Source organism: Mytilus californianus, unplaced genomic scaffold (genome assembly GCF_021869535.1).
Source record: "Mytilus californianus isolate M0D057914Y unplaced genomic scaffold, xbMytCali1.0.p SCAF_8, whole genome shotgun sequence".
In the NCBI taxonomy this organism is placed as follows: domain Eukaryota; kingdom Metazoa; phylum Mollusca; class Bivalvia; order Mytilida; family Mytilidae; genus Mytilus; species Mytilus californianus.
The window spans coordinates 54,355,311-54,425,909 of NW_026262734.1; the positions used below are offsets into that span (position 1 = coordinate 54,355,311).

General features: G+C 33.0%; 1 long non-coding RNA gene across 1 annotated transcript; it reads right to left on the reverse strand.

The window, feature by feature from the left end:
* Window positions 1-29,195: 29,195 nt before the first annotated feature.
* On the reverse strand, window positions 29,196-47,703 carry LOC127711699 (uncharacterized). Its single transcript, XR_007986849.1, has 2 exons — window positions 47,597-47,703; window positions 29,196-31,432 (listed from the first exon to the last, which is right to left on the reverse strand). It is a non-coding gene; the product is annotated as an uncharacterized LOC127711699 (long non-coding RNA).
* Between the last annotated feature and the right edge of the window lie 22,896 nt (window positions 47,704-70,599).

The following is a 70,599-nucleotide window of genomic DNA, read 5'->3' on the forward strand; positions in this document are numbered from 1 at the left end:
AAATTTCCATTTACCTTTAAATAAACTGTTTCCAAATGTTATGTCAATAATTGTTTTCTAGAGGGAAGTTCATATCGAGGATCCAAAATATATACAAAACTCCTGAAAAATGGGATTTCCACAAGAGATAGAGGTCATAAGGAGCCTGCTATTACATATACCAAGGTATTATTGACCTTATTTGCACTTCTTGTATACAAGCTGAATTAAATTTTGTTGTTTATTTGATTCATTTCCGGCAGATGTATTTTATATATAGCTCATTGCGATGTTTTTTGCTAGGGACAATTGTGAGTTGTTAAGGGAGGTAATTCAATTTGGATTTTTTTTTATATCAAAGTGTCCATAGTTATGCTCCATATATAACTGTCATTAAAGTGGTTCCAATATGGCCTTTTTGTGTCTTTGAAAAAAATATGGGCATGTCATTTGAAAATGAAAATAATCATTGCCTGTTAGATAAATCTTAATTAAAGATATAGTATCATATGCATAGCATACATAAGATTATTGTTTTTTGGTTTTTTGTAGGTTTACAAAAGTGTTTGGGCCAGACCAATTTTTCTAGAGACAGACTTTGATGGTAAATTTTTAACATTTAGAAACAGTGTTTTGATAGAATATCATGTCTTACTGAGTGATGCACGAGGATCAATTTGATGTGCAATATGTATATGTTTTCAAGTGGAATATATTATTAATATATTTGTACTCATAATTAAAAAAAAAGGTTATGACGAACCTTAACATATATAGAATAAATTTCAAAGTATTTAAACTTTGAATTCAAAGCCGTAATGACACACGGTTCTTATGTTTAACAAATCAACGTTATTTTTAGAAGAATAAAACTAATTGATAACTTTCACTCAAAAAGATAAGTGGGGAACCGTTGCTTTTTAAAGGATAAAACAAAACAGAACTCAGTTAATTGTTCAACACTTTGCCCTGTCTTTTAGATTATAAGAAGGAAATTTTGATAAATCTTGTTATCCTAAATACATTAACAGGTGTTATTCGAGTCATTTTATATCCTAACCTTTTTTTTTCTATAACTGTAAGCTCTATGATTTTCGTGCATTCGATAAAGAAAAAGAACTTGACGCTAGTCAGTATCGTATTTCGGTTGATACGAATGGAAATAAGTTACAACATTATACCAAGAGGCTTTGCAAGAATGTACATGATGGACTTAACAACAGAAATATTGAGGTGAAACGCATTACTCAGAAAAGTGATCCATCAAAACCCTAGATGCTTGGTAAAAAAATGTAAAAGTATTTGTCCTTAATTCCACGTGAGGGTAGGTTTTACCGCAAGCCTCTTTCCCATAAAGCTTCAAATGGTTCTATTCGATTTAGCGTACAGCCTATAGGAATACACAGTTTATCTAGCAAAATGAAGGAAATATTCAAGGCTGCCAGTATTTCAATGACCAATCGCAATATCTCTAATCATTCTGGAAAAGTTACATGTTGCACTACACTATTCAATGCAGGTTTTACTGATACATGTAAATTCATGGAGCGGTCACCGATCGTCGGCCCTTGATACGTATAAGCGTCCGTTGGAAGCATTACAAGAGAATGTTAGCAAGGCATAACAGCCGCGTCCCGTCAATAAATATATACAGAAGGAAATGACTTGTCCGTTCCCAATAATTATCGAAACGAAAGCGAAAACAAAGGTAATGATGACAATACGATGACAATAAATGTGGCAAATTCAATTAACAAGAGATTTTGTTTGGAAATTTGATCCAATTGTGTATTACAATTTTTTGTTCATCACTGTTACTATTCATACAGATAATTAATGTCTATTCAAAAAGCCAGGGGTAATAAAATCTTGAATTTCATTGGTCAAAAGCACTTCACTATGTTCTAAATTCAAAATATATTTTAATAATTCTATTTTCTTTCATCTTATTTAGTAGGCTGTTTTCATGGAACATGCCTCAGGGGATTTGTACACTTCAGTGTGTAGTTATTAAGATAAAATGAAGAGTCAATCTTCATAATTAATTTACATGTGATAGTGCATGGAAAGCCATGTACAACTAAAATAAGAAGGGAAAAAACTGATTTTCCATTGGAAGGGGTGAGTATGTTCTTACATATAATTAATGTACATTTAAATAACTTTTATTTTACCCTTGTGAACAATTTTCATGTACAGGTAATCAAAACCGATGTACAGGTAAAAACAAATTTATTTTACAAGTTATTTGCAAAACTAATGTGCATTGCATAAAACTTATTGAAAACAGGTTTACAGTACGTCTAAATTAGTGTGAACATCACTACAAAAGTCAAAAAGTCTGAAAAGACCAGTTTTTGTCCGAATTTGCATGAATTTTTACTCGACATTCTTAATTTGTCTGAATAATTTTTAAAAATTCTTGACATAGTATGAATTTGTCTAATAAGGTTCTTAATTTTTCTTGACAAGTGTCTTGACAGTATGAACATTGTCTTTAAATTTCTCGACACTTCCTGTATCATCTGATAAAGAGTCTGGATTAGTCTCGACCAATTCTTGACTGTCTTTAATTTGTCTCGATCTGTCTTGACATATTCTTGACATTCTTAATAATGTCTGAATATGTCTCGACATATTCTTGACATTCTAAATAATGTCTGAATATGTCTCGACACATTCTTGACAGTCTTAAATATGTCTTGACACTATCTCAACATTATAAATTTCGCCTGAAATGTGAACAGACTTATTCTGCACTGTTTATGACATTCTATTGCTGTTATATACTCCTTTTTATTATGGCTAAACTAAACTTTGAAGAATCAAGGATTAATTTGGTATATATAGTAAGATACCCTTTTGGTGCAACTAAGTTGTAATACCCTGAATAATCCCCCATGTAGTTTAATTTTGATTTATTTTTATTAAACATTTAAGTAATTGTTTTCACTTGGAATATAAGTAGAAGGTATTGACAAACAGCATTTAGATTTTTGCCGTTCGCAAAATTGCCAGTCAAATTTGCTTTACTAAAATAGGTGTCTTGTATCTCTTTTGGACCCCACAACTCATCTTTTGGGTTTGTGTAGCTAAAAAAAGAGGGGGGGGGGGGGGGGGGGGGGGCTTTTGTTTAGGTCAAAGAATTTGTTCCCATCTTGATTTAAAAACCTTATTCATTTTTTAGAACAACCCAAAAACATTTTTTATTCAAATTTGAGTGTTGAATTTTATAATTTTTATCAAAAATAAATATTAATAAATAATAAAAAATCTCCTTCCTGAAAAGAAAAAAATGTTTAGATCTATATTATGCATGTCTGTTTGAGAACCATTTCTATAGAAATCATTGATGGGACCCATTATAAATACATTTTTTTTATTATTCCTGGAGTAGATAATAATTTTCTTTTAATCTTTGGGAATTATTCAATTTGTTTTTATGTTAAAATAATTAACTTCATAATTTTGATGAAGAAAATCCATTTTAATTCAATTTTTTTTCATCAAAATGATGATTTTCATTTTCATCTATCAACAAACTTTTTAAATTGTAGTGGCATGGTCAGTCAACTGATAAGTTGTATGGCTGATTACAGGTAAAGCAATAACTTCTATTTGACAGTTGCGTGTACTCTGGGGGTGTGGAATACCTTAATTTTATGGGGAACATCCTGTCCATGTGTAGTACTTAATATATTCCAACAGATGACATTACACACATTTTTCTTCTGTTAAATGAATGATTTGTATATCATAATTTGCTATTTATATAAACCACATTTTGGTATAATAATTATTTACCATATCAACATTGAATATTATGAATGTAGAATGAAATATGTCTACAGTATGATTGGTTTGAATCATTTAATTTATAAGATTTAGGAATCAAAATTTGTAATTATTTAAAAACCCACATTGAAATTGTTTTATATCAACACAACCACATTTGAATTATTTTATACTTTAGATTTCATAGCCATATTTGCATTTGTAAAAATATTTATATACCCAAATTTTCAATTATTTTACATGCCCAACTTTTATTTTTGTTGTAAAGAAGTGTAACTTGAAACAACAGTATATCATATAAAGAGAAATAAAGTTATATCATGATAATTGGTCATGATTTGTAAAACTCAGAACTGTCAAGTAAATTTAAGACACGATTCAAAATGTTCAGAATATGTCAAGCCATACTGAGAAAAAATAAGAATGTCGAGAATATGACGAGAAATTTCAAGACAGTATTCAAATGTCAAGAATTTGTCAAGAAATTTTAAGACCAAATTCAGAATGTCGAGAATATGTCGAGTAAATTTCATACAAATTTAATATAAATGAGAATTTGTCAAGCAAAATTAAGACACAAGTCATACTTTTGGAGAATGTCGAGTAAAAGTTCATGCATATTAAGACAAAAACTGGTCTTTTCAGACTTTTAGACTTTTGTAGTGCATGGCTTTAAATAGTGTGTCTACAACATGGCAGGTAGGAATAATGTCTGATTGTGTATGTATCTGTATGTGTATGATATGTGTATTCTATGATTCAACGATTTTAACAATACAATGTAGATGCTTATAATAACATCTCAAATAGAGTCATGGATGATCTCTTGCTAATTAAATCTACAGTTAGACAATGTAATCACTGTTGATTCAGGACGACTACAGTCAATGACTCGCTTTCTCGTGATTTCATTTGGAGAAGTGTTTAGTTTTTGTTATGTTATAGTTAGTTGTACAATATTGAAAAGGGAAAAACTAAGTCACAAGATTCTTATTATTTCCTTGTCGATTAGCTTTATGTATTATAATAGACAGTTCTTCATATAATACCTGTTTGTTTAAAACGACCTTGGTTGAAAATAATGTACTTTAAGAAGTGTTTCACATGAGCAGTTACATTCATTTTTTAAATTGGCGTATAAATATTCGCATACGCTTAGACTCGGTAATTCGGTTTTCATACATATATATCTGGATTTCGCGCCTTTTCTCTTGTCGAGAAAATTCACTGATCAGATCGACACGTAAACTGACCTTGTTAATATGAGTGAACCTGAACCGGAATCGCCTATACGAATTGAACGCAGTGAAGAACGTGAAAGGTCTACTCGATTTTCACCTGAGGATGCTTTATCGCTGTTTACCCAGAGCCTTGATTTGACATTGAGAAAGCACAAAGAAGAGCTATTCAAGGAGATTGACACAAGAATTGGTTTTAAAGAAGCTGAAAGTGTACCTCCGGTAAAACAGACTCCTAAATTCAGGTACGACGGTAATGAAAAACAATTTAGTTTTAACGGTGAACGTTTAGTAGAACTTGAAAAGACCCTTAAACTCTTAGAGAAAGACTCTCCGGCTTTAGCCATTCAGTACCTAGAAAAGAGCATCAAAGCCCTAAAGGAAAGAAATAAGATTCTTCGAATAGCCGACAAATACGGTTGGGACGTCGTGGACGAATATACAGACGACCCAATTACAGAGGGGACCGAAGACGCAACTAAGTTAAAACAAGCCGACTACCGGGCTAAAGCTAAGTGACGTGACAAAGTAAGGACCCGTCCTGCTCCTTATATTCCAGAACCAGAGAGCCCTCAAGTGACTCAAGATGAGCCTTTTCGTAAAACTTCATCAGCATCTACAAGAGAAGTACCTAGAAACTACAAATACCCGATTGAAAAGGAACACAAACCCGCACAGGACCTCGCACCGGTATCTACAACCAGAATGACTACTTCACCAGTTCACAACCAACAGACAGGTGCTACTACTGTAATGGCGAGGGTCACTGGGCCTATCACTGCCCGAATAGACGTAGGTTCCAACCAGCCGAGACCAGTGGTTCTTCAGGAGCAAAGTGATGAAACAGTTAAGTACAATTTATCTCCTTTTATAAGTCACGATCAAGATTTTGAATTTGAGTGCTCCTCAGCTAGCTCGTTTAGAGTAGATAACTTACGAAGAAATTTAGACTTTTGGAAATATACTTTTAATGCTAATACTTTTGTTCTTAACGTTGTCGAATTTGGATACCTTATACCTTTTTACAAATTGCCTACGTCAGCTTTTTTAAAGAACAACAGTTCAGCTATAAAACAAACATCTTTTGTTGAGTCGTCAATTATAGAATTATTGTCAACAGATGTAATTCGTGAGGTTAAAGATCACATTCCTTTTATTGTTAATCCGTTATCGGTGTCAGTTAACGACTCAGGTAAAAAGAGATTGATTTTGGACTTGAGGCACGTTAATAAGTTTAATGAAAAAAGGAAATTTAAATACGAAGGTGTTACTGAGGCTTTGCAATTTGTATCAAATCCAGGATTTATGATAAAATTTGATCTAAAATGTGGATATCATCATATTAATATACATGAAGATCATCAAGAGTTTTTAGGTTTTTGTTGGGTTTTTCCAACCGGCATTCGGTATTTCGTTTTTAGATGTTTACCGTTTGGTTTATCTACAGCTGGTCATGTGTTTTCTAAAGATTTGAGGCCACTAATTAAGCACTGGAGATCACAAGGTTACCGTATGATCATATATTTAGATGATGGTTGGGGGATTGAGTCCTCTTTTGAGGATTGTGTGAAGCTTTCTAAGGTCGTAAAGCGTGATTTATTGTCGGCGGGTTTTTTTCCGAATCATGAAAAAAGTATTTGGGAACCCACAAAAGTTTTAACTTGGCTTGGGTTCCGTTGGCATTTGGACACTTTTAATTTGGAGATACCTGAAGATAAGATTGAGCGCTTTAAAACTTCTATAGATGATATTTTTAGCAACATCAGTAATATCACCGCTAGACATTAGCACGAGTTACTGGCAAGATAATTTCTTTTATTCCCAGTTTTGGCAACATTTGCAGGATAATGTCCAGGAATATTCTCATTCTTATCGCCGCTAGCGATTATTGGGATTTTCGTATTCAGTTAACCAACGAAGCAATCCTAGAATTAAATTTTTGGAAGAATAATTGCAAATCACTTCCCAGGAAATCTCTCTTTCCTGTCTCATTTCTGCCGGATAGAATTGTCTTTACTGATGCAAGCGGCTTCGCTTGTGCGGGATTTGCTGTTCAAACGTCAAATAAAATTGTACATAAAATGTGGACTCCCGACGAGGCGAAGAAAAGCTCTACATTCAGAGAACTTTCAGCAGTATTTATAAAACTATTTTCCTTATTGCCTGACTTTCAAAATCGTTTGGTGAAAATTTATACAGAGAATCAAAATGTAGTTAAAATTGTGCAGGCTGGGAGCATGAGATCAAAATTACAAGAAACCGCTTTGAAAATATTTAATCTGTGTAATCACAAATGCATATCCCTTGAAGTAGAATGGGTTCCCCGGGAGCTTAACACCACTGCAGATATTTACAGCAAACTGTTTGACTTTAATGACTGGTATGTGAATGATGTGTATTTCAAGTATTTTAATTCTTTATGGGGTCCGTTCGATTGCGATGTTTTCGCCGACTACAACAATCACAAGTTACCTATTTTCTTTTCGGCATAGTGGTGTCCTGATACAAGTGGTGTTGATGCTTTCGGGTTTTCGTGGAATACTTATGGTTAGTTCCTCCAGTTCATCTTGTAGGTAGAACATTGAACCATATGTTAATTTGTAAAGGAAAGGGTACTATCGTTGTTCCGAAATGGACTTCGTCATGTTTTTGGCCTATACTATGGTCATCATCGAACAACCAATACAAATCTGTTGTAAAGGATTTTGTAGAGTATGTTAAACCATCTGGATTTTTTTGTCAAGGTTCGGATAAAAACAGCATTTTCATCCATTCTCCATTAACTTTCAACGTTCTCGTATTAAAGATCGATTGTAGTTAAATCCGTAAGTATATCACTCCATATTCATTTGTATTTTTTTTTTTTTTGTATTTTTTTTTTTTGTATTTTTTTTTTTTCCTCAATTATTATTTTCCGTCTGATATTATCATTCAATTTGCGACAAGATCGGGTTTTGTCATTTTTGAAGTCTCGTTTTAGAATTGTTATTCCTAGAGCTTATTTGGCGGCAAGCTCCGTTTGAACATTTCTTTTTTTGAATTATTTTTGCGGCAAAGCCCATAATGGTTTTGTTATACTGAGTTTATTTGTGAAAAGTCCCGTTTGGTATTATTATTGTCGGTGTTATACTAGTAGTGTGCCACAAATCCCGTTTGGGCATAGCATTTGTAAGAATTTGTTTTGCGATACGTACTTGTTGAGCATAATCAGAATTGGAGTTGCATTTAATATGCATTCAAGAGATAAAACCGTTTATACCGTCTTGTGCACTTACTAAAGTCCCGTTTGGGCATAACTTTGGTTTATTTAGTACTTTATTTTTATTTCAGAGATAAGTCCCGATTGGGCCCTCTCGTATGCACACATAAGTCCCGTCTTGGGCATTATTTAGATTTATTCCGTAATTGTTCTATAATGAAGAGATAAGTCTCGTTTGGGCCCTCTAACACACTTACACAAGTCCCGTTTGGGCATTGTTAAGTTTTGATTTATTTTGAAGAGATAAGTCCCGATTGGGCCCTTTAGCACGTATACACCGAAGTCCCGTTTGGGCATTATTCTGTTTTATTTTTTTCGGTTTGATTCGACAGAGATAAGTCCCGCTTGGGCCTCAAGCACGCATGACTAGTGTCCCGTTTGGGCGTCACTTTATTTCATCATGTTTTGACAAATTTTATAAAGATTAGTCCCGTTTGGGCCCTCTCAAAATACCATTTAGAGTAATTTTGTTTTATCTTTATCTAAACACATTCAGTCTGTTAGTATACTTGTATATCAAAATCGAGATTATCTTTGAATAAATTCATTTACATATAGTATTTCACAATATGATTTTTAAATATAATTAATTTCATTTAAATTTATTTTTCAGTTTAGATTTAAACATTCGCATTGGGAATCCTTAAAGCAATTTTCAAATCCTGACTTGAAAGCTCTAACAGTTTCTTTATGTTCAGTAGTAACTGCTTCAAAAAGTGAAAATACTTTGAAGAAATATAAAGGATATTTTAAAAGATTCAAATACTGGTGCTTAAAGTACAATCTGCCGTTTTTGCCTACCACCGTTTGTACTGTTGCTATTTATCTTAACTACTTAATTCAATCTGGAGTTTCCACTGCCGTTTTAAACGCAGCGTACTATTCAATTAAGTGGGAACATGATCTTAATTTGTACGACAGTATATTAAATGACAAATTACTAGACATGGTATTAGAAGGTGGCATAAGATTAATATCTAAACCTTTGAAAAGGAAAGAACCCATCACCCCTACGATTTTGAAGAGTATTATTGCAAAATTCGACAAAAATTACAATTTGCCAGGATTGAGGATCTGTGCTATGATGTTGTTAGGTTTTTCTGGGTTTCTAAGATACGATGAGTTGGCACACATCCGATCTTCTGTTGAACGTTCAACGATTCCCATCTACAAATAAACATTAAAAAAAGTTTGTTGATAGATGAAAATGAAAATCATCATTTTGATGAAAAAAAATTGAATTGAAATGGATTTTCTTCATCAAAATTATGAAGTTAATTATTTTAACATAAAAACAAATTGAATAATTCCCAAAGATTAAAAGAAAATTATTATCTACTCCAGGAATAATAAAAAAAATGTATTTATAATGGGTCCCATCAATGATTTCTATAGAAATGGTTCTCAAACAGACATGCATAATATAGATCTAAACATTTTTTTCTTTTCAGGAAGGAGATTTTTTATTATTTATTAATATTTATTTTTGATAAAAATTATAAAATTCAACACTCAAATTTGAATAAAAAATGTTTTTGGGTTGTTCTAAAAAATGAATAAGGTTTTTAAATCAAGATGGGAACAAATTCTTTGACCTAAACCTCAATTATTATTTTCCGTCTGATATTATCATTCAATTTGCGACAAGATCGGGTTTTGTCATTTTTGAAGTCTCGTTTTAGAATTGTTATTCCTAGAGCTTATTTGGCGGCAAGCTCCGTTTGAACATTTCTTTTCTTGAATTATTTTTGCGGCAAAGCCCATAATGGTTTTGTTATACTGAGTTTATTTGTGAAAAGTCCCGTTTGGTATTATTATTGTCGGTGTTATACTAATAGTGTGCCACAAATCCCGCTTGGGCATAGCATTTATAAGAATTTGTTTTGCGATACGTACTTGTTGAGCATAATCAGAATTGGAGTTGCATTTAATATGCATTCAAGAGATAAAACCGTTTATACCGTCTTGTGCACTTACTAAAGTCCCGTTTGGGCATAACTTTGGTTTATTTAGTACTTTATTTTTATTTCAGAGATAAGTCCCGATTGGGCCCTCTCGTATGCACACATAAGTCCCGTCTTGGGCATTATTTAGATTTATTCCGTAATTGTTCTATAATGAAGAGATAAGTCTCGTTTGGGCCCTCTAACACACTTACACAAGTCCCGTTTGGGCATTGTTAAGTTTTGATTTATTTTGAAGAGATAAGTCCCGATTGGGCCCTCTAGCACGTATACACCGAAGTCCCGTTTGGGCATTATTCTGTTTTATTTTTTTCGGTTTGATTCGACAGAGATAAGTCCCGCTTGGGCCTCTAGCACGCATGACTAGTGTCCCGTTTGGGCGTGACTTTATTTCATCAAGTTTTGACAAATTTTATAAAGATTAGTCCCGTTTGGGCCCTCTCAAAATACCATTTAGAGTAATTTTGTTTTATCTTTATCTAAACACATTCAGTCTGTTAGTATACTTGTATATCAAAATCGAGATTATCTTTGAATAAATTCATTTACATATAGTATTTCACAATATGATTTTTAAATATAATTAATTTCATTTAAATTTATTTTTCAGTTTAGATTTAAACATTCGCATTGGGAATCCTTAAAGCAATTTTCAAATCCTGACTTGAAAGCTCTAACAGTTTCTTTATGTTCAGTAGTAACTGCTTCAAAAAGTGAAAATACTTTGAAGAAATATAAAGGACATTTTAAAAGATTCAAATACTGGTGCTTAAAGTACAATCTGCCGTTTTTGCCTACCACCGTTTGTACTGTTGCTATTTATCTTAACTACCTAATTCAATCTGGAGTTTCCACTGCCGTTTTAAACGCAGCGTACTATTCAATTAAGTGGGAACATGATCTTAATTTGTACGACAGTATATTAAATGACAAATTACTAGACATGGTATTAGAAGGTGGCATACGATTATTATCTAAACCTTTGAAAAGGAAAGAACCCATCACCCCTACGATTTTGAAGAGTATTATTGCAAAATTCGACAAAAATTACAATTTGCCAGAATTGAGGATCTGTGCTATGATGTTGTTAGGTTTTTCTGGGTTTCTAAGATACGATGAGTTGGCACACATCCGATCTTCTGATTTAACGTTCAACGATTCCCATCTACAAATAAACATTAAAAAAAGTAAGACGGATAGATATCGACAGGGTAACACTATATTAATTTCTAGAACTGGCACAGACCTTTGTCCAGTTTCTATGCTACAGAAATATTTTCGCGTTGCAAGTTTGCCCGTTGGAAGCGACGAGTACATCTTTAGAGCTCTGTCGTATTTTAAATCTATTGATAAGCATAAACTAGCCTGCAAGGATAGGCCTTTATCTTACACTCGAACTAGGGAAATTATTTTAGATGCACTTTCTGACATAGACCTAAATAGATCTTTATTTGGCCTACATAGTTTAAGGAGCGGCGGTGCTACAGCAGCTGCTAGTAATTCTGTTCCCGACAGGCTTTTGAAAGCTCACGGTAGATGGAAGACATACAAGGCTAAAGATGGTTACATTAAAGAAAATTTAGAAAATAGACTTAAAATTTCTCAAAATTTGGGATTATAATTCTGTGATTAGAAGATCCTACCTTCCTTCGTTTTTGTCGAAACTGATCAGTACAATTTCTCATCCCACATTGCTTATTGTTTTATTTACGTATTATTAAGACAATCTTTATGTTTGTATGAGTATAGCGAAGAAGAACATAAATTCATTTCTCAATTTGGCGTATAAATATTCGTATACGCTTAGACTCGGTAATTCGGTTTTCATACATATATATCTGGATTTCGCGCCTTTTCTCTTGTCGAGAAAATTCACTGATCAGATCGACACGTATATTTTGCATTCATGATATGTTATTAAATAGAGTTATCTTTTTTCTGATTGAACATTTTTATTTTTGTAGATTTCCTACCATTATTCGGAGATTCGGAGATGATTTACATGACCAGAATTGTCACAATTTATTAATATTAAACTGATCAGTACAATTTCTCATCCCTCATTGCTTTTTGTTTTATTTACGTATTATTAAGACAATCTTTATGTTCGTATGAGTATAGCGAAGAAGAACATAATACATCTTATTTGTATATGTATACATGTTCATGTTTGAAAATATATGACCAAATGAATTATAGCCAAATCGGCAAACTGTGCTTTGTAAGGCAGTTGTAATGGTTGTAACATAAGTATTTAAATCATTTTTAAATCAACGGACAATTTTAAAGATGAACTGATGATGTTTTAAAGCTTGACGTTGGCGACGCACTGGTTACTTTTAATATGAAAAGTTTGTAAATTGAAGAATTCTTCATGTACTAATTTGTGAAGATTTTTTTTTATAATCAAATTGATAACTAAAAACTCTTCCAGTACAGATATATTTCTAAAAACTCTTCCAGTACAGATATATTAACTACATTATCACCGTGTAGAACGCCATATGCGGGGTGTCGGTTATGTCTGACACGGGGTGGCAATTTTGAAGCGGAGAAAAACGATCAAAGTGAGTTCAAGTATCAAAATTTCTTTTTTGAGAGGTGTTAGTACCAAATAAGGTATTGCACGGAAGGAACCAAAACATGATCTATTTCCAGCAAGCAGTAGCAGCATTTTTCAGTGATCTGTTTTCTCAAACATCTCTCCCTAGTTTTCCGTGTTGCAGATTTTGAGGCTTTATATGCAAGTTTTATGATAAAAAACTACTTTTGACGATTTTTGCCAGTATGATTTATAAAGAAATGAATTCCTATCATGGAATTTTACCAAAAGACAGCTTCTTATTTGAAAAAGTAATGGTTTTAAAACTTATTTTGATCAAAATACAATGTGTCGCTCGGGGTGTCAGATTTTGCATCTCAAGGGGTGGAGGCTTCAATAATTAAATAATAGATTTGCATATAATTCGCGGCCTTTATCTGATACTTTGTAATTCAAGCGCACCTACTCTGTTATAATTGCAAATTACAAACTTGGGGTATTTCATTTATGATTTATATAGAAATGAATTCCTATCATAAAATTTTACCAAAAGACAGCTTCTTTTTTGAAAAAGTAATGGTTTTAAAACTATTTTTCATCAAAATACAATGTGTCGCTCGGGATGTCAGATTTTGCATCTCAAGGGGTGGAGGGTTCAATAATTAAAGAATAGATTTGCATATGATTTGCGACCTTTATCTGATACTTTGTAATTCAAGCGCACCTAATCTGTTATAATAACAAATTGCAAACTTATTGTGACTTGGATGGAGAGTTGTCTCATTGGCACTAATACCACATCTTCTTATATCTATTAGGGTATTTCATTTTGTCCGTTTTTTTGTTATAAGTAATGTGCTTTTTTATTTTTGAAACAGGGTAAAAGACTTAAAGTATTTTGTTTTATTCCTGAACATGAATTGTTTTCCTTTTCAGTCGCTATCGTGTCATGAAAAGTCACAACTATGGCTCAATGCACCAAAAATTGGAGCAAAATCACAGAACGACCTCAGTATAAGATTTGCTCGAAGCCACCAACAGTCAAAATCCATCATTTCTTCACAAGTTTCCTCTACAAAGAACTCATGCACGCCGCATTAAAAACAAATTCAATTACTCTCTCTACAGAAATACTCACCGAACTCTAGTAACAAATGACAATACAGATTCAAGAGGACCTGCAGATGAAGACACTACTTTTCTTCACGATTTCAAAACAGCATTTTAAAGTCTAGGAAAGCTTTATCTGGCTGCTGATTTTCTTTCATTCATCCAGATGGATGAAAGAAAACACATTTCCATTAGACAATATTTCCCTTTTTCTTTGCCAGAAGTTCTTTTTGGAATATCAAGGGTACATGGCGATTAAATATATATTATCTTTTGACTTGGAACTACATAATTTACCTTTGCGTCTTAGAGATCGTCCATTTCGCGCACAGACATGTTTTCTGTAATGAGTCCAATACTTTTTGTTCGCCCATAAAATACAAGAATTTAAAAAAAAAATGTCTGTAGCCAGTTTTCCAAAACCTCTTCCCAATACCACATTTTCAATGAAATCCTTTTTGACATAAATTTGACTGTCACCAGGAAAAGAAGAGAAATATTGTCTTATGGAAAATTTTGATTTATCATGGTTTAGAATACTAGTAGATGTGGCATCTGCTTCAGATCTTCTTTAAGCTGAATTGTCTTTTTTTTTTATATAGATGCCGGTGAGTATTTCTGTGTAGTGAGTAATCGAATTCGTTTAAAAGTGAATGGTTTGTTTTCGTCGTGCACGAGTGTTTTGTAGAGGAAACTTGTATAAAGACATTTGATGGATTTTGACTGTTGGTGTTTCTAGCAAATCTTATATTGAGGTCGGTCTGTTATTTTGTTACATGTTTTGGAGTATTGAGTCATAGACATGACTTTTGTCATGACAATGATAGTGACTGAAAAGGAAAATAAATCATGTTGAGGTGTAAAACAAAATACTTATTAGTCTTTTTTCTCCACTTTTTCTAAAATTAAGACAGCAAAAAACAAAAAAACAAAAACCGGGCAAATGAAATACCCCAAGTTTGTAATTTGCAATTATAACAGAGTAGGTGCGCTTGAATTACAAAGTATCAGATAAAGGCCGCGAATTATATGCAAATCTATTATTTAATTATTGAAGCCTCCACCCTTTGAGATGCAAAATCTGACACCCCGAGCGACACATTGTATTTTGATCAAAATAAGTTTTAAAACCATTACTTTTTCAAATAAGAAGCTGTCTTTTGGTAAAATTCCATGATAGGAATTCATTTCTTTATAAATCATACTGGCAAAAATCGTCAAAAGTAGTTTTTTATCATAAAACTTGCATATAAAGCCTCAAAATTTGCAACACGGAAAACTAGGGAGAGGTGTTTGAGAAAACAGATTACTGAAAAATGCTGCTACTGCTTGCTAGAAATAGATCATGTTTCGGTTCCTTCCGTGCAATACCTTATTTGGTACTAACACCTCTCAAAAAAGAAATTTTGATACTTGAACTCACTTTGATCGTTTTTCTCCGCTTCAAAATTGCCACCCCGTGTCAAACATAGCCGACACCCCGCATGTGGCGTTCTACACGGTGATTATATTATGTCTGTTTGTTTTGTTCACACATCGTTTTCAATATAATGGAATTTTATGCGACTGTCATACAAGTGAGAGGTTAAGCTAGCTAATGTTTAATCTACCATTTTCTACATAAAACAATGCCTGTACAAAGTCAGGAATACGACAGTTGTTATCCATTCGCTTGAAATGTTTGAGCTGTTGATTTTGCCATTTGCTTAAGGACTTTCTGTTTAGAATTGTCCTCGGAGTTCGGTATTTTTGTTATTTTACTTTTTGTTATAATAACCCAAATTTTAACAAAATACAAATTCATGCGATTGATTGATTTTTGGTTGCTTAACGTCCAGTGGCAAATATTTCAAGCATGTTCAGGACGAGAACACATTAACAATAAACACAATAGGTAGGTCCTGTAACGGAGGATGCCCGGGATGAAGGTCGGAGAAATTTGGACTGTCATTGGATTATGAGGGTATGATGGATTGGGACAAAATTTCCGCCTTGCAACAGACCACCTACGGCTATTTTACCAAGAAATCTTGCACGACTCAAATTGATCGTGATTTATAACGATATGTTCATAACTAACGAGTATTTTTTCTCGTGTTATAGTCATAGAAATGAGTCGCTGCTCCTTGTAATCGTATGCTGCCTGTTCATGCTTCCCCATTACACAAACAAACAAGGTCTTGTACAGAGTCTGATGTCATTTGTTCTTCAAAGAAAACTAGCTCTTATTTGTCATTTTGCTATATTTTCCAACCTAACTCACATGGCGTTCCATTATTTGGGTTAGAAACATTTGCCTTCACCCAAACTTCGCTTTGCCGTAGTGCATGTACAAATGCAGTACATGTTGCTTAAACACTGACTAACATGGCGGAAGCGTTATTACACTTTATCTTTATATACACGCATAGCCAACTGTTGTCTTAGCAAATTTAAATTGTTGTGCGATTTATTGAACTTGTATTTTAAGTCGCATATTGCAGTAACAAGCACTATCAACATCGCCGTTTGCTAATGCTTCAAGATTACTAAAATGGCCTGCTTTCGTCCTAAGGAGGTTACATAACGACTTTTTACCGATTCAACAAAAAATCCACTTAAGGCATGATTGATCTACAGAGTTTCGGTGACAACTGGGTCAAAAGACAAAACAGTGGCATGAACTTGGATAAATCGTCTGTAATCCATCAAGCTGTCAATTTAACCAGTATGACCACATACTTCTTAATTTTATAATTTTAAGCATCAGGTAGGAATGGACAGCCAGAACAAATACACCAGTGTCATCTGATTTGATAGCAATTCTATCATTACTGTCTTTCCATTATACATAGCATCAGCATGAAAAGCATGGACAATCATTGTGGTATCTGCCTCTTCATGGTTACGACGTAAAGTCGGACAATTAATTACATTACCGACTCTCGGGTTTTAAACAATTTTCGATTTTGCTTTGATGTGATTCGTGGCAATAAAGGCGACGCCAATATAAATGACGCTTGCAAATAAAATTATCTATTTACCATGTTTATCATGTCCATGTTTAGAAAAGATCACTATTGCATCCATCAGTGCTTTTTAAGTTTAGCATTGAGTTTAGAGTACTAGTAATTGCGTCTTACAAATGTAATTTGGTAAGAAAGACTGGTACATTATCAACATTGAGTCCTTTTGTCACGAATAAGGTATTTGTCTATAATTTAAATTACTCTTTGAATAATTTGGTCTTTATGTCAAGCATGTGGTCAAACATGCAGCATGATCAACTGCGTTATTGAGCAAATTATCATGCCTTATTCGGTATATCATATCAGCGTCGCCTGCTCTAACAGTACCATCATTTAGATTCGCCAATCTTTAAAGCATGATATTTAATATTTTAACTTTCAATGAGACATTTTCTTGCAAATTATGCACTTTAATGTATCGAGAGGCCAGGTCAACATTACTTTCAACCAACAAAGAATTTGATAAGTCTTGCTTCATATCTGGTGCTTCCTTTTCCAGCCATACTACTGAATTCAAATTCTGTTCACTTGTGTAGATATTAAAACAAGACCTGTGATACATAAATATGATGGTTGAATCAGTTGACGTATCATCACATAGTTAATTGAAATGAACAGATCGAACACACCAAAAAACCAAACGCTCCCTACAATGATTGTCAATTTCAAGGTTAAATTCAATAAAAACGACTAAACAACAAAACCGTACAAGTCAACATAAACAAATACGCTTGATAATAATTTCAAATGACCATCGCAAAATTACTGAATGTGGGTTTACAACTAGAAACCAGAAGATTGTCGATTTATGTGTGACAAATATCCGGAATTGAAGTTCTGATAAAATGCAGATGTTTTACCAATTATATCCCTTATTACTATTTTTCTTCAGAGAGTAAATCGGGTCGATTGAAGTATGATACGACGGCTTTACGGTTGTACAATTAACATACACATGTATTGCACGTGCATTTAATGCTGGGTGAAAAGCAGTGATTTTTTTCCAAAATTTTCAGATACTCTGCAGATATTCTTTGCTTTAATTATAGCACATATTAAAAATGCCCTTATAATGTATGAAGTCCAAGAATTACCATATTAAACGATTTAGTTCACAAATCATGTTACGAAAAGGGTTAATGAGGATATGTCTATCGAAACGGCAGTGGGGTCTTCGATGACAGTTGGGTAACGTCAGTTAAGGTCGTTTTTATCGTAATTGGCAAATCCCCATCTTAAAACTTTGCAATCCCGGATCCCGACAAAAGAATAATCCCGAAATATTAAACATGGCCTCTAACCCCAGATAAACAGGCCAATCATACTTTGTCCATGGGATTACATGCCTTTTGAATATCTATTGCTACAAAACTTAAGAAAGCAGGGCATGGTACCCCTCTTGGAGAAACTGGATGACCTTAGTAGCATGTGTATAATGAAAGAAGTTTGTATTTTGTAACCGTAAGCCGTAACCGACAGTTTAAAAATGTATTTTATAAATTCCCCCAGGTTTTGTTTTGTGCTATGCGGATTCTGATTTTTGATTGTTTGGTTTTGTTGTGGTTTTACGCCGTCTTTCGGCAGTATTTAAAAACTGAAATCCTTGTCAATTCAGAACGGAGTCTAACACGATCCGCTTTTAAAAAGGCGATCATATTCTAACTTACAACCCCAATGCTGACAGGCTAGTATAGTCAGTGATACGTATAGTTATCATTACGAGTTATGTAGAATTACCGTGACAACTCGGCCATTATGATATTTTAGTGTATAGAGCTAAAACAACATATTTTATGGTCTGTGCGTCCGACCGTCAGTCCCGGATCAGGTTAAAGTTTTTGGTCAAGGTAGTTTATGATGATGTAGAAGTCACATCAACTTGATACATTGTACGCATGTTCCTTATGATATTATTTTCTAACTTGTATACTAAATTAAGGTTTTGACCCTAATTGCATGGTTCACTGAATTTAGAAATGTGATATTGTAAAAATTTTGTTCAAGGTATTTTATGATGAAGATGAAGTCAATTCAACTTGAAATTAAGTATAAATGTTCTTTATAATATAATCTGCCTAATTTGTATATCAAATAAGGGTTTTGAAACAAATTTCATGGTTCGCTGAACATGGAAATTAATAGTGCGAGTGAGACATCTGTGTACTGTGGACCCATTTTCCTTGTATATGATTTATTTGGCTTTCCAAAATTATGATTAATAGCGTTCCTGTTGAAAATAAATCCAGCAGGGCGCATTATATGCACTCCATGAATAAGAATGAATATGATGCACATGACCTTGACCTGAGTCTAAGTATGTAAAGATGTTTTAAGATGTCCATAAACCGTAAAATTGACTAAAATCTAAGTTCCATTAATGAGCCTAGCACAAATTTGAGCGAAAAATGTATTTCAGTGTTTTTCATTTGTACGAAAGTGAAATGTATCAAATCAGTGTTTTCTTTCTTTTTTTACATTGATTTAAATTCAAGAAAAATGTTTGTAAATTTTATGAACGACAATTGTAGAAATATTTCATTCATAGACTATTAATGTGTTTTAAAATCGTCAATAGCAATCCTTCAAACGACAAGAAATCTTGAGGTGTCGGCCCGATCTGGATATGTTTCTATAAACCATGAAACTAAGTGCAGGAACAGTAGAAGTATTGTTTGCTTGGTGATGTGCAATTTCAGTATCTGAATCCTCGTTGTCACAATCATTATTTATTGAATCTGTATCATATTCATCCTCCATATCCTTTTAAACAGGATGTTCTGCTTGGGCTCAGGATAAATTTCTATTGGTGTCGCTATCTGATTCGATCGATCGACTGCTGGTACATATAATAGAGGCAGTACCATGTTTGTATGCCGTCGTTTCCTGTTGGACGATTCTTTGACGTACACATTTTCCATGTGCATTTGCCCATTCATAGAGTTATCGCGACTAACGGATACTTGATCTGGCTTTTCTAATGACGGGATTGATGAATAAAAGCCCTTAATAATTTTCAATGATTTTTTTTTAAAATTCTGTATACATGTCAGGGAATTTTGTATTTTTTCCACTTCGTCAAGGAAGATGTTGACTCTTTCTTCACAAAATGGTGTAATGGAAGTCGTTGTAGAATAAGATCAATGATCGCAGTTTATATTTATCTTGAGCCATATATATTTATATTTCTTTTGTGCCGCCAAAATACGTCGTCTGCTACCGGAACATTTTTGGGTATTATAAAAAGAGAATTGGACTCTAAAGAGGATTAGCATTTTTGCGAAATCAATACAAGAATCAAACAAGATCAAATAAGATATTACCGTAAAGCTCCGTCAATCCAGAATCGACAATCTTTCAACTGTAGGGTTCTGTGATTTTTTTTGTTGAAGAATTTAAGGAAAAACTGTCATCCCGACCAGCAAAAATCACGATTTCCCGAGCTTAAAATATGAAAACCCCGAATCTCGTTCACAATTTTTCCCGAATTAAAAAATGGTCGATCCTGACGTCCCACAAAAATTATTGAATGAATGAATACATAAAAGTTTTGATAAATATATCTTCGTCCTATCGATTCACATACATATCTTTTGAGTAATGTCGTTTTATTGGTTCTCACTGGATTTCATATAATCATATGATTATTATTTTAGTTCTAGATTGCATCATCAGTTACCACATATATTTATATGCATATATATCTTTTTGTTAAACGATTTTAATCTGTCTCTTGCCGGGTCAAACCAACGAATTGAAATATGGTATTTCTTATTTCTCTGCTACGCATATGGAATTAAGGAGTAAGCGAAAAGACAGCTGGCCCGGAGTCATAATAATGTGTCCGGGTATACGTGGGATAACATGTCTTTTTGCAGACTGTTATCATGTAAACTAGTACGTTGAAAATCCGACCCAGCGTGTCGGTCTAGTACAAAGCATTGTTTATAAAATCATATCACATTAGCACGCTGTCGCGTCCAGAATATGCATTTAACTTGCCACTGGACGTTAAACAGTCATCCATCATCATATATCTTTGATGAATGAAATATGGGAATACAAACGTACGTATTTATAATTCTTATATGATTTGCATATTAGAGAATACGTTGATATGATTGGTTGAGAGGACTTCCGGTAGTTGTTCTTGACGATGTTTATTTTTCGATAGACGACGTTGACCGAACTTCTTTTCGTAACCAATGTAAACAAGATGGCGGCGATAATGACACAATCGGGATCGACGTTAACAAAATTTATTTTCAGTTCGCGTTAATAGGTCTTAATAGTTAAATTAAACAATAAACACAAAACATTCGTTTGAATGATAATAAGAGTTTTTGTAGTTTATTTTTTATCAGATTGCAAATTTCACGGAGTACATATTTTTGCGTTAACCAACAAATATATTCATGCGCCAGGCCTATTCAATGACACAAATATACAATTTACGTGTGATAGAGGTTACGAGTGTGGAAAAATAAATTCCTTATCTCCAATTTTAAAGAATTATAAGGATTAAACGCCTTTTTAAAGGAATTTATTGGTGTATAAACTGTACCAAGTCACTCACAAACATATCATAAAAGTCCCTCGGACTTTTATTTGTTTGTGAGTGAATTGGTCGAGTTTATACACCAGTAATTCCTTTAAAAAGGCGTTTAATCCTATAGTAAAAGCATGAATCGATTGCAACCCGCATCATCTACATCAAATATTATATCCGATAAACATAGAAGAAAAGCAAACGGAAGGATGTATACACCGGAATGAGTATAAAATGGAAAAGAAGCGCCATTGTAGTTGTGACTCAAAATCCCGTAACGCACTTGACTCAACCTAAAAAAAATAATGTGCTTTTATTGGTGTCCTTCATCCAAAAAGTAGCAATGAGGTCTTCAACGCAAAACAAACTATCGCACCTAACTTCAAGTTAAATTCGACCCACAGCTTGGCGAAATTCTTTGCTATATATTATATTAACGCTATAATATAGTTTCGAATTTTTAAAGTGCAAATTATATGAGCAGTCTTCTTTAATCTGAGCACATCTTTGTATAAATGAGCATAGGCTTCAAACAAACCTTCTTTATTCTGAAACAGAAGATACTAAATAATAATAGTATAACACACACATTTTCCCCAATAACTACTGATATCAGCTTGAGCAAGTATTTTTTTCCCTTTCTTATTGAAATTTACTTATTACTAAGTTTATGATATCATCATTTGAAGCCCCCAAGGGTGACTGGGGAATAGAAGTATGGTCACCATTGGTCTTCCTCCGACCGGCAGTAAAACCCGTGCTAAAGTGGGGCGTCCGTTTGGCTGTGCGGGATGTACAAATTTGCAGCCACGTCCGGTCAGAATGGAGACGTTAAATCCGATGCCTCGTGTAAAGAGAGTGCCACGCTCTTTGCACGTTAAGAACCCTTGCAACAACTCTTTGAGGGGTCCGTAGGTGACCTGTTGCAAGGCTAAATTTCTGTCCCTATCCAATATACCCTCATTTCCCGTGGCAGTCTAAATTTCTCCGACCTTAATCCCTTAATCTATTACAGAACCTACCTATTGTATTTATTGTGAACTTGTTCTCGTCCTGAATATGCATGAAATATTTGCCACTGGACGTTAAGCAACCAACAATCAATCAATCAATCATCATTTGAAACAGGTATATTACTTTGAAATAAAACTTAACTTGCAAACAAGTGCCCAAGTTATTACATTTTGTATTAAAAACATCGCAACCTTTATCATTGTTACATAATATACACTTTACTGTGATTGTCTGAACATCCTAAAAAAGTTTTATTAATTTGCACATTGATTGTTTTAGATCATTTTAATGAGAGATTAAAGGAAGTTTTGGTTGGGAAAGTTACATCAGACACAGCCGTCAAAATCTATGATGAATGGGGACAGAACGAATATGATCAGGTATGCATAGTGTATTTATATGAATATTATAAAAAACGTCAAACTCGAGTCAATATTATGTTCCGTCTACGATAGTAGGGGTAATTTATGTTTTACCTGTCCGTCCGTACTATTGTTCAATGTGGTTAAACATGAAGTAGTAGTAGTCATATCAGCTTGAAACTCATTACACATCTTCATTAAGATCGGAACGGTTTAAATTATGCAAAATTGTACCGTGTATTGGTCATGGTAATTCCTGATGTCTGATGTCAACAAATAATTATCGGAACCGAACCGCTACAGCAACTTAGTGCATTACATCAATAACTCCAAACCTCAATGCTTCAGCATGTTTGTATGTTGCCCAATCTAAGTAAGATATATGATATGATGCCAATTAGACAACTACCAACCAGAGTCCACATGATGTGGATGTCACCAATAATAGATCATTGTACGGCCTTCAACAATAAGCACCTTTAGCGTGACATGGGGATATTTTTTTAACTCCAAGTCTTCGTCGGTTCGGTAGTGAAACTCTGTGCGGGATGTATAAGTACGCAACTACGTCCGGTCAGAATGCTGACGTTAAGTCTGATACAGTACCTTATTTAGAGAGAGTGCCAGGCTGTATGCACGTTTAGAAGCCTTCAAACAACTGTTTCAGGGGGTCGTAGCTTGCCCGTTGCAAGGCTACATTTTAGTCCGTATCCAATTGACATCACAATAGGTCATCTTTAGGTCTTCAAAAAGTAGGAAAAAACATAATCTCTATATGTTAAGCACTGAAACTTTAATTGGAAGAATTTGCATTTTAAAGCAATATGTTTTTTCACAGTCTGTTTCAGCGCAACGGTACGTTGGACCAGAAGTTACTGCAAAGACTATAGCCTCTTTGTATGATACATCTGAGAGGGATTCCATTTAGTTGTTGCATATAGGAGCTGGAACTGGGTTAGTGGAAGAACAGGTAATTTTTAGGGCAAGATAACAGAAATGTTCAAACCCGAAAAACTATAATTGCAGCAATAAGTAAATACGTCATTATAAGTCAAGTTTTAATTGAAAACTAATCCTTCAAAAGCAGGTTTTATCTTTAGCTTTCAAATATTCGGCTGTGAGCGTTCCTGATGAAGGTAAATCAGAAAAGCGCTTCGGACGCATAATATTTATAACGTGATTTTTAAGCAATTATTGTTCGACAACGGGAATTAGAGAATTGAAAGCTGAGAGTCGATAAAAAACGACTTTCAATAACTAGCTCTTGGTTTAGTGTTACCAATTGTATTTTAAACAGTATGTGGAAAATAGTTTTAGTACTTATTTTTTTTATATATTCATGAATTGTATCGTTCATTTAGGACATTGAAAGACTTATTTTTTTTTTTAAGTTTAATTTAAGTCTTAAACACGAATAATTTGCAAACATAATCTGTTTCTGACAAAATGTATCTTTTTAAACGTATTGTACAAAATGTATACAGTTACAAGCAAAAGCTTTAAATTATAAAAAAAAGTAAAATGTCGACAGTCTGATGAATTTCATAATTTCTTTTTTAACGACACACCACCGCCAACCGGTTAGCCGTAATGAATATATATACTACTGTCTCAGATTTGGGTGAAGGTTGGCGCCTGTTAAAACGTTTAAACCCGATGCATTTTTATGCACCTGTCCAAATGTCAGGAGCCTGTTGTTCAGTGGTTGTCGTTTGTTTGTGTGTTTCATACCTGTGTTTCTCGTTTCTCTTTTTTTAATATAGATTAGACCGTTGGTTTTCCTGTTTGAATTGTTTTACACTAGTCATATTGGGCCCTTTATAACTTGCTGTTCGATGTGAGCCAAGGCTCAGTATTGAAGGCCTTACTTTGACCTATAATTGTTAACTTTGTCTCACTGACACTCAGTCCACATCTTCTTATTTATAATGTATTGTTCATTTAAGACATTTAACGACTTTTAATTTATTTTAGTTCCGTCTCAAATTTAAGTCTTAAATGCGAATAATTTGAAAAATTAATTGTTTTTTGACAAATTATATCTTATAAACGAAATGTACAAAATGTTTACAATTAAAAACAAAAGCTTTACATTATAAAAAAGTAAAATAACGACAGTCTGATGAATCTCATAATTCCGTCTTACACGACACACCACCATCAACCTTTTTGCCGTTATACATTATAATAAAACTAGAAATCAAGCACAAATCATGAAGTGGATTTTAATGTATATTCATATATTATCATTATCGGCTGATAAAGTAATTCTTATTATAATGATCAACGGATTGAGTAGGTTTTACTCTAGTAAAATAAGGTATTGGGTCGTTTGTTGTCCACCTGTATTTTTTTCCTCACTCAATGGTTTTCCTACTGAACTTTTATTTTACCTCGAGTAGCCCCACAGATATGGGATCGGAGCTAAAACTGTTCACCCGTATGGAAAACCTGTCTTGAGCAGGTTTCGATTTTTCTCTTTCCTTAGTTGGCATTTTTTTCGCTTGTATGTCTACGCTGAAATTACTTTTTGTCTGTAAATGTGTATATAAATAAATGTATATATGGACCGATAACACGTAATAAAGTACTTTAATATGTTTTTAATTGCGCATGCGTTTATCGTCCTAAACATGCGTGAAATATTTGCCACTGGACCTTATGAAACCAACAATCAACCGTATGTGTTTAAACTGGTACTGATGTCTCGTTTGATTTCCTGCTAAATGAAATCTTTATCTATATAATTTATAAATAGATAAGGCCAATTGTACGTGTATTTGTCTCAATCTAATTTAAACGTTAATAACTACTCAAATCCTATTAAATGTAGAATATTAAAGAATCTATATCATAAACTTTAAATATTTTGTTACAATTTTACATTAAATACAAATGCTATCGGCACTTGGTGTTGCTGTCGAATGATGTCGATACAAAATTGCAAATTTGATATTTTTTGGTCAAATGTTGCATCGAAGAACATCGCTAATCAAAACCAATAAATTTGTATTCTAAGGACAATAGCTTTACTTCCAACATTATTTTGGTTTTGTTTAAAAATGTCCTTCTTATAAAGTTTTATGATAAAAACAAATAAATTGCTAAAATCTGTCAAAATTGTTTTATTTTGCTATCTTCCTGCGTTTATAAGGTTAAGCTTACCTTCTCAGAAATAAGCCATTATAATATTGTTAAAATCTTAAAGTACACACATTAGGCTGTAATACTGTGATTTTAATTAAGGATTGATAGATTTTATAAAAATGTTGTAAAACATACTCAGGGGAAATTGTGTATGCCCCTTTTAAATCATTATTGTACTTTGTGATTTGATTCTTTGTTTCCAAACCCTTTGTTGTGGGAGAGTATTTATTACCACCACAGTAGACAGCACTTCTGTGCTGACATGGACTTTTCGAAATACTAAGGATTTTCTTCCCCAGGAATATATTACCTTATCTGTATTTGGTAAAACCTTTCGTAATTTATTTGGCCTTTTTAACTTTTTCATTCGAGCGTCACTGATGAGTCTTTTGTCTAGCGTCTGGCGTACAACATTTTAATCCTAGTATCTGTGATGAGTTTATTACTTTCTTAAAAACGTTTCCATAAATTTGACGAGTAGTCCGAGAAATTTGTAAAAATTGTCAAATACCAACAAGAGTCAGTTGAACATGTTCAAACACTGTATTTTTGTACAGATATTGCAAAAAAATCATTCAAAGACAACATTTAAATTCAAAAGACCGATCGTCAATTTAATGTTTCATAACACAACCTTACGTCATTTGGTAGTTTCAGTAGAGTTGTTGTTTATAAAACAGGAGTCGGTTTCACAAAAAAACTTACGACTAAGATTGATCGTAAGTCATGGAGTCGGTTTCACAAAAAAACTTACGACTAAGATTGATCGTAAGTCATGAACAATTCAGTATACTTACAATCAATCTTAGTCGTAAGTTTTTTTGTGAAACCGACTCCAGTCTCTTTAATACTATTTATTTAGAAATTAACTTTTTTTTATCTCTTCTGCTTCGTAAAATTGGATTCAGCAAAATCGATGCACTTGAACCAGCAAGTGGAATGCTAACGAGCGCAAGACAGAAGAACCTTTACAGAAACAACTACAATTTCTATTTAAAGAAGGATACATTGATCGAGGCAAATGGTATGATGCAATGTATTGATTGATTATTGGTTACTTAACGTCAAGTAGCAAATATTTCTTGCATGTTCTTGACGAGAACAATAGATACAGTTGGTAGGTCCTGTAATAGCAGCCGTTCGGGATGAAGGTCGGGGAAATTTGAACTACAACTAGATTTTAGGCTATATTGGATAGGGATAGCGTTTTTTCTTTGCAACAAGCCACCTACGAACCCCTATAAGAGTTGTTGTAATGGTTCTATAAGTGCAGAAAGCGTGGCATTCTTTCTACATGAGGCATCGCGGATTTAACATCCCAACTCTGACTGGACGTGACTGTGTACTTATACATTCCGCACAGCCAAACGGACGCCCAAATTTGGCAAGTGTTTTACTCCCGGTCGGATACAAAAACGACCCTATTTCTATTCCCCATGATTTATAATTAATACGTTCACATGCAATATAGTAGAATAGCGTTACTTTATTGGGTTTATTTTGAATAAGGAAAACAAATATTCACGTTTGAGTCAATTGCACTATTATTTAAAGTTACATGGCGGCATACGCCAATGAGACAGTAATCCAACGACACAAACATAAGCATCTAGTATATTGTCTAATGCATCTCTGTTTATGTAATATATTATATACCTTTAATTTGGTTACGAAAGAACTTATCTATGAACTTAAAATATAAAATAAGAAGATACTTCATCTCCTTATTTTTATATTGAAGATAGAAATGAGCTTTGATAAAATGTTGTCCTGCAATTAATAAACTGCGTGTCGTCCGTTCGTCTGATGTTATAGTTATAATTATTGATAAGTTGCTGTAGGGTGATACCTCTTAAGTTTTCAAGAGTTTTATTATGAAAAATTAAATATAACGATTTTGAGTTTTCTCTGTCTTTCAGATAACAACTCACACCCCGATTCTAAATACATTTTTTTTGTATGGGGGTTTTGTACAACCAGTAGCTATACTATAACTTGTAATAAACAGACATATCATGTTTGTTGACATAAACGCGTCTTTCTGTTTGTTAGTTACCACATTCAAATGCCTGTATCAAATTAGAATATCCCGATCTTCTGATGAAACATTCTTTGTTGTATTGTTTATATACATATATATATATATATATTATTCTTTTCAAATGTTGGTAAATATTAAATTAAGTAATCTAACAATATGCTTACCCTTCCGGTGCACTCAGTCACCTTATCGGTAATTGGTTTTGTACAATATTGGTTTTTCTTATTAGTGATTTCTTTTCATTCTTTTTGTATTGTTCTTTCATTTTGTCTTGTATACTAATGGTTCGATTTTTGATTTTGTCTCTGATATAGACCCTCTAAGCGTGCCTTACAAAGGTGCCCTTGATAGAATATTTATCGGAAAATGACTGTATTTATGTTCATTTTTATTTCAAATACCATAGATGAATATAATAAGACAGGCAAGGAACTAAATACATATGCAATGTATTTATGAAGTTGGCCAAGCGATTGTACAGGAATGGCCCATGTGATTGTACAGTAAACTCGAAAGCGACTGTACAGTCAATAAAATATCCAACATTAATATAATGACGGATTTGAATTTTACTGGGACAATGGCTTTTAAACTTTTAGACAGGTAAGACTATATCAGAAAAGGTACATATGAAAATTATGGTAGCAACAATTGGTTTTTCAATGTTTTTCTGATATTTTTTTATTGCTGTTGTGTGACAGTTTTTATCGATTTACTCGGAGCTCCATCATTCTAAGGAAATCGTTTGGATGCATGTATCGTTTTTATTATTTGATTGGTTCATATTTACATATGGAATGTTTTAGGTAGACTGTTATATAGTAATATTTGAGTTCATCAAACTTTCCATTTAGCAACTTGTTATTTTTGCGAATGTCGAAGCCTCGCTTGACAGTCTCCCGCATGACCAAAAAATTAAACAAACCGTACAGTTCCGTTCCCACACTGTGGCCATGGCGTTGTCAGTTCATTTTCGACTGATGAATTTGAATGTTCCTCTTGTATCTTTCGCCTATGATCTAAAACACAAGATAACTAGTTTGATGGTAAACCCTTTAAAATATTATCTCTTATAGTTTTCAAATGAGAATTTGTGATTGATCCCGGCTTAAAATTTGTTGTGATCATCAAAATTCGTATCACATGCAAAGGAGGTCGAAAATACCCGAAAACATTTTGTTGGACATTAATTAAATTCAATAGTTTATTTTTAAAAACACAGATTTTACAAATCATAGGAAACAGACAACAGAAATAAATATTAATCTAGTTAATAAATAATATCACAAAAATTAGTTTCACATAAAAATTAAATATACAGACGACAAAATGTGTGTATAAAATAGTATGGAAGTTATAAATTAAATAGTTTTGGATTTTTAAAACATGAAAAATTGATATATTATAATATAAATAAGAATTCTTAAACAATCATATTAAAATAAAATAAGTCGAGGATGCTTTTGAAGTTTGTTTAAAAAATAGTAGAATACGAAAACATTATATGACAAAATTCTGATAAGTTTTGTTCTCATAAAGACCACGTAACGATCTGTAGTTTCCATCTATAAGATTTCTGGTGTCCGTGACCGTATTTGCATAGTTCAGTTACTTCTTAAAAAAGTATATCATTTATCTTGGAATTTTTGAATTATTACTTCGTTAATCGTCTTACCTTGATTTTATTTCATGGTTTATTGACCAAGGTTTAGTTTTCGTGTAAGGTCCTTTTCAAAGATTATATAAGCAATATATCAACGTTTTTTGATTTATAGAATGATTGATAGGTTTTCCTGTCCGATTAGCAAGGTTGATCTGATCTTTACCTCATTGTATGATTCATTGGTTACGGTTAAGTGTTTATAGCTTTGTCCGTTTCTCAGATATAGATATAGATAATAGAAATTGATTTTACACATGTTGAGAATAGAATTATTGTAATTTGTACACATCTGGTCGGCAGGGTTTCTATAACAATGGTTTAATTTTTTTGGTTTATTTGTCAACATTAATATTTCGTGATAAGTTTGAAACTAAGATGCGAGCAAATTATTTTATAGACTATTTATTTGTTAAGTAAATTAATTTGAACAATGTGTGGAATTTTGCATGAGACGTTTTCGGTCGTTTCTTCACGCACAACATCAGGCGTCAATTGAAGAACATTTCTAACAATTTAAAGTAACAAAAATACATAAATTTGAATTTAAAATATTTACGGTAGCACAAACTGTTTATATACTGGCTTCATAATGCACAAATCACTGTAGTATTAAATCATTAAAAAACATATTAATACAAGTATCTTGCAAAATTGCTCAAACAAACTTTTTGTAATTTTGTCATTTTTTGTCATGTACAGCAAAATTTTAATTACTTTTGATGTAAAGTTATTATTTTTATTAAATCCTTGTATACTAAAGCCCCAAAAAGCTCGATAGTTTTAATCAATACACAATATACAAAAATTAATAAGATATCACAAATTCCAAAAGCGTTGCCTCCTTTTTCACGAAAACTAGCACTGTTGACTCTGATGGAAACCTATGTGTTGTCTTGTGATATTGTAAATGAGCTTACAAAACTTTTCCCAAATAAAAAGCAATAATAACATAAATAAAGCGAAGCAAATCTGCATCAACTCTCTTTCAATGTATGACTAAATCAATTAAATTGATTCTGGAATAGACACAATATACGCAATAAGTAGTCATACAGTCAAATCACATAATTCATTTCATTATGAAAGGCATCATATGCAAAAATACACAGTTTATTTGCAATTCTCACTGTTTTAGTAATGAATGAGTGGTGTCAATTGTGAATCACACTTTGAAAGCTAATGGTTACTGAGAAGTAATGAAAACCGAGGTCCAAATGAAAGTTGCAATAGATCACGTCATACACATGTATGTATTAAATAATACTCATAAATATGTGACAGTTAACAATTTCTGTACAGTTATGAATGTAAAGAGTAATATTTTTATAAGTATGAAAACTGCAGATGATTATAACTGCTAAGCAGGCTGGATACAAATCGATGGAATGTAACCTTCCAAAAGAACTTCTTGGAATTTGTTTGCAAAATTATTGAATTTGTTTTTGGACTCTTGATCAGCAAAGGGAGGTATAAACGGATCCCGTTGAAACTGTTGCCGTAAATCAATAATTTGATTTGGTTGAAGCATATTTGTATTTATCATCACTACTTGTCCAGGCTTGACTGAATTTAACACAAAACAATTTTGTAATACATTTCGATCTCCACATGTTGAGATATATTTCGACATGCTTCCCCAACTTCCGTTTAGAACATGCTGAAAGACAGATACAGGAGATGCATGATCTTTTGCAGACAGGCCTAATGTGTAATTTTCATCTTCTCTAAGTAATCTGTAGACAAACATTTTCCTCTGTTTCTTGTCTGCAAGAAAAATAAATGCTTTACATTTGATAGAACAAAATGTATTTGACTGCAACATAGGGACAAATAATGTACTTTCATCTCTTTATCTCAAGAGGTTTTGGTTTGAGGTTGCAAAAGGTTATGTAACTTCAACCAACAGCTTTACCTATAAGTTGTTTGCTTGTCGTATGTTAAAGGCGTTAAGAACTTGGATTGCATCAACGTCGATTAAACATCAAAATATTGTAAAATTAAACAAAACAAAATCTAGAGAGCATTATGAAATCTTCAAGAATAGTAAAAATGCACGCACAAGATAAATGACTCAAAATTGTCCTAAGGAACTAATTATCAATGTTCTAACCTTCGGGCAATTGCCTTGAATTGGTGCAACCGTTTTAACGAACAACTAGCAGATATTAAAACGGTAACACGTAATGATTATTATTTGTTAAACCAAATCAATTACGATTTGGTAGTCAATTATGTTCCCAGAGGATTGTAATATTATGCATATTATTTATAATATTGCTAAAAAAGTAATCAAATGCTACCTAACACCACTCTTTGTCTTGGTAAAATTATTTGAAAATCTCATTTCATATAATAGTATTATGTAAATTAATGACTAGTGATATGTTATTTACATAAAACATAGGAAATGGTATGAAAAAATCTTGTATACTATTAATGCAGATTAAGCAAAGGGTGTGCGTTATAATGGATCCGTTTTGACTATCAACACTTATTCACGTGAGCACAACGCTACATACTATACCAATATATTCATTGATTTGGTCTGGAATACTCATACTTCGTTCTTATTCAACCCGGACTCTAAACTTCAGTATATAATTTCTTCATTTCGTGACGTGTTCATGATTCCATTAGTAATTCAAAATCATAGAATCTTAACCAAGTCATTAGGCAACCAATCACAAATAACTTTTTTGAGTAATAATTTCAAGACGGCGTGTATATCGTCTGAAGCTTAATAGCTTCATTTCGTGAAGCGGAGCAAACGTGTTGTTAATTAGGTTTCATCAAAACAAAATGAAAACAAAGTATAATTTCTACTTTATTTACGTTTGAATTTAAAAAAAAAAATAAGATAGAAATGTAATAAAAAGAATAACTAATTCCAAGAGTTCAAATATCGAAAATCTTTTCAACTCGTATCGAACTACGTGCATTCTGAATTTGTTTAATTGTTTGGCTGATGTTTTATTCTTTCGCTTGTCTACGAACGATGTTGTCAATGTTCTTTCGCACAATTTTCAATTCTATCGGGCTGTTTGTCGCAATAATAACATTTAATTCCTTTATGGAACGCCAAAACTGTCTTATTATGCCCATTTTCATTATCTGATGTGCATTTACCTGTATATGATGTGCACTTGTCATTATATGATGTGCAAAAACCTTTATATGATGTGCAAATATCCTTATATGATGTGCAAATATCCTTATATGATGTGCAAATATCCTGATATGATGTGGAAATATACTAATACGATGTTCAAATATACTTATATGATGTGCAAATATACTTATATGTTGTGCATAAATCCTTATATGATGTGCAAAAATGTTGTGCAAACATACTTATATGATGTGCAAACATCATTATATGATGTGCAAATGTACTTATCTGATGTGCAAAGATCCTTATATGATGTGCCAATATGCTTATATAATGTGCAAATATCCTTATACGATTTATATGATGTGGTTGTGTCATTATATTATGTGCTTGTAACATTATATGATGTGGTTCGGTTTGCTTCATTATATGATGTCAAAACGTCCTTAAATGATGTGCTTTCATCGTTGTCATGGTCAATGAACATGATTACGATTAGAACTATTACTGTCTACGTTATAACTGATTCCGATCTGCTTCTCCGGAATTACTATAAACCCGGCCCAAATCTGTAGCTATCGGTTGGAAAAGAGATAAACATTGGCACGTTGGTACCTCGTTTCAAAGATGAAAAAATCACATCTTATATAATTGGTGGACAATTGTCAAAATATGAATTGCAAAGTTTAGGTTTAATCGATGGGTCTACTGTAATGAACATACGTTCAAATATTTGATCTACCAGAGGATACTCTGCATTTTGTTTTTGAATGCCAGTTTACTGTTTCTGACCTAACTGCTCCAGCCAAGTATCAGCTTCCGAAAGTGCACTTTATAGAAAAAATGAGACATTGCAATTTAACAAAAATCAATGTTTCAAACATTTCAGAGGAAGATTTAGATCAATAAATACAGGAGATAGTTGAAAAATATGCCGGTTGCGGCGAAAATATGATAAAATAACTTTTATTGCAAAAGACTCCAATTAAATCACAGTAATTTTTAAAAGTACTTCATAACAATAGCTATGAAATTATCTACTCATGCATATGATTGATTGATTGATTGATTATTAATTGGTTAATTGATTGGTGTAAAACGCCACTTTCAACACCATCGTGCTATTTCGTGGCGGTCAGTTTATATTGTTGGAATAAGCCGTAGTGCCCGAAGAGAACCACCGACCTTCGGTAGGAAAACTGACAATTCTAGTCTATTAAGATTGGAGTGGAGCTTACCTGTCACTGGCGGAATTCTATTGATACAGTAGTTCGTCTACTTAGACCACTCGGCTACCGAGGCCCCGTTATGGACGAAAGGAGATATGAGATGAACTTCAACTCAGTGCATTATATTTGTTATAATGTTTTCGTGCATTTTGTTTACAGCTTCAACTAGATAATGATGGATGGATTCTTAACGCCCAACGGCAAATTAATATGCATATTCAGGACGAGAACATGTTAATGTAATATGAATATTTACCCTGCTTTGTACTAGACCGACACGCTGAGCCGGATTTTTAATGTGCTAGTTCACAAGGAAACAGTCCACAGGAAGAGATGTCACCTTACCCGGACACATTATTCTAATTCCGAGCCGATCAATCTTAGCTCTTACTCTTTAATGCCGCCTGCTTAGCGGTGAAGCAAGCAACTACCAATTTTAAAGTCTTTGGTTTGACCCGGCCGGAGTTCGAACTCGCGTCCTCCCACACACGAGGCGAACACGCTACCACCGAGGCCGTGCTTCATCTAGACAGTTACCCACAATATAAAAGGCTTCTCAAGAATCAAGGAATCGAACTGTAAACAGGGCTAAGGTACCGACCATTGATTTTTTTTAGGGGGGGGGGGGGGTATGTTTTTTTTTAAATGTTTAATTCCAAATTTCTTGAAAAAAAACTTAATTTATTTCAGAAGGGAAGCAAACATTATTTGTTTCCATTGAAAATGAGGGGAAAAATAAAACATTATTGACATTAAAAAAATTACCTTGTTGTTAAAAAAAAAGTATATTTTTTATCAAAGTCGAAAAATATGTTTGTCCTGAGTACAAGGAAATACACATGCTCCCGCTAATAAAAGATGAATAGTCGGTGCCTAACCAATCTGATTAAGATAAATATTAATAAATCTTTCAAAGAACAATGTATTGAAAATCCTATACAAAAGACCATCATTTAATTTCGATTGGTAAAATATAATTCAACCAGAGTCAATCTTTTTTTTTTAAATCCTCTTCACTGAAACTGCAAAGCTATATGTTTGGAAACTCTATATGAGTAATGATGAGTAGACCCCTTTCAACGATTACCATTCACTATTGATGGGTTGCCGAAACTGGTCACAATGGCACATAGTTTCCATTGAAAAATAACGGAGAAATAGTAATATATTAAACCACCTTTCATTCAAAAAATTGCGTAGAATGTCAAGCTCTATATCTACATGTACATTCTATTTCCACCTAATTTATTCCGGCGATGAATCCTTGTAGGAGTTTTTGGCTTTAAATAATAGTTTTCGGGTAGAAACTGTAAACAGTTGAAACGGTGCATGTGGTGAGCAATACATGATCTAGAGCCCTACCTTTCATATCCAGTATCTTATTCTTAATTTTAACACATTTGTTCGAGTCAAAAATAATGTTTTGTAAATACTTGTCCCTCTAAACATTCAAAAATTGTGAACCCTTGAATAATTTTTTTTTTTCGATAGAGGGAGATTCAGTTTGCAGCGGCGGCTTTTAATATTTTGCGTTTATCTTGAAAAACTATAATAGATTAAAATCTTAAATAATAGTGCAATGAAAACAGTCGGAATATGCTCTATAGTAAAGGTCCCATTTGGTCAATTTGGGCTCATATGCGTTTTCTTGTTTTAATGCATATTATCTTGATAACTTATTTATAGAGAAACCTTTCCTTGCAAAATGGTATATACAAGAACTGATTTGCAAATAAATAATTAAACATGACTGAAATTATAAATCAACTACTAAGGGTAATTTTTTTTCGTTGGGAGGGGGGATGTGGGAGGAAACATGGGAATTTCTTTTATTTTTTCAAGTCCCCACCATAAAGAACAAAAATAAATTCAAGACCCCACTTTCCATAGACATAAACATGCCTGTCATTCAAACAATAAAAGATGGATAATAGACATGAAAACACTGATGATATCTCCTCACACATATTTTAATTGCGATGATGCTGAAATGATCCAATTCTGACGCTATATTTTATACTTAAAATAGCAATAGAAAGTTTAATTTGGACCCTTTGGACCTTATTTTTGACCAATTTGAAAACGAGGCCCAAAATAAAAAATCTTAATACACAGTTAGATTCTGCATATCAAAGAACCACAATAATTCATTTTTTGATGAAATCAAACAAAGTTTAATTTGAACCTTTGGACCAATTTGAAAACGGGGATCAAAATAAAAAAAAATCTAAATACACTATTAGATTCGGCATATCAAAGAACCCATTTAATTCCATTTTTGATGAAATCAAACAAAGATTAATTTAGGACCCTTTGAACCTCAATTTTGGACCAATTTAAAAACGGGGCTAAAATTAAAAATCTAATTACACGGTTAGATTCAGCATATGCATATATATAAAACTCCAAGAATTCAAGACTTTAGATTAAATCCCATTGAAATTGGTCAAGAAATAAGCAGTTTATACAGTATTAGAAAAGTAATGTTTTTGGCAACTAATTCCTTAACGGTTAAGGCCATAAACCCCAAAATAAATCCCAAACTTCCTTTTTTGGAATGGAACCTTGTGGTACAAGTTCAAAGAGATCCATACACTTATACAAAAAAGATTTTCCGGAAACAAGAAAAATGCTTGTTTTTTGCCCCTAATTCCTAAACAGTTAAGACAATAACCCAAAAAAATCAATCCCAAACTTCCTTTTTTAGTATGGAACCTTGTGGTACAATTTGATAGAGATCCATACACTAATACTCAAGTTATTGTCTGGAAACCAAATGTCTTCAGACGACGACGACATCGTCATACCATTATACGACCACAAATTCATGAATATGAAAAACTGAATACCACCTTTCCATTCCAAACAAATTTCAAGGCTGCCCTTAATTTCCTCCTATCCCCTCTTTTTGGGGTTATAAATGACCGGTCTCTTGAAAAAAGTAAAATGTATAAACTTGAAAAGCCAAAATGATCAGCTAGGCAAAATGTACAAAAAATTATCATACATGTATCAACTTCTTATAGAAGAAACTGTCTCTATAAGACATTTTAAATTGAAACAAACTATTTTGTTTGCTTCCCTTCTGAAACAAATAATGTCTTTTTCAAGATATTTGGAATCAAAACTTTAAAAAAACATGCCCCCTCCCCGCCACCCCCCTCCCAAAAAAAAAGATGAATGGTCGGTATATTAGCCCTGTTTACAGTTCTTGAGTCTGGAGATGTATGCACCGAGTTGAAGAACTTCATATCTCGCATATCTCTTTCATCAATACCAGAGCCGAGTGGTCTAAGTAGTCGAAGTACTGTATCACTAGCCTGTAAACACTTAGGTTGTGAGTTCGAATCCCACACAAGAAGGCAGGTACGCTCGACTTCAATCTTATTTAACTAGAATTGTCAGTTTTCCTACCGAAGGTCGGTGGTTCTCTCCGGCCACTACGGATTCCTCAAACAATATAAACTGACCGCCTCGAAATAGCACGATAGTGCTGAAAGTGGCGTTAAACACTAAATATTCAATCAATCATCACTATCAGTGTACTTATGCATGAGTAGAAAATTTTATAGCTTTTGTTATGAAATACTTTAAAAATGACTGTGATTTAATTGTTATAGGAAATGAATTAGGCTAAATCGGCAATTCACAAATAGGGAATACATATACCGGTATAGCTGTCTTTTGCAATAAAAGTTGTTCTATCATATCTTCGCCACAGCCGGGAAATTCTTCAACTAGCTCCTGTTTTAATGGATCCAAATCTTCCTCCGAAATGTTTGAAACATGGAATTTTGTTAAATTGTACTGTCTTATTTTTTCTATAAATTGCACCTTCGGAAGCTGATACGAGGCTGGAGCTGCTAGATCAGAAACAGTAAACTAGCATTCAAAAATAAAATGCAGAGTATCCTCTGGTAGATCAAATATTTGAACTCCAGGTGCTCAATACACAGTCGAGCACCCACAATCTAATAACTGTAATCGTATGTTCATTATTGTAGATTCATCGATTAAACCTTAACTTTGCAATTCATATTTTGACAATTTTCCAAAAATATAAGATGTGAATTTTTCATCTTTAAAACGTGGTACCAATGTGCCAATGTTTATCTTTTTTAAAATCTCAACCATTTTCCAAACGATAGCTACAGATTTGTGCCGGGTTTATAGTTATTTCGGAGAAGCAGATCGGAATAAGTTATGACTTAGACAGTAATCGTTATAATCGTAATCATGTTCATTCACCATAACAACGATGAAAGCACATCATATAGGGACGTTTTGACATCATATAATGAAGTAAACCGAACCACATCATATAATGTTACAAACACATAATATAATGTTACAAACACATAATATAATGACACAACCACATCATATAAAGATGTTTGCACATAATAAAAGGGAAAATGCACATCATGTAAGGATATTTGCATATCATATAAGTATATTTTCACATCGTACAAGTATATTTGCACATCATATAAGTATATTTCCACATCATATATGGATCTTTGCACATCATATAAGTACATTTGCACATCATATAAGGATATTTGCACATCATATAAGTATGTTTGCATATCATATAAGTATATTTGCACATCATATAAGAATGTATGCACATCATATATTTGCACATCATATAATAAAATTGAGAATGGAAATGGGAAATGTGTCAAAGAGACAACAACCCGACCAAAGAGCAGATAACAGCCTTAGGCCACCAATGGGTCTTCAACACAACGATAAAATCCCGCACCTGGAGGCGGGCTTCAGCTGGCCCTAAAACAAAATGTGTAGTAGTTCAGTGAAAATGGACACTAAACTCCGAAACATATAAATGAACTAAAATAAAAAAAAAAACATACATGACTAAAAAAGGCCAGAGGCTCTTGACTTGGGACAGGCGCAAACATGCGACGGGGTTAAACATGTTTTGTGAGATCTCAACCTCCCACTATACCTCTAGCTAATGTAGAATAAACAAAGACACAGCAATACACACAGAAAAACTCAGTTAAAAAGAAGTCCGAATCCGATGTCAGAATAGGTAACAGAAGAAACTAAGAAAAATGACAGTAATACATAAATTAACAAAAGACTACTAGCAGTTACTGACTTGCCAGCTCCAGACCACAATTATACTGATTGAAAAATTATGTCTTCAACACAATCCCTCTCGTTAGGTGTTTAGTATCATACCATCATAAAATATATGAGAAGAAAATATCCCGTATCATGTCAACAACTGGTTTTAGAATAAATGTGTTTATTTCCGATGCAAAGACACTATGAGTGAATCAATATTTATTCCAAAATATGCCATCTTTAATGACCTGACAACAGTATCGTAACGATATCCCTTCTGGATAAGTCTGTTTAAAGGTTTGGTTAGCTTTTGAGGTGAATGACGACATTTGTGTGCTTTTTATAGAATATTACCATAACAGATTGGATGTGAAATACCTGAACGTATAAGATGTCTGCATGTTGATTTATATTTACGAATGAAGTATATTTACAAATCAAGTAAGTATATTTGCACATCATATAAGGATCTTTGCACATCATATAAGTATATTTGCACATCATATAAGTATATTTGCACATCATATAAGGTTGTTTGCACATCATATAAGGATATTTGTACATCATATAAGGATATTTGCACACCATATAAAGGTAGATGCACATCATATAATGAATATGGGCATACTAAGACAGTTTTAGCGTTCCATATTCCTTTAAATTTGACGCCGAACATAATACAATTATTTCACTCTTAAGTATGAACATACGGAGTACAGAGTACATGTCACCTGACGAGAAAAATGAAAAAACAAAACTATAGAAAGCAATAAACAATCTCTAACAATAAACATGTATCTTCGATATTTCAAGCTGTTAAAGGACTTCAATAGATTCGACTTTGGCAACAAACGATCGATATGAAACAGTTGTTCTATAAACATCGCAAGCAAATGCAAACCGTGATAGATTTGAAAAATCAACGAGTGTTCAAAATTGACATTATGAACAAGAGTGTTTTATTGACAAATCTATTATCTTATGTTTTTCTTTTACAAACACTTATCAGAGTAAATATATGTAATTTATTTGCAGTGTTTGGTGCTTTTTATTATGTTACTATGTAGGGCTTGTATGTGTCAGAAATCTACATCACCTCACACTATAATTTAGCTAACAGTTTCAATTAATAAGATATCCAAATATAATATAATTATCTACTGTCCATAGCGGTAAAATAATAGTTCGTTCTTTTATCAAACATCACGAAACTCTTACGATAGCGTGCTTTACTCAAATGTGAGAGACCGTCGATTCTTTTCCCTACCAAGTCAAAATTTTAACATTTAGATTATTATTTATTTATTGCTCCGCTAAGCAAACCGCAATTAAGGCTACCTTGTAGAGATTGTTGCCATTTTACATCATTTATTTTGTCCTTCTTTGATTGTCATATTTCTAAGTCATATTTTTAAAATGTGAAAAAATAGGACGACACATATTTCGAATGAATGTTACACACAAATGAAAATATTAACTTAACATGAAAACCAAATTAAACAATTTATATTATTATATAGAATTCAATTAAAAAGTCAATAGCACTAAAGCAATTTTCATGCTAATTTTGAACTCAATTTGGATAAAACAGTTAAGGATTCATGAACTTCAGGTCAGTTGTCGTGGATAAAAGGTTTCATCCATTAGTTATTGTACATCAATTAGAAGTACATGTACGTGGTTAGTATGTTAAAGCTCACAGCATAAAACCAGGTTTAATCCACCATTTTATACATGACAGTTGTTTTTCATTCGTTTGATGTTTGAGTTTTTGATTTTGCCATTTGATTAGGAACTTTCTGTTTTGAATTTTCCTTGGAGTTCGGTATTTTTGTTATTTTACTTTTTACTTTCATATTAAGTTGACAATGATTTTTAAAAAAATCATATATAGTTTAAATAAAATCAGGAAGTTAAAGCACTTTGACAAAAGTACAAAATTCTTACTTTCCTTTTCGATTGGAGGAAGAAATATGTCGGTCACAAAAAATGTATAGTTGATATAAAAAAAATCATAAACACATTAAATTTATATACATAAAATATCAAAACTGTTCCTCTTCCAAATTTAAGCGAATCTCGTACTTTTCTGCAAATTTCATAGTTATCGCGACGACAACAGATTTTTAAAACATACAACCGTATGTATTCCGAAACAAAGACGACCGATGATCATTTAACATCCTCTCAATATTGACGCGAACCAATTAGAAAACTTGTGGTAACCAAATATATTATACATAAACAATTATACTACTAACTGGAGATACAAACATACATAGTATTGATGACGATATTTATCCGCTTGACATATTTTAAAACTGTAAATATGATTTGTCTGTGGTCAATTTAAAAATTTGAAACTTTATCTAGTAATAAGGATATCATGCATGCACTAATCATACAATACGAGATACACGAGATATGTAAAGGCAGATTGTATGTTACTGCTCGAGAATTGGACGTTGACTGCATGTAGTTGTACAGAAATCATCGTTTTAATCGAAGACTCTAGTCTGTAGTTGCCAATCAATGGCAGTTTCAAGCTGGAGATCCAATATAGCATTCTTTGTTGTGCATAAATTTCACGACAGCATATACAGGGATGTATACGATTTAAGTACAGGTCTTCTTGTTTTTGCATTTCCTAAGTCAGCAGTCTGTAAATCAGGCCACGTGGTTATCTTTGGTTGCTTTTTACTATATTTGTTTTTCGTTTATTATTTTGTATTTGCATACATAAGGCATTCGATTTTCTGTTTCAAATTAAATTACAATTAGTCATGCAGGAAACTTTTTGTTGCTACTATTCAACATGAGTGTCGCTAATTGTTGAAAGCTGTACCGCGTTCTACGGTTGTTTGAATTCTCTGATGGAAAGTGAACTCATTTGAAATAATACCACATCTCCATTAATTAATAATTAAAGACAAATATTGTACTACTTTTCGGAATTATTGTTTTTCAGTGCCCTTAAAGTTCGACATCGCTTTGGCTTTCTAAATGGGTTGTGTTGGGAGACTAAAACGCGCGTCTTCCGTTCAATTAGTACGCCTGGTATCTTTGGTGAGTCAATACAGCCATTGAGATGATCACCGAGGGTATCACAAGCCTAGACTAATCTTTTAATACATATGATGCTTTTATTTATAGAATGTGTAATGTCGTAGTATGTTCAAAAATTGGTTTTATCAAGACATTGTATAGATAGTTGCTTCAACACTTTGTCACAAATGACCGCAGATATGTTCAAAAAGCGTGGCGGAAGTTACCGAAGGGATATTCAAACTCATAATTATAAGACAGAATAGAGACTACGAAAAGACGAACAACAGTCAACAAAACACAACACAGAAAACTGAAAACTGAACAAGGTCTCAGGTGGTCCAAAGGGTAGAACAGTCATAACCTCAATCCCGTCCTCTTTGCTTGATTATGACATTGTGGAATGAGAACATTCACCGAATTTGTACAGGGAACCACATGCGGAACAAGATTCACAACCCTTCAGGAGCACTTGAGATCACCCAACGATTGTGTTTGTATTGCCACGTCTTCAGTTTTCTATGTAGTATTTTTTTTACTTGTTTTTTTTTCTAGCCGTTTTATGTTTTTGCCAATGCGTTGTCAGTGTCCCCGAGGATATCATCAGATTAGTAGTCGGTACATCGGTCCTGACATGATTTATAACTAACATTTTTAAAATTGTCCACTTATAAATTATGAAATTATAAAGAAACTATAAGGTTTCAACTTTCTCAGGCAAATTGACCTCAGATGGATTTGGCTTTTTTTTGGGTCCTCCTTGGTCATGAAGCACTTCAACTGTTTCGGTTCTTATACATCCTTGGCTTTTATATATTCGGCTTTGAGCATTCCTCATGTTGTTGATGAAGGTAATCCAGAAAAAAAGAAGTCTATTTCCTTCAGAGCATAATGGTTATTACAGAAATAAGTGAGGTAAGTGGTTTGTACGTTTAAAACTACATAAAAAGTTTATCTACTTGATAATGAATTCAAGAAAAGTGGTAACAGTAATTAAAAAAGTCGGATGTCAGGGAAATTGATTTTATAACAATAAACTTACCAAAAAGAAGATTGCCCTATATCATTTACTTTCATTTTCAGTTTTAAGCAAGATTTAATTCGGTCATATGAATTGTAAGAATTATATATAGAATCAATAGATAATCAAATAATAATAATAACTTACCAAACTGAAAATATTCACAATTTACACCTACTAATTTAAAATGAAATAATCGTTTATTCGTATGCGAATGTAGTAGGCAATGTAGTATGTGATTCTAGTATGACGTGCTCATAATGCTTTATAAATAACTGCGTGATAAAGTTCGCGATATATCTATATTTAACGCAGACTCATATATGAACATTTTTATGGTTATTACAGTTTATTCCCACGTAAATCCACATGTATCGTAACCTATGAACAAATGTACAAACACTATGTCGATTACAAAACGGTTATTCACAACAAAAAAGTGGCTTGGAAACATGGAACATTTATAAAATGCAATTTTTAAAAAGTGAGCGTATTTCACGAATGATCTTGTCACATTAACGTCAATTCATAACATGACGTCAAACGTAAAATGGAGTTCTTTAGTAGGTGTTGTTTCATTTTCGATTCTATTGCATTAATTTCACATCTATGGATTTCATCAAGTATATATTATCTTTTTAATATTTGCAAATTTATTTACTTTTCTATTAGTTTAACATGCATGGACTATTTGCCACCTAACATTAAGCACCCAACAATACCTTTAATTTAATTGTTAGACGGTGGCTGAAATTTACAATGTATGTCTGATTTAATATAAGAAAAACTGACACTCAGCAACAAAACAGTAATTTATAGCCCGGATGTTTCTTTAAAACGGCCATTTTGATCTTAACACCATGTTGTAAGTCTAAACCTTAAAACGTTAAGTCCTGTTAAGAGTTACGTGCTTTAAATAATTTTTTGATTTTTTTCTTGTTGTAAATTCTGTACTGTTCAGACATTTGGCTTGCAGTGAATCTAATATTGTTCAGTAGCTTTTCAGACAATTTAGTATGTTGTTGTTTTATACATGCAGATAACAAAAATTAAAAAGCCTAAACATAGACTGAACCGATCTTTGTTGACTGCAGATGAAATGTCTGAACTGAAAGACTGAACAGGACATATGAACAACATGACGGATACATTTTATTTAGTGTAGAAACTTGTACATTTGGTTGGCTGTAAGAGTTGATTTATAAATAAGTAGTTCAAACATATTACAACATAAATTTATTTTTATTTCCCATCAGAAGACATTTTGGAAATAAAATGGATGTCGGGCTGTCGCGTTTAATTATGATTCCTTTCTGTGAGATTCTACATGCGAAAAGTCAGTCTGTTGCTATTGCCAAAATAGTATAATAATGTATCATGACTGAATATACAAAAAAATATGCTTTCTTGATTGTTAAGAGACACGTTTGTTTAATGAAGGTTTTATGTATACTTCGTGCCGAATAAACAAAACTAGTAAATCAATGAAATAAACATTGTACTGCTACTGTAGAACATAATTGCCAGTTAGTCAATAAAATATCAAACTTATTTTGAACATGTTAACATAAATAAAAAGATATGTACTTACTTAAAAGAATCAACTACAGCTTATTATATGGAAAATCGAGCTTAAGCTTATATCTTTTATTCAAATTTTCGGAAAATCACAATTGATATAAATTTATAAATAAACCTTTCTATTTATAATGGTCAATAATGAAGCTAAAAATACAAATTAACTTTTCCAATGCTATTTGTAGGTTTAAAAATAACCTTGTGTTTATCTGGGTCACGATAGACTGGTATTTCTTACATACCAGACGGAAAGTACTGTCTTTCCCATTTAATTATTTATACTCAGAAAGGAGAGTAAAGACAAGTTCAAGTACCACGTCTACCGATTCTATGAACTAGATTTTTAATTACAACCTGCACATGTGCTGCACTATTGGGGTGTCGGACAAATTGGGTGACGAACTATTGGGGTGTCGGACTAATTGGGTTTCAGACCAATGGGTTGTCGACATAGGGGTCGACCCCGTATACACAGTATTTATGATTTGAGCAGTTTGCGCAGAATATAAACAACAATGTCGTGTCATTTTTGAAGGGGAGATAACTGACAGTATCACAGCTACTAGGGGTAAATTCAGTAAAAAATCTCCCATTAACTTCAATGTAAAAACTTATATCTTTAATTAGTTTTATAACGTTTTTACCTTTAGAAATTAGAAGCTTTTACATATCATTCATTAAAGTACAAATGTAGCCCCATCTTTTGCAACCATCAAAACATAGGGTCATACCAATCATTGCAGCACAGGTCTTCAATTTGAAACTGAAAGCTCTCCCCTAAATGGGCGGTCCCTGATAACGTATATTTATTTACTGAATTTACCCCTATAAGAGACAATTCTTCCTCAAATCATACTTTTTTTGTATTAATTATGTAATTAAGCCTATTTTCAAGTTCAAGATTCAATACAATTTAAGATCCATAAAGGCTTAATTGTCAAAGTTAAAGGAAAATTTGTACTATAGCCCATATTGCGGCCAATGTGTATTTTGTACATAAAGTTGTATATTGAATGTTGTATAAAAAATATTGTAAAATATAGTGTTTAGTAAATACGAACTGTTTTCTGTGTTTGCTTGAACATATATTGCCAGTTTATCTTAGGAACATAAGTCATGATATATTTTGAGATTAATGTCTCTATATATGGAAGTTTTAATGAGTATACCCTGAAAATACCACACAAAGTTATTTCAAAGGCTTTTAAATGAGTGTCATACAAAAAAAGGTCAACAATAATATTTCCCTACACTAAATCTGTGTTTTAATATCTTATATAGATCATTTAAAGTGCACACATTTAACAATATGATCATTGTTTTTCGTTTTCGTATTTGCATACATAAGGCATTCGATTTTTCTGTTTTAAATTGATTTACAATTAGTTATGCAGGAAACCTTGTACTGCTACTATTCCACAAGAGTTTCACTCATTGTTGAAAGCTGTACCGCGTTCTACGGTTATTTGAATTCTCGTCCAGGTATCTGATGGAAAGTGAAATCATACCACATCTCCATTAATCAATAATTAAAAACAAATATTGTACCAATTTTCGGAATTATTGTTTTTCAGTGCACTTAAACTTCAACATCGCTTTGGCTTTCTAAATGGGTTGTGTTGGGAGACCAAAACGCGCGTCTTGCCTTCAATTAGTATGCCTGGTATCTTTAGTAAATCAATACATCAATTGAGATGATCACCGAGGGTATCACAAGCCTAGACTAATCTTTTAATACATGTGATACTTTTAGTTATAGAATGTGTAATGTCATATAATGTTCAACAATTGGTTTTATCAAGACATTGTATAGAGACTTGCGCCAACACTTTGTCACAAATGACCGCAGATATGTTCCAAAAGCGTGGCGGAAGATACCAAAGGGATATTCAAACTCATAATTATAAGACAGAATAGAGACTACGAAAAGACGAACAACAGTCAACAAAACACAACACAGAAAACTGAAGACTGAGCAACACGAACCCCTGTAATAACCGGGGGTTGTCTCAGGTGGTCCAAAGGGTAAAACAGTCATAATCTCAATCCCGTCCAGTTTTTAGTTGATTATGACATTAAGGAATGTTAATATTCACCGAATTTGTACAGGGAACCACATGCAGAACAGGATTCACTACCCTTCAGGAGCACTTGAGATCACCCAACGATTATGTATGTATTGCCACGTCTTCAGTTTTCTATGTAGTAGTTTTTTTACTTGTTTTTCTTTTCGCCGTTTTATGTTTTTGCCAATGCGTTGTCAGTTATGTCCCCGAAGACATCATCAGACTAGTAGTCGGTACATCGGTACTGACATGATTTATAGCTAGCATTTTTAAAATTGTCCATTTATGAATTGTGAAATTATAAAGAAACTAAGGTTTCAACTTTCTCAGTCAAATTTGACCTCGGATGGATTTGGCTATTTGTTTGGTCCTCCTTGGTCATGCAGCACTTCAACTGTTTCGGTTCTTATATATCCTTGGCTTTTATATATTCGGCTTTGAGCAATTACATGTTCCTGATGAAGGTAATCCAGAAAAAAAGAAGTCTATTTCCTTCAGAGCCTAATTGTTATTACAGAAATAAGTAAGGTAAGTGGTTTGTACGTTTAAAACTACACAAAAAGTTTATCTACTTGACAATGAATTCCAGAAAAGTGGTAACAGTAACTAAAAAAGTCGGATGTCAGGGAAATTGATTTTATAACAATAAACTTCCCAAAGGGAGATTGCATAATATCATTTTACTTTCATCTTCAGTTTTAAGCAAGATTTAATTCGGTCATATGAATTGTAAGAATTATATATATAGAATCAATAGATAATCAAATAATAATAATAACTTACCAAACTGAAAATATTCACAATTACCACCTACTAATTAGATTTGAAATGAAATAATCGTATATTCATATGTGAATGTAGTATGTGATTCTAATATGACGTGCTCCTAATGCTTTATAAATAACTGCGTGATAAAATTCGAGATATATCTATATTTAACGCAGACTCATATATGAACATGTTTATGGTTATTACAGTTTATTCCCACGTAAATCGACATGCATCGTAACCTATAAACAATTGTACAAACACTATGTCGATTACAAAACGGTTATTCACAACAAAAAAAGTGGCTGGGAAACATGGAACATTTATAAAATGCAATTTTTAAAAAGTGAGCGTATTTCACGAATGATCTTGTCACATTAACGTCAATTCAAAACATGACGTCATACGTAAAATGGAGTTCTTTAGTAGGTGTTTTTTCATTTTCGATTCTATTGCATTAATTTCACGTCTATGGATTTCGTCAAGTATATATTATCTTTTTAATATTTGCAAATTTATTGACTTTTCTATAAGTTTAACATGCATGGACTATTTGCCACCTAACATTAAGCACCCAACAATACCTTTAATTTAATTGTTAGACGGTGGTGGAAATGTACAATGTATGTCTGATTTAATATAAGAAAAACTGACACTCAGCAGCAAAAACGCTAATTTATAGCCCAGATGTTTCTCTAAAACGGTCATTTTTATCTTAACACCATGTTGAAAGTCTAAACCTTAAAACGTTAAGTCCTGTTAAGAGTTTCCCATCAGAAGACATTTTGGAAATAAAATGGATGTCGGTCTGTTCGCGTTTAATTATGATTCCTTTCTGTGAGATTCTACATGCGAAAAGTCAGTCTGTTGAAATTGCCAAAATAGTATAATAATGTATCAAGACTAAATATACAAAAAATCTGCTTCCTTGATTTGTTAAGAGACACGTTTGTTTAATGAAGGTTTTATGTATACTTCAAAATGTTAATTTGTAATTGTTTCCAGATAGATAATTCATAATTAATAACCAAAAATTATTCAAAATAGTGTAATTGAAAATGGAACAAGAAATACATATAGTAGAACCCCTTGCAAACATCTTTTCGCTTTGTATCCTGTAACTGCCAAATCTCGAGTGCCGAATATACAAAACTAGTAAATCAATGGAATAAACATTGTGCTGTTACTGTAGAAAATAATTGGCAGTAAGTCGATAAAATATCAAACTTATTTGAACATGTTAACATAAATAAAAAGATGTGTACTTACTTAAAAGAATCAACTACAGCTTATTATATGGAAAATCGAGCTTAAGCTTATATCTTTTATTCAAATTTTCGGAAAATCACAAATTGATATAAATTTATAAATAAACCTTCCTATTTATAACGGTCAATAATGAAGCTAAAAATACAAATTAACTTTTCCAATGCTATTTGTAGGTTTGGAAATAACCTTGTGTTTATCTGGGTCACGATAGACTGGTATTTCTTACATACCAGACGGAAAGTACTGTCTTTCCCATTTAATTATTTATACTCAGAAAGGAGAGTAAAGACAAGTTCAAGTACCACGTCTACCGATTCTATGAACTAGATTTTCAATTACAACCTGCACATGTGTTGCACTTTTGGGGTGTCGGACAAATTGGGTGACGGACTGTTGGGGTGTCGGACTAATTGGGTTTCAGACCAATGGGTTGTCGACATAGGGGTCGACCCCGTATACACATTATTTATTATTTGAGCAGTTTTCGCAGAATATAAGAAACAATGTTGTGTCATTTTTTGAAACAGAAAGGGGAGATAACTGACAGTATCACAGCTTCTAGGGGTAACTTCGGTAAACAATCTCCCATTAACTTCAATGTAAACCTACATCTTCAATTAAATTTATACATTTTTTACCTTTAGAAATTAGAAGCTTTCATATATCATTCATTAAAGTACAAATGTAGCCCCATCTTTTGCAACCATCAAAACATAGGGTCATACCAATCATTGAAGCACAGGTCTTCATTTTTTTTACTGACAGCTTTCCCCCAAATGATCGGTCCCTGATGACGTATATTTATTTACTTAATTTACCCCTATAAAGACAATTCTTCCTCAAATCATACTTGTTTTGTTTTAATTATGTAATTAACCCTATTTTCAAGTTCAAGATTCAATACAATTTAAGATCCATAAAGGCTTAATTGTCAAAGTTAAAGGAAAATTTGTACTATAGCCCACATTGCGGCATATTGTGGCCAATGTGTATTTTGTACATACAGTTGTATATTGAATGTTGTATAAAAAATGATGTAAAATATATTGTTTAATAAATATGAACTGTTTTCTGTGTTTGCTAGAAAACATATTGCCAGTTAATCTTAGGAACATAAGTCATGATATATTCTGCGATTAATGTCTCCATATATGGAAGTTTTAATGAGTATAACCTGAAAATACCACACAAAGTTGTTTCAAAGGCTTTTAAATGAGTGTCATACAAAAAAAAAGTCAACAATAATATTTCCCTACACTAAATCTGTGTTTTAATATCTTGGATAGATATTTAAAGTGCACACAGATAACTATAGGGTCATTTACTATCAAAGATGAGAATGTCTTATCATACTGGTAGAGTCAGAGAAAAACAGACTTTTCTTCAACTGTCAACCGTAAAAATGATATCTTAGCAATAAAATTTGTCCTGTTTCTGCACTTTCCTTCTTCTTATTTTTGTTAAATGAAATCAGAGTGTGACAAATATTGTTATTAGAATAATTATTTCATCAAAATAATTACTAAAAATGGGACGTTATGCTGTGCACTTAAAACAACACAGATTTAAGAAGGGAAATATTCCACATAACAGAGGACTTAAATGGAAAATTCTAAAATACCTTTTATTCCCTGTGGTTAAATTTGAAAGACTATCCAAGGATGACTTTGATCTTGTGACAAAACTTGTAAATATCAAACACTCTACAGAAATTCCTATTCACTCAATATCAGGGCGGCTTCTGCGTCCAAAACAGGCAGCCAAGACTGAAGTAGAAAAATTTGCAGAGAATGAAATTAAGACTGGGTAAGATCATACTTTGCATTACAATTAATAAAGCAACTATTAACAGTATTTAATATTTTTATTATTTCTACATACCAAAAGATTATTCGAATGTTAAAATACTTGAAAAGTGCTTATTTACAACTATATCTGCTTCATAGCCTTAAAAAAACTGCTCTGAAAAATACAGTCTCAAAGGGAGATAATCCTAATTTTACACATGATACTACATAATATAAAAAAGAAAAATATGCAATAGTTGCTAAACAGTGATGTAAGAAAGGGAGTTAATTATAGTCTTTCATTAATTTTTTACCTCCAGATCTGAAAAATACACCAACAGTAACAATAAGCAAAAACACAGAAATGTGGCATGAGGTGTTCAGGAAGCATTAAAATGTATCCCCACATTGCAATGGCATCCTTGAATGGGACTTGTCAATGGAAGAAAAGTGGGGGTCAGCTTGGAGAGAGTGCGCAAAATGTACAAAATGCACATACAGATCTAAAATGTTTAACTTGTACGAAGAGGTTGCAAGTATAAAAAGGGGACGTGCTGCAAAAAAAAATCTTGGTTTACGACTTGGTCTACACCATACTCCCATTAGTACAACAAGTTACCGTAAAATTTGTATGGCATCAAATACTCCTCCTCCATCTGTCTCTGGTATGCAACACACTGCTAATGCAATATCTGAAAAGATAGAAGAAGAAAACATGAGAGATTTACAACGACAAAGGGAGAAAATCAAAAGGATAAAAAAGAATGCTGACTGTGTATACTAATGCTATTTATTCTGGCATTGGGAAGACCCCTTTTCAACCAGCACCCCAGTGTGCTTATACTGTTGCTGATAATGAGACTTACAAACATTGTATTATAAACACTTTACCTAAATCTAAACTTTGTTCGAGGAAGAGAAAGCATACAGTTAGTACTTAAGTAGGTGAACATGCTGGTCTGTGCACCGCAAACATTAACATGCAAGACAGTATAGGTAATGAAGAGCGGTGGGCAAGATAGTGCTTCGAAGAATTGAAATAGGATGGTTTAGAGGTTAATGAAGTAACTAATGACCTAGACAGCAGTGCTTACAGAGCAACAGAGAGTTTATTTCAGGAAGGATCAACTTCAACAACCCCTATTCATTACTTGACACCAGACATGTGGCATCTAACCATAGAAAATTTGTAAATAATCTGTCCGCAGTTTTTTACATTATGCCCGCACGGCTAAAGGTGCAGAGAACCCGGCTTCAAAGTTTGTTTGCTTCTGACATTGCAGCCCGTTGTCAGGCGTAGTATGTACAGGCTTATTGTCAGGCGTAGTATGTACAGGCTAATATCAGATATCACAAATCTCCTGATGTTATGAAATCAAAACTATCATATGTTTCAGATGCCATAGTACACTGTTACTGTGGAGATCACACAGATTGTTTCCTATATTCATTTGTTTGTTCTAAATCTAGAAAATCTCAATCATGGATTGACAAAAGTGCATATTTAAAGAGGCATAATTTTGAAATTGAGTTCAATCAGAACAGTGAAAATATTCTGTGCCAATGTGTCAACTACCGTCTGGGTCCAGGCATGCTTGCTAGCTATAGAACAGCCAACAGTGCAAATACACAAAAAGTTGAAGCCCTCAATCGATCCATACGTAGCACCGTACCAGCTAATGTTACCTATGCTAGAAACTTTACAGGCCGGGTACATACGGCATGTCACAAAGCCAATCATGGTACAGGCAATTCTATCGTCATCTTATGTGAGGCTGCTGGAATTCCAATACAAACAGGTACAGAAGTGGCAAAATCTCTAAAAAAAATTAGAAGACCATAGTGATCAAATGAGAATTTGTAAATATTCAGAAAACAGTATCAATCATAGAAATGCACCAAAACATGCTCTGTACGATATACATGCACAAACAATAATACAAGCCTTTGTTAGTCTTGTATTATTTTTAATTTTAGTTTCTTGTGTACAATTTGGAGTTTAGTATGGCGTTCTGTATCACTGAACTAGTATATATATTTGTTTAGGGGCCAGCTGAAGGACGCCTCCGGGTGCGGGAATTTCTCACTGCATTGAAGACCTGTTGGTGACCTTCTGCTGTTGTCTGTTCTATGGTCGGGTTGTTGTCTCTTTGACACATGCCCCATTTCCATTCTCAATTTTATAGTATATTAACTTTGATATTCAAAAAGGGGGATCCTTTACTTTTGGAAAACTGTCGTCTAATATCTCTTCTTAATATAGATTTTAAAATTTTGTTATATGTTCTTGCTCAACGATTAAAAAAGGTACTTCCAAAAATTATAAATGAGGATCAAACCGGTTATGTTACAAATAGATTTATTGGGTTTAATCTGAGACAAATCCAAGATGTTATAGACTACTCAGAAAGATACAAAATTGAGGGAGCAATTGCTTTTGTGGATTTTACGAAAGCATTTGATTCGTTAGAATGGGATTTTATGCTTGGAACTTTGAAACATTTTGGATTTAATGAATCATTTATTAAGTGGGTAAAGTGGGTTAAAACTATGTATACAGACGTTCAAACATGTGTCATGAACAATGGGTGGGTATCAGAAAATTTCAAAAATTCACGGGGAATCCGACAAGGCTGTCCTTTATCAGCATTATTGTTTGTTTTGGCTGTTGAAATTATGGCCCTACAGTTGAGAAATAGCAACGAAGTAAAAGGAATCACTATTAAGTTAGATGGGAAAAGTCACAGCATTACGATTTCACAATTAGCAGATGACACAACATTATTTTGTAAAGATAAAAACGATGTAATATCTGCAATGAATATAATAGAAATTTTTGGCTCGTTTTCAGGTTTATTGGTAAATAGAAATAAAACAGAAGGATTATGGATCGGGAAATTGAAATCATGCAAAGACAAAATTGCGGGGATTAATTGGGGAGATAAACCTATTAAAGCTTTAGGGGTGTTTTTTGGACATGATAAAGAGGAATGCAAAAAATTAAATTTGGATTGTAAAATAGAAAAAATGATAAAAATGTTCAAGACATGGGAAAAAAGGAATCTTTCAATTTTAGGGAAAATACTAATTATTAAAGCATTAATCTTGCCTTTATTTACATTCTTGGGAAGTGTTTGCTTAACTCCCGAAAATTATCTTAAAGAACTAGAAACACGAAGCTTTAAAAATATTCGGGATGGGAAGCCAGACAAAGTAAAATGAAACCTGATAATACGTTCTTATGAAAAAGGGGGCTTACAAATAAACATCAGACTCGGACTTCTCTTGAACTGAATTTTAATGTGCGTATTGTTATGCGTTTACTTTTCTTCATTGGCTAGAGGTATAGGGGGAAGGTTGAGATCTCATAAACATGTTTAACCCCGCCGCATTTTTGCGCCTGTCCCAAGTCAGAAGCCTCTAGTCTTTGTCAGTCTTGTATTATTTTTAATTTTAGTTTCTTGTGTACAATTTGGAGTTTAGTATGGCGTTCAATATCACTGAACTAGTATATATATTTGTTTAGGGGCCAGCTAAAAGGCCGCCTCCGGGTGCGGGAATTTTTCGCTGCATTGAAGACCTGTTGGTGACCTTCTGCTGTTGTCTGTTCTATGGTCGGGTTGTTGTCTCTTTGACACATTCCCCATTTCCATTCTCAATTTTACAACATCAGGAGGATAAAGATCATACAAAAAAATAAACTTTTACCCGTTACTAAAAACAGTCCTATGTACCCCCAAAGACCACTCATATGGTAGACTCCGCAAGTCTACGAGGCTTTCAAAATAAATAATATTCACCTTAATTTATAACAAACAATGTGGATGGTGATCCTTTGTACATAAATTTCTCATTCTACACCCCATTCTATCCATATTGAGAGAGTGTGGCTCAAGAATCAAATGTTCCGGCTTCAGACAAATGGGGTTATGGCATATGTGTGAGACATCTAACCGCTCCCCCTGTACATTTTTATTTGGCATTTTATCCCTTAAAATATGATGTGCATGCATGTAAGACAGCCTGTGAACTCTTTTCATTGTTTTCTTTCCATCAGGCCACACAACTGACTTCTTCCCATAGACCCCATGCTCTCTACCACCAGTCCACTCAGTACACCCATGCCGACCGCAATTAAACATAGACTTTTGCATTAAAGATAGTGCTATTTGATTCCAAAAGGCTTCCATAGCATTAATATTTACCAGAAAAGAACTTTGGGGTTCGCAGGTGGCCTTGAAAATGAACAGTGAAAGAGTGCAAATTCTCCCTATCGGGGTAAATTCAGTAAAAAATATCCCATTAACTTCAATGTAACCTACATCATCAATTAAATTCATAACTGTTTTACCTTTAGAAATTAGGACTTTCATATATCATTCATTAAAGTACAAATGTAGCCCCATATTTTGCAACCATCAAAACATAGGGTCATGCGGCATTTTTGGGCCGTCCACATGGCTTTGTTTACAAACACTGTAGTTTCCTAGTTTCGCATTTAATTCCTACAATGACCCCATCACTTTTCAATCCTGTTTTAAAAATTTTAAATGCATTCAGCATTATTTTTTTTTTTAACCTTAGTTTTGATCCATCTAATCAAAAATCATTTATTGAAAACTTTATCGACCAATCATTGCAGCACAGGTCTTATTTTATACTGAAAGCTCTCCCCCCCCCCCCCCCCCCCCCCCCCCCCCCCAAATGGGTGGTCCCTGATGACGTATATTTATTTACTGAATTAACCCCACTAACCACTTTCTTTACTACCACTCTGAATGGTTGTTAGAAATTAAAGATACTTTATAGAATGTGGATTTAATTTGATGTGGGATGATCTTAATCTGAAAATATTAGTAAGAATGTTAAGAAATGTTTGAGTGATAAGTTTATGCTGAACTGGAGTTATAATATTATGAATTCTGCAAAATGTCTTAACTATACATGTTATAGAATATACAAAAATGATGTTTGTTTTGAGAAATATTTATCAGTGTTAACATCTGATCTAAGATTGTATTTATGTAAATTCCGTTGCCGTAGTAATAAATTGCCCATTGAAACTGGCAGATTTTTAAATATTGATAGAACTGAAAGACATTGTAATCTCTGTAATGCTAATGAACTTGGTGATGAGTTTCATTACTTATTCAAATGTACCTTTTTCAACAATGTAAGACATGTAATAATCCATTTGTTTTAAAATTTGAAGAACTGATGAATACATCAGATTTATTTACACTTACTGGAATAGCAAAATTTTGCAAAAGTGTTATTTAAACCTTTTTTAATACATATGCTTAATTATATTACTATAATTTGCACTTCCTGTCACATATCAGTATTCATTATATATACTATTATTGCACCTTTGTTTACCATGTTGTTCTTATGTAAATATGTTCACACTTTTATTGTTTGTTAAAAAGTTGTACTAATATGTGGTGGCTTTAGTGAGATAAAATGTCTTATGTCTTATGTCTTATTTTACAACAAATACTTAACGTCCTAACATATTTCCACAATAAGAGTACCGAATGAGTAATTACAATACGTGTTGAAAACAAAATTTTGAGATGAAAAAGAATTATTCTGTCCACACGACTGTTAGCTCAAAATGTAAAATTATTTATGACTAGTATCCACAAAAAAATATTACTTTTTTTTTACTGCAGACTAAATTTGTCTTTGGGCTGAGTGTTTGGAGGGGGGGGGGGGGGGTGTATTATTTGTAGTTTTGAAAAAAACAGCTGTTGGTCGAATTTCTGTCAAATGAGTATTCACTCTTATTTCCAGTATAAGAGTATTAATATAACGTAGAATGTTAGGCTATATTCAGAAGCAACTATATAGTCTTTCGTGCATTTTCCGGTTAATATTTTTTTCTTTATCAAACTAACGTTGCAAGCTACCTTAAATGAACAAGTTGCTAAGAGCCCGAAAAGCTCACCAGTCAAAAATATATTCTTGCATTGCTGATCATTTTACAGCTTCGACGCGTCTAATATAGTTTTCGAAAAAGTGTACGAAGACGACATCGCTCGCCAAATGATGACAATAACCATGGTCATATGAGCGTAAAAAAATAAGTCATACACTTATATGTATGATATGTTTTTTATGAGATATAACACTTAAGGTTTAACTTGCATGATTTTTTCGATAAAACCCGAGAACTGTGAGTGGGTGAACCCTAAAAGGATACCCTGCCGTACAATACTATTCGTATATAGAAGAGAGAAGATTTAATTTTCTGCACTTTCATATGTTAGACTGGAATAATAATCCTTTCTGCAAATCATTAGGTCTGTGTAAATTTTCTTCACGTTTAGGGGAAATTGCGCTTACAATGCATACGGGTAGATAAGCCGACGGACAGAAATCTAGTTATTTCTATATATACACATCAAAACTTTGTTTGCGGAGCTACAGCTATTTCTTCCCGTTTATATATTTTCGAACTTCAAAACTGCAAGATTAATGAAGGAAATAAGATAACATCTGGGTTTTATTTATAGAGAATATCATATGGCTTTTTTTAATATCACACCTGTATCAACCCGAGACACCAATATAATCCCAAGAGCTCTGCTCGAGGGATTATATCGGTTGAGGGTTGATCCGGCGTGTGATATTGAAAAAGCCATATCATATACACTTTATTATATACATGTACCTCAAGTACAGCTAATCTCTCTTATGTATTTTTCACGAGCCATGACGTAATACATATAAGGGGTTTGATAAAGCTTTTGTAACTGTGACTGATATCGATTACGTGACGTCATACAGATTAGGGATTTGATAAAGCCTTTGCAACCGTGACTGATATCGATATCATCACAGATGGCTATTACAGCACGATTGTCCTCAACTGTATTACACATACAATTTAACTGTATTTACTACTAAGTATATAATAAATATATTTATTATATAGTTGATTAAACCTTCGATGTGCATTTTTGTGTTGAAATATGCAGTTTTACTCTATAATAGCTTTCCTCTTTAAAAACTCTGCATTCAATGATAAAAATATTGTGTTACCGTTTAAGAGTTATACGTTGCAGTTGTCTCCCTTTACATTAAATACAAATTCCCCCTTTACAAATAAGGATTAATCAATATGTGTCTTTTCGTCTCCAACTATTATAATACCAAAAATATATTTTACCTTACTATACATCCTATAAAAAGACCAACTTTAAAATATTATGCTTTGTTGAAAAATATTATGGAAAAGTTTATTTCCTTGTTCACGGTAATGAATAAAGGTAAGTTTCCGGGTTAAGGATTGTATGACAAGGGTATGAGGATTTTCGAATGCTTTTTTGTCGAGCCTTCGACTTTTGTCGAAAAAGCGAGACATAGCGATCCTACATTCCGTCGGCGTCGTCGTCGTCGTCGTTGTCGTCGGCGGCGTCCACACTGTGTCTAAACTACCCCGGCGAAAAATGTTTGGACTCAATAGTATCTAATGTCCGGTACGATGACGGACGATCAACAGACAGAGATAGGTAGAAATTCTGTTTATTTATATGTTGTTTTAATTGTATTGAAGAATATACATTCACATATAACTATTTTCGATAGTGTGATGTAATATTTTCTACAACCGTTCTAGATTTATGGAGAAATAAGTAAAAAGGCACATCAAAATGGTGAATTGGGTGAACCCTGCCTCGAATTTGTTTAATTTCTCTTTAAATTGAGCACATTGTACGGAAAGAAAGGTACGGAAAGAAAGTTATTAACTCGGCGATTTCAAGACTTGTCACTATGAACACCTCAATATTTGCATGTCTGTGCATGGAATGAAAGAAGTGGGTCATGTCAACATTGAAGCACCCGGTTTTGTCAATGTGTACGACCCGGTTTTGTCATAGAAAATAATGCATAATCGCATGACGAAAATTAAAATATGGTGTTCAACACCAGTTTGAGGGATCGTTGAAAAACATTTTCTTTCAGAGGATAACTTATAACCTTTTTGAATCCGCAAACACTTGAATTCCTGATATTTTAGAACAAAGCAAATTTCAATTTTGTTTTGTATAAAAAAAAAAAGGAAAAATTAAAAAGAAATGAAGGTTTTGTAACGCAATTAGATTTTTTTTTATCAACTATGTAAATTTAAGTGTTCAAACTTAAATAGTGTGCGGCCTTGAAAATTTAAGGACGCACATTTGATATGTGATTTTCTGGGACAACAAGATGGTTTTCTTAGCGTTCCGCGCTCTACTTAAAGGGAGAGACAGTATGATCGTTTGAAAATAAATATTCTGAATCTAAACGTTCATTATAACGCAAGAGAATAAGAAAAATGTATATGCATGCAGAATCGCCCAAGAAAAGGAATTTCCATGCGGCGCTAAGGATCACTGACAATAATAGTGCGTTAAAAATCTGTTTACACCTCCTTGTTACAATAATACTAAGTACAAGTTAGTATAATAGTCGTAGGCCATCCGGAAATTGCAATGATGATTATTTGATTAGTAATTTTATAAATAAACGTTGTTTTATCTCTTTTTTTTTTCTTCTTTTTTTTTTTAACATTAACAAATTCTTTAATGCACTAGTATCAAGTTGTTAACAACTGCCCTATATAGTACAACTATTATATATAGGTTTATCTCTTCATTGTATAATGATCATCGTACATTGACAAATGTTCTACAATTTAAGCACGTTAGTCAAGTTTAAAATTGTCAATATGCAAGGGCGGACCGAGGCCATGATTTTTGAAAGGGGCGTATTCATAAAAGGATTTTATACCGCCGAGCGTAGCAAGGGGAGCTTTTATTTAACGATGTTATGCTAAAAAAATCATATATAAATCGTAAAAAAAAATGATAAAATAATTATTTCTAGCCACAAAAAAAGGGGGGTCGGCGTACTCCCTCTACCCCCTGGATCCGCCACTGATATAATGTAACTATATCGTATACCATCATAAAATTTAATAAAAGACGAAAAAACAGAGACAGCCGCCAATCGCATATTTACTATAGGGGCTCTGTAATCAAATGAGTTAAGCCTTTTTCAACTCACTGAATTTTTGTTCATATGTTTTGCTGTTATACCAGTTTTTTTCTTGTTTGTTTATTTTGGGGGGGGGGGGAGGGGGCGCTTACACGTTCAACCCCGCCATTCTGTATGTGCCAGTACCAAATCCAGTAGCCTGTAAATCGGTGGTTGTCTTTTGTTGCTGTATATCATACATGTATTTGTTTTTCGTTTTTTATTTTGTACATAAATCAGGTCGTTAGTTTTCACATTAGTTTTTTTTACAGTTTTCATTTCGGGGCCATTTTTAGCTTGCTATGCCGTATGGGTGTTTCTCATTGTTGGATGCCATACGGAGTTCTATATTTGTTAACTTTTACGTCATTTGGTCTCTGATGGAAAGCTGTCTAATTGTCAATTTTCACGGGCTAAATTGCCACTTAGGTTGTTCTACGAAGACGAAGACGAAGACGAAGACGAAGACGAAGATATTGGACGTTTTAATGTTGCAAACCAACTTTTTTTTATAAAAAGAAATAATTCTTTCATGCCATGCTCAATGCTCATTTTAACATAGGTAGGCATTATATTTGTAAATTTTTTAAACCAAGCGTTAGCAAGGTATAAAATATTGACAAATATAATGCCTACCTACCCATGTTAAAATGAGCGTAGAGCATGGCATGATATAATTATTTCGTTTCTATTAAGGAAGTTTAGAACTTGTGTATTTTGAAGCGGACATAAAATACACGTTCGAAAGGCAACCATTTTGATTTGAGATATCCAAAACGTTCTAATAGATATAAGAAGATGGGGTATGAGTGCCAATGAGACAACTCTCCATCCAAGTCACAATTTGTAAAAGTAAACCATTGAATGCTATATGTATACCTTATTGAACTTATCTTCGAACTAAATTTAAATGGAAATAAATAAAAATGTCAAAGTACGGCCTTCAAAACGGAGCTTTTTCTCTCACTGTCCGTCAATGGATGAACGAATGAGTAAATATATTGTAAACATAGCGTATAGTATAGTAAAGTATACTATCCTTACTCTTTTGATAAATTGATATGGTAACACACATCATTACAGTAGTATAGAAAATAAACAAACATTTGTGAGATGTATTTCTATTTGTATCCACCTGATGAGTTAAGCCTTTTTCAACTGATCTTTATAGTTCGTTCTTATGTTGTACTGTTACACCAATTTCCCAGGTAAGGGGGAGGGTTGGGATCCCCCTAACATGTTTAACCCCGCCATATTCCGTATATATGTTACTGTCCTAAGCCAGGAGCCTGTAATTCAGTGGTTGTCGTTTGTTGCTGTGTTACATATTTGTTTTTCGTTCATTTTTTTTGTACATAATTTAGGTCGTTAGTTTCCTCGTTTGAATTGTTTTGCAAATGTCAATTCGGGGCCTTTTATAAATGACTATGCGGTATGGGCTTTGCTCATTGTTGAAGGCCGTACGGTGACCTATAGTTGTTACTTTCTGTGTCATTTGGTCTCTTGTGAAGAGCTGTCTCATTGGCAATCACATCACATCTTCTTTTTTATATCATAAGGAATTAATGTAAGTACATGCTATAAAGTATTTATTTCAATTTAAATTTAGTTCGAAGCTAAGTTCAATAAGGTATACGTATAGCATTAAAAAATGTCTACTCTTTTTTTCGAAAAGTTTCCGTTTGAAATATATTTTAACACGACATGTTTGTATTGCAATAACATCTTTATAACATCTTTTTGACTCACATATTTAATTTCTGTCGATGGGCAATGTTCAGATCCGTGTTAACGTAGCTTTTCATAAATTTGTGGTTTCAAAACAAAACAAAACCGGGTCCTATACTGAGACAAAACCGAGTCCTTATGTAATAAACAACATTGACGAAACAGGGTCCTTCCATTTTGACATGACCCATTTCTTTCGTTCCATGCACAAAAATGCAAATATTGAGGTGCTCATAGTGACTAGCCATGCAATCTCTGTGTTAATATCTTTCTTTCCGTACTTTTCTTTCCGTACAATGTGCACAATTTAAAAAGAAATTAAACAAATTCGTAGCAAGGTTCACTCAATTCACCATTTTCATGTGCCTTTTTTACTTATTTCTCCATTAATCTAGAACGGTTGTAGAAAATATTACATCACACAATCGAAAATAGTTATATGTGTATGTTTATTCTTCAATGTCATTAAAAAAACAAATAAATAAACAGAAATTCTACCTTTTCTCTGTCTGTTGATTGTCCGTCACCGTGCCGGACACTAGATACTATCGAGTCCAAACATTTTTTGCGGGGTAGTTTAGACACAGTGGTCCACAAATATTCACTCTGTGGTTAAAGTTTTTGAAATTTTAATAACTTTCTTAAACTATCCTGGATTTCTACCAAACTTGGAAAGAAGCTTGTTTATGATCATAAGATAGTATCCAGAAGTAAATTTTGTAAAAAGAAAATTCCATTTTTTCCGTTTTTTACTTATAAATGGACTTAGTTTTTCTGCCAGGAAACATTACATTCACTCTGTGGTTAAAGTTTTTGAAATTTTAATAACTTTCTTAAACTATCCTGGATTTCTACCAAACTTGGAAAGAAGCTTGTTTATGATTAAAAGCTAGTATCCAGAAGTAAATTTTGTAAAAACAAAAATCCATTTTTTCTGTATCTTACTTATAAATGGACTTAGTTTTTCTGCCAGTTAACATTACATTCACTCTGTGGTTAAAGTTTTTAAAATTTTAACAACTTTCTTAAACTATCCTGGATTTGTACCAAACTTAGACAGAGGCTTGTTTATGATTAAAAGCTAGTATCTAGAAGGAAATTTTGTTCCATTTTTTCCGTATTTTACTTATAAATTGACTTAGTTTTTCTTCCAGTTAACATTACATACAGTCTGCAGTTTAAGTTTTTAAAACATTTATCAGATTCATAAACTATCCTGGATTTTTACCAAACTTGGACAGAAGCTACTTACAATCAAAAGATAGTATAGAGAGGAATATTTTTATTAATTTTTTTCCTCATTTTTGCTGAGCCTGTGATTAACAGCAAAAAGTAGGCGAGACACTGGGTTCCGCGGAACCCTTACGAATTTTTTTTTCTAAAGAAAGCAATTTGTTTTTTTTATGTCACGAAAACTCCTGGGGATATTGTTTTACCCCCTGTCCTCTTATCTACTCTTACATATGCAGTTTTCAAGACAGAAATAAATATTATGCAGAATCTGATTATTTGTAATAAGTGTTTGTATATTACCAGGATTCTGATTTTCTTCGCCATGTACAACATGCTTTTGAAATTTTTTCCATTTTATGCGATATCAAGCAAACTGGGTACGCGGTTTTTCCGGCCAGCTTCTTCTACTATTTTGTTATCGAAAGCTTGTTTATTATAGAGTGTTTGTACATATACTAAAAGTGTGCAAATTATCAGGATTTTGATTTTTTTTTTCCAACCTGAAAAGGTGTTGAACGTAGAAAGTTTTATGATTCCGTAACGAACTTCCCTTTGTAATAACATAATAAAGTAAAATGCAATTATAATCCACTCTCTAGTACGGACAGTTGTTAACTTACCATATATATTTTAGTACAATTTACATTATAAGCCTGTGCTGCTCACCCAGGTATATGTGCATCTTCAACAATTGCCACTCTCCAACAGTATGGACTAGAATAGCGTTGACGATTATTTTTTTTCGGTCAACAGTTTTTCTACCTTAGATTTTGCCCATAACACAAAAAAATGTTATTTGTTTTTTTTATAGGTTTCAAGATAATCATGAAAATAGATGCAACGCCACAAAAAATGGTTAAAAACTTCACTATAGAGCAAGAACTTCAATAAGGGGTCAACTGATGATTTTTGCTATGTTGACGTATTTGTAGATCTTGTCTTGCTGATCATTTTGCTAATTTGAGTTTCTGTTTATCTATCAATGTTTCTAAGATATTAGTGAGGAAGCAAAAACAAAATGTAACAATCGTCATTAAAGAGCAAAAACTCCAATTAGGAGGCGCTGAACGATTTCAACACTGTAAATTATTTAAAGAACTTTTCTTGCTGGTCATTTTTGCAATTCAAAGTTTCTCTTTCTCTTTTTTTAGTTTTCAAGATAAAATGCAACAAGACGCTGTCAGATTGACAGCAAACCGGATTTTCCTGCATGAAAATGATATTTGCAATACTGGACCCCCAAAGAAGACCAAGTAAAAAAATAAATGAAAAGGCCAAAATCAATCTAATTATCACGATTCCTTAAGATGAGCAAATCAAAAACGATAAAAGCTAAATGCGTGAAAATATAACTTGACCTTCATTTAGTCGCAGGAAACAGAATATCTAAATTTGAAAAGATTTCGTCAAACCGTTTTCAAGTTAAGTATCACTTTTTGCTACTTAAAGGTCTACAACTCAACAACGATAAGAGCGAAAATCGTGAAAATCGAACTTTTAATTACCTTTATTTAATGACAGGAAACAACATATCAAAATTTGAAAATATTTCGTCAAAGCGTTTATATGTTATTGCACGGACACTGTTTGGCAGCCGCCCGCCCGATCCACCGTACATCACCAAATTAATAACCGTTATTTCCTTCGGTTAAAAATGAAAAACAAATGGTTAAATTCATAATTTAAGGGTAATAACTGCTATGAAAGTCGTCTGACAGTTTTGAAGTAATCAACAATTCGTAGATCTGAACATGTTAAACATGTTTTGCCCTGTCACATTTTCTCTATTTATAGCGCTTTTAAAGATAATAGACAAAACTTGCATTTTACCCGTATGTTCTATAATATTTTGACAATTTCGGCCATATCGGATGGCAACGGAAGCCAAGTGATGAAAAAAGCTCACAAACGCATTTTGACTGGAACAACACCTTCATACATTGACTAATATAAAGAAAATAAATCATAGCTATCGCGGGATATTCAACCAGATTTGAAGTTATACTTCAGCATCACTGTTTGATAAATACTATATGCAAGAAGCTACGGTTGTGGCATCATCTTTCTATAGGTTAAGCAAGTAACTTTGTCTACGCTATAAATTTCGGTTTTAATACCCTTTAACTTGGTATTTGATTTGGCCTTCCAACTGTTTTGAATCGAGCGTCTCTGATGAGTTTGATGTAGATGCAACGCGCTTCTAGGGTACAAAAATGATAAACCTGGTATCTTTGATGACTTTTTTATAACCTTTTTATCTGTTGACATAGCTAAAATATATGCTGATGATTAAAGCCCTTTTCAACTGATTTTTATAGTTTGTTCTTATGTTGTACTGTTAAACCACTGTCCAGGGATAGGCAAAGGTTCGGAGCCTGTAATTGAGTGGTTGTCGTTTTTAGCTGTTTCCCGTATTTGTTATTCGTTTATTGTTTTGCATAGTTGTTATTGTGTTGTGCTGTTACGCCGCTGTTCCAGGTTAGGGGAGGGTTTGTGCCTTCGAACTAGTTTAACCCGGCCACATTTTATATGTGCTGTCACAAGTCGGGAGCCTTGTTATAAATTAGGCCGTTAATTTTCTCTTTTGGATTGTTTCATATTTTTCATGTCGGGCATTTTATAGCCTACTGTACGGTATGGGTTTTTCTCATTGTCTTAGGCTGTACGGTTGCCTATAATTGCTTACTAGTACATCTACTTCGTTTGAACTTTGGTGGAGAGTTGTCTCATTCGCAATCATACCACCTCTCCTTATTTTTATTTGTATACGCTGTATATTTTGGTGAAATGTCACGTGAAAACTATTGTGATTGTCACTTTACCCGTCAAATTCTTTTTTTTAACAACATAATAATTTTATTCATCAAATATTGCTTGTTAAATAAATCATCAAGATTCCAAGCTTCTCTTGGCGTACCCTGTTATGATCCACTGACTACCCAGGGAATAGTCAGCTGATTAGATTAATTGACATACATTTTGTTTACAAAACATTATAATAACAATACTAGAAAAATTATTCATTGATTATGTTCCTTTTAATTGTTAGTAACATTGGACGTATTGTCTTATGTCCATTAATATTGGTGTCTACTCTCTTAGTGTATTCATTGACAAAAATTCTGTAGAAGTCTATGTTTTTTGTTTTCTGCTCAGATACATAGTATGTCATTTTGTTTATTTTCTTTTGTTTCCTATTCTGACATCGGACTCGGACTTCTCTTAAACTGAGTTTTACTGTGCGTACTGTTGTACGTTTGTTTTTTCTACATTGGCTAGAGGTATAGGGGGAGGGTTGAGATCTCAAAAAACATGTTTAACCCCGCCGCATTTTTGCGCCTGTCCCAAGTCAGGAGCCTCTGGACTTTGTTAGTCTTGTATCATTTTTAATTTTAGTTTCTTGTGTATAATTTGGAGTTTAGTATGACGTCCATTATCACTGAACTAGTATACATATTTGTTAAGGGGCCAGCTGAAGGACACCTCCGGGTGCGGGGGTTTCTCGCTGCATTGAAGACCCATTGGTGGCCTTCGGCTGTTGTCTGCTCTATGGTCGAGTTGTTGTCTCTTTGACACATTCCCCATTTCCATTCTCAATTTTATGACTTATATATTGAAAAACTAAGTATTGTAATTAAAACATTTATTGAGTAATACTTGTTGTCTGTGATTTTGTATCCAAATATCAGGTGTTGTAGTTTTATTAAAAAATCTATATTACTCCTTTTTAAGAGGTCGTATATTTGCTGCCAAAATCTTGTCAAATAAAGAACAATTGAAAAAATAGTGATCATAATCTTCTTCTATGTTACAAAAATTACACATATTATTATTAGTTATTTTCCGTTGTAATAAAAACGTTTTTGTTGGTACAATAAACTGTAGTAATTTCCATCTGAATATTTTTAATTTATTTTCAGTTAAATATTTAAAAATAAAGTTATATAGTGAATTCATATTTGGAGCTTCTTGCATTGGTAGAATTTTAAGCCACCTGCTTATCCCTACTGACGGTTCTTATTGTTATTCACTAGCGAATCATATAACATTTTATTTGAAAAACATGTAGTCTCAAAATAACGATCTTTCCATGTGATCTTATTTCTCTTGACATTTACTGTACTTTGAACAGAATTTTCTTGTTTAACTATGTGAATCCAATTTTGTGGAATAGCTTGTTTCAATATATGAAATTCTGCAATCCAGTTTACCTTACACTATAATTTGTTTAAAATATATTTTTCTGATAATGACATAGTGTCATCTAGAATGTCATTTAAGTATATTATATCACTCTTCATCCAGTTTTCAAAGATAATTGGGTTTATATGAAATGTAATCAATTTATTAACATATTGTCTGCTTTCTTATATCAGAATATGTATCTGGTTGTTTTGTTTTCCCACCCCCAGTCAAAATCCAGGACTTTATTACTTCTCTATAAAATTCTGGAACACATTTAAAATATTCTAAATGGTTTATATCATCTAAATTCATATTAAATATAAATAAAATATTATTAGACACCTTTAGATATTTAAAAGGTATAAGCTTCCAGTTGGCAAATTTACCATTAACAAATCTATATACGCATGATGCCTTTAGCGACATAAAATAACTTTTAAAATCGACCATTACATTAGGTGTATTTGGCAAATCGTTTAGAAATTTTTGGTCCTCAATGCTCTTCAATTTCGAACTTTATTTGGCCTTCTTAACTTTTTTTTTATTCGAGCGTCACTGATGAGTCTTTTGTAGACGAAACGCGCGTCTGGCGCAAATACAAAATTTCAATCCTGGTATATATGATGAGTTTATTTACAACCACTGGGTCGATGCCGTTGCTGGTGGAGTTTTATTCCCCGAGGGTATCACCAGCCCAGTAGTCAGCACTTCTGTGTTGACATGAATTATCATTGATATGGTCATAATTATAAATTAACTGTTTACAAAACTTTAAATGTTTGAAATACTAATGCTTTTCTAACTCAGGAATAGATTGCCTTGGCTGTATTTGGCTAAACTTTTAGGAATTTTTGGTCCTCAATGCTCTTCAACTTCGTACTTTATTTGGCCTTTTTAACTTCTTTTTTATTCGAGCGTCACTGATGAGTCTTTTGTAGACGAAACGCGCGTCTGGCGCAAAAACAAAATTTCAATCCTGGTATATATGTTGAGTTTATTTGTAAGCCCCCTTTTTTATATGGACGTATTATCAGGTTTCATTTTACTTTGTCTGGCTTCCCATCCCGAATATTTTTAAAGCTTCGTGTTTCTATTTCTTTAAGATAATTTTCGGGAGTTAAGCAAACACTTCCCAAGAATGTAAATAAAGGCAAGATTAATGCTTTAATAATTAGTATTTTCCCTAAAATTGAAAGATTCCTTTTTTCCCATGTCTTGAACATTTTTATCATTTTTTCTATTTTACAATCCAAATTTATTTTTTTGCATTCCTCTTTATCATGTCCAAAAAACACCCCTAAAGCTTTAATAGGTTTATCTCCCCAATTAATCCCCGCAATTTTGTCTTTGCATGATTTCAATTTCCCGATCCATAATCCTTCTGTTTTATTTCTATTTACCAATAAACCTGAAAACGAGCCAAAAATTTCTATTATATTCATTGCAGATATTACATCGTTTTTATCTTTACAAAATAATGTTGTGTCATCTGCTAATTGTGAAATCGTAATGCTGTGACTTTTCCCATCTAACTTAATAGTGATTCCTTTTACTTCGTTGCTATTTCTCAACTGTAGGGCCATAATTTCAACAGCCAAAACAAACAATAATGCTGATAAAGGACAGCCTTGTCGGATTCCCCGTGAATTTTTGAAATTTTCTGATACCCACCCATTGTTCATGACACATGTTTGAACGTCTGTATACATAGTTTTAACCCACTTAACCCACTTAATAAATGATTCATTAAATCCAAAATGTTTCAAAGTTCCAAGCATAAAATCCCATTCTAACGAATCAAATGCTTTCGTAAAATCCACAAAAACAATTGCTCCCTCAATTTTGTATCTTTCTGAGTAGTCTATAACATCTTGGATTTGTCTCAGATTAAACCCAATAAATCTATTTTTAACATAACCGGTTTGATCCTCATTTATAATTTTTGGAAGTACCTTTTTTAATCGTTGAGCAAGAACATATAACAAAATTTTAAAATCTATATTAAGAAGAGATATTGGACGATAGTTTTCCAAAAGTAAAGGATCCCCCTTTTTGAATATCAAAGTAAATATACTATAAAATTGAGAATGGAAATGGGAAATGTGTCAAAGAGACAACAACCCGACCATAGAACAGACAACAGCAGAAGGTCACCAACAGGTCTTCAATGCAGCGAGAAATTCCCGCACCCGGAGGCGTCCTTCAGCTGGCCCCTAAACAAATATATATACTAGTTCAGTGATAATGAACGCCATACTAAACTCCAAATTGTACACAAGAAACTAAAATTAAAAATAATACAAGACTGACAAAGGCTAGAGGCTCCTGACTTGGGACAGGCGCAAAAATGCGGCGGGGTTAAACATGTTTATGAGGATCTCAACCCTCCCCCTATACCTCTAGCCAATGTAGAAAAGTAAACGCATAACAATACGCACATTAAAATTCAGTTCAAGAGAAGTCCGAGTCTGATGTCAGAAGATGTAACCAAAGAAAATAAACAAAATGACAATAATACATAAATAACAACAGACTACTAGCAGTTAACTGACATGCCAGCTCCAGACTTCAATTTAACTGATTGAAAGATTATGTATTCATCATATGAATATCAGGCACAATCCTTCCCGTTAGGGGTTTAGTATCATACCATCATAACATATATGAGAAGAACATAACCCGTGTCATGCCAACAACTGGTTTTTAAATAAATGTGTTTAGTGCCGATGCAAAGACCCTATAAGTGAATCAATATTAACATGATTAACGTCAAAACATGCAATCTTTAATGACCTGACAACAGTATCGTAACTATATCCCTTCTTAATAAGTCTATTTAAAGGTTTTGTTAGCTTCAGAGGTGAATACTGACATTTTTGTGCTTTATAAAGAATATTTCCATAAAAAATTGGATGTGAAATACCTGAACGTGTAAGAAGTCTGCATGTTGAGCTCTATTTACGAATGATGTCCTTATACCGATGATAAAATTTAGTAAATGTTTTGACTAGTTTGTGATATCGAAAACCCTGGTGTAATAATTTTTCAGTAATACATAAATTTCTCTCGTTAAAATCTAAAACATTGTTACATACACGAGCGAATCGTACAAGTTGAGATATATAAACACCGTAAGATGGTGACAAGGGAACGTCACCATCTAAAAATGGATAATTAACGATAGGAAATGAAAAATCATCTCTTTTATCATATATTTTAGTATTAAGCTTTCCGTTAATGATATAGATATCAAGATCGAGGAAAGGGCAGTGGTCATTGTTAGTATTAGCTTTATTTAAAGAAAGTTCAACAGGATAAATTTCTTTAGTATACATACTGAAGTCGTCATTATTGAGAGCCAAAATATCATCCAAATATCTAAAAGTATTATTAAATTTGTGTATCAGATGTTGTTTCGATGGGTCTTTGCTGATTTTTGTCATAAATTGTAACTCATAGCAATACAAAAAAAGGTCCGCAATAAGTGGTGCACAGTTAGTCCCCATTGGAATTCCGATAACCTGACGATATACGGAATCTCCAAAGCGAACAAAAATGTTATCTAGTAAAAATTCAAGGGCATATATAGTATCAAAGCATGTCCAATTGACATAGTTTTTTTGTTTATTGCTACTAAAAAATGACCTAAAAGAGTTTGAACATATATATTCACATTCTGACTTTTTAAATGCCCATTTAATTAGGTGTGTGAATTATTTTCTTAATGAGAATGTGAGGCAACGTGGTATATAGGGTAGAAAAATCAAAACTTTGAACAGATTCAAAATCACC